The following is a 72,089-nucleotide window of genomic DNA, read 5'->3' on the forward strand; positions in this document are numbered from 1 at the left end:
ACACTCCAAAAAACAAAGAAACGTGACGAAAACCGAAACAGCCTATACTTGTGTACACTAACACATAGACAGGAACAAGGACACTAAGGACAATCACCCACGACAAACTCAAAGAATATGGCTGCCTAAATATGGTTCCCAATCAGAGACAACGATAAACACCTGCCTCTGATTGAGAACCACTCCAGACAGCCATAGACTTTGCTAGATCACCCCACTAGCTACAATCCAATATATACACACACCACATACAAAAACCCATGCCACACCCTGGCCTGACCCAATACATGAAGATAAACACAAAATACTTCGACCAGGGCGTGACACATTTTCTATTAAGGTATCTTTACTCAAGAATGTGGGTACCTGTATTTCACATGATAAACTACTGTCATGCATTTTCACACAAAAAAAACCTTCAAGTAGATAGTTTTGATTTTATTTACCTCATCTTCTCTTGCTTGTGTGGGTAACTACTTCCTGAGAATTGATTGATGGAACAATCCAGCCAATGGTGAGGCGGCCATGGTTTTGGCAGAGAGAACTGAATGAGCTTACGAATTTTGGGGTAAAGTGACAACAATGACAGAACTCAGAGAATGCACAGATTCAAAATCTGCAAGTGTATTTTTAGATTCACTGCAGATTATTCATACTAAATGGATTTGTAATAATTCAGAAAACAAATTGTAACTTGACATTTGAATACATTCAATAAGACTTGCATGCATAAGTTTGCGACCATTGTTAAATCTTTCACACATGATACAAGCTTGTGAAAATAAATTACACATTTGCGAACCACGAATCTCAATGTGTAACCACAAAATTCTAAATACAAAACTCATGTAGTTCTGTCATCCTTATAATCTCACATGAATAGATGCATTAGTTATTTGCATTAATGAACACAAACATCAGTGTTGAAGTAATGCGTAAAAGTTGAGAAACTACTGTGGCAACACAATTCTTCCATCCTTGCACAAAGAGGAAAATAGCAGCAGTTATTCCAATACAAAAAGCATTAATATATGGAGGACCAGACCGGCTATAATTAGAATTTTTTATTTATTTATTTATTTATTTAACTAGGCAAGTCAGTTAAGAACAAATTCTTATTTTACATGACGGCCTATCAAAAGGAAAAAGGCCTCCTGCAGGAAATATATATTAATATAGGACAAAACACACATCACGACAAGAACTTAAAGTAATAAATAAATAAATGCACATGTAAATAGATAAATATATGAATAAAGAAATGGACATATAAATAGATAAATAAAAGCACAACTAAATAAATAAATGGGTGAATGAATGCACATAAACATATAAATCATTATTTAAATAATGAATCCCACTTTATTTTATTTTATTAATTGAAATTGTTTCTTCATGTATTTATGTATTTCTGCCTCCAATATCATAATGAGGGGGTGTCAAGAAAACATATGTCGGTAGTATCTAAAACACCATTGATTGATCAATGCCACGGCGCGATGCTCGATTGCATTTGTCTGGGCTGCGTTCACAGTATGTTGGTGGTATCTAACATGTTCAAAGTTAAGGCCATGTTTCACATTAGCATCCCCTAAACAATAATGTGTTGCGCATATAGCTATGTATCAATATGATATGTCACCTTTGGGGTGGAAATTGGTGATAAAAATCTGTTATATGCTGATGTGCCGCACACACACCATAAAAACACACAAAAATAACATTGTCCTTGCTTGAGGTAAAAACAGGTGAACAGTTTTAGAACCCACCCATTGACTGTCTGCCTGCACCAGGTGGCTGCGTTAGGAGTGGGTGGCTTTTGAAATAAGGCAGCCATCATTTTTAACCTAGAAAAGACCAAGAGATGGGTGTAGGCAAGGAGTCCACACAATTTCCTGTCCTACATCCCATACTCCCCACCTCCCCTTACTAAAAGCATCCCAACTCCCTTTACCAAAGATCGAGCCCTTTTGCCCGGATCAAGGACTTGATATCCCTTGCTGCCCAGTGGGACCTGATCTCCAATCTCTCCTCACAGCACTCTTAGCCACGACATCAGCCTTCTCATTACCCTCCAGACCCACATGGGCAGGAACCCAGCAAAAGCTTACCACCACTCCCATCCTCTCCACTCCCATTAACAGCACCATCATCTCCACAAACAAGTCTCTCCTATCTGACCAGCCCGTCTTCACACTACTCAACACTGAAGCCGAATCAGAGCAAATCACCACTCTGAGTGGTTTCACCTCCTCCACCCATCTCAAACCTATAATCACGGCCATCAACTCACCGCATACACGGACACAATCAGTTAACCGCTTACATACTCTTACATTTAAATCTGGGATATACACCCCTGCCCCCACCCTACCACTGACTGGATCATTTGAACCATCTGTATATATCCTTTAAAAAAAATAAAAAGATAATCTATATCTCACCACACACTTTCTCAAGTCCTTACCCCATTCTTTTCTGCCCTCAATCATGTCCACATCTACACTTGATTTCGGAAACAACCACAGAGGAACTTTCCCCAATGCAATTTCCGGCCCTCTCTCTTTCGCCCCAGTCCTGCAATGCCTCGGGTGGATAGTGTCGTCCTGAAGCCATCCGCACACAATCTCAGGGCCCTTGACTGTATCCTATCCAGGTGCTGAAGTATTGTTTTGGCTGCCGATCCATGTACAGTAGAAAACACCCATAATCAAAAGATGACCTGATCAATGCCTGGTACATATACAACAGTGTTAGTCTATTCAACCTCCCATCATATCCTGCTACTGTCCTCATGAGGTTCAGAACCTTCCTACACTCAATTTCATTATACTGAACATCTATTCCACGTAAGCCTCTCATCAAACCACATACCTAAATACTTCAACTCAGACACCCAACCTAGAGAACAAGTATTTGATACACTGCCGATTTTGCAGGTTTTCGTACTTACAAAGCATGTAGAGGTCTGTCATTTTTATCATAGGTACACTTCAACTGTGAGAGACGGAATCCTTCTTCCTCCAAACAGGGCGAGTGGAGTTCAGACCACATGACCTTCTCCCATTCCTCATCTGGATCATCCAGATCGTCATTGGCAAACTGCAGACGGGCCTGGACATGCGCTGACTTGAGCAGGGGGACCTTGCATGCACTGCAGGATTTTAATCCAGAACGGCGTAGTGTGTTACTAATGGTTTTCTTTGAGACTGTGGTCCCAGCGCTCTTCAGGTCATTGACCAGGTCCTGCCGTGTAGTTCTTGGCTGATCCCTCACCTTCCTCGTGATCATTGATGCCCCACGAGGTGAGATCTTGCATGGAGCCCCAGACCGAGTATGATTGACCGTCATCTTGAACTTCTTTCATTTTCTAATAATTGCACCAACAGTTGTTGCCTTTTCACCAAACTGCTTGCCTCTTGTCCTGTAGCCTATCCCAGCCTTGTGCAGGTCTACAATTTTATCCCTGATGTCCTTACACAGCTCTCTGGTCTTGGCCATTGTGGAGAGGTTGGAGTCTGTTTGATTGAGTGTGTGGACAGGTGTCTTTTATACAGGTAACGAGTTCAAACAGGTAGAGTTAATACAGGTAATGAGTGGAGAACAGGAGGGCTTCTTAAAGAAAAACTAACAGGTCTGTGAGAGCCGGAATTCTTACTGGTTGGTAGTTGATCAAATACTTATGTCATGCAATAAAATGTAAATTAATTACTTAAAAATCATACAATGTTATTTTCTGGATTTTTGTTTTAGATTTCGTCTCTCACAGTTGAAGTGCACCTATGATAAAAATGACAGACCTCTACATGCCTTGTAAGTAGGAAACACTGCCGATTTTGCAGGTTATCAAATACTTGTTCTCCCCACTGTATATGCTAACTGCATATTTACAGTCTAACATCTTGAACCTTCCTCCTAGAATACACCATAAAGCAAGAATTGGCCACAGATACCCTACAACCCCATGTTAGAGACCAATCTTCCACAACTTCTTGCGTCTTTCGCATTCCCACCTCTCTTCCAAACAGCCCCATCATGGGCTTACAAGGTCACACCTGCTCCCTTTTCCCACCTCCTTAAATCTGTAATCTATCATTAGGGTTGTCTTGTTTTTCACTCTTTGTACAAAATAATAAAATGCAATACGACAGATATTTACAAACGTAGCTCTTTATTAGCTAGCTATAACTGGCATGTTCACGTGTCTCATACCATGATCAACTGACCATGACCTCACCACCTGGGTGGTCTTAACCAATCATAAAATGCATTCGATTACAATTCAGTACGTTTACACATATGAATATCACATCCCCCTCCTTTATTAAATAAAAAACAAACATGTTTTACATATTCTAAGGGTTTCTTTTGAATACATGCTCTATTGTTTGAACTCATGGTAAGTAACCATTTATACTGCACCAACTGAATCAACATAACAGACTCTGAAACAACGATTCAGCATACTGTTAATTTTAGAACGAAGGATTCTCAGCAACTCAGCATTCACTGTAGCAATGACATCTTAACATTTCAAACAAATACAATACCAAAGCATTTCAAGTCAACTTTTTAATAACACGTTTTACAGTCTGGAACTCTTTTAGGGCAGCGATCCGCCTACACCACATATGTCAGAGTCAAGGCCCGCGGGCCACATCCGGCCCGCGAGAAGGTTTTTTACGGCCCCTGGGATGATCTTGATTTATTATTAGAACCGGCCCGCAGACCGCAGCAAGCCGGCAGCCCGCAGATCTTTTACACGCACCAATACTACATTTCCCACAATGCAACGGTGACGCACCGAGCAGTAGGCTGCTTCATTTCAATATTTATTGGCACAGCAGTTGTCAGCATCACAGTAAAATTAACTTTCAGATACCCATCAAAAATGGCAAAACGGAAGGTGGACACTGAGAACCGGGGGTTTCAAACAAGGTGGGAGTCGGAGTATTTGTTCACGGAGGTAGCTGGAAAACCTGTGTGTCTTCTGTGTGGAGAAAGTGTGGCGGTACTGAAAGAGTATAATCTGAGACGACATTATGAAACGAAACACGTGGACAAAAACAAGAATATGGACATGGAACAAAGGCTACAAAAGGCAGAGGAATTAAAACGAGGCCTCAAATCTCGACAGGCTCTGTTCAAAAAAGCCAAATCACAAGGCCAGGCTGCTGTCAAGGCCAGTTTTATTTTGGCAGAAGAGATCGCTAAATCAGCCCGGCCATTTACGGAGGGGGATTTCATCAAAAACTGCATGATTAAAGTTTGTGACGAAGTTTGCCCAGAAAAAGGCAACTCTTTTTAAATGTGAGTCTGAGCAGAAACACCATTGCCGAGAGAGTAGACCAGTTGTCCATCAATCTAAAAGAGCAGCTTGTGAAAAAGGGAAAAGATTTCATTGCATATTCCTTGGCTGTGGATGAGAGCACCGACATTTCTGACATTGCCCAGTTGTCAATTTTCATCCGCGGAGTGGACTCCAGCCTAAGCGTGACAGAGGAGTTTTTGGCTTTACGTCCTATGCATGGCACAACTACGGGGCATGATTTGTATGAAGAGGTGTCAAGATGTGTAAATGAGATGGAGCTGCCTTGGGAAAAACTCGTGGGTTTGACAACCGACGGAGCACCTGCGATGTGTGGACACAGGAGCGGACTGGTGGCGAAGATACGGGAAAAGATGCAAGAGGAAAACGCGACAGGTGAGCTGACAGCTTATCATTGTATCATACACCAGGAAGCGTTGTGCGGTAAAGCCTTGAAAATGGAGCATGTAATGAGCATCATCACGCGCACAGTTAACTTTATCAGAGCCAAAGGTTTGAATCACCGCCAGTTCAAGGCATTTCTGACGGAGTTAGAAACGGAGCATGGTGATTTGCCTTATCACACAGAGGTGCGATGGCTAAGCCAGGGAAAGGTGCTTCAAAGATGTTTCGAGCTTCGTGAGGAGATTTGTCTGTTCTTGGACAGCAAAGGGAAAGACACAACACAACTCCGAGACGAAATGTTTCTGTGTGAAATGGCTTTTCTGTGTGACATTACGAGTCATCTGAATGCAATGAACTTGCAGCTGCAGGGTCGGGATCGTGTCATCTCTGATATGTACAGTACAGTGAAGGCATTTAAAACCAAACTGACTCTGTGGGAGACGCAGATGCGGAAAGAAAATTTGAGCCACTTTCCCAGCTGCCAGACCATGAAAGAGAAGCTCTCTACCAGTGCGTTCCCGAGCGCACAGTTGGCTGATAAAATAGGTATGCTTGCCGCTGACTTTCGACGCCGATTTGCTGACTTTGAAGCACAAAAAAGCAGGTTGGAACTGCTCGGTAACCCATTTGCTGTTGACGTGGAAAGCTCACCACCAAACCTCCAAATGGAGTTGATTGACCTCCAAAGCAATGATGCACTGAGGGCAAAATATGCGGCAGTGGGTGCTGCGGAGTTCGCCCGTTTCCTCCCCGACACAATGCCCCAGCTGCGCATCCAGGCTGCTCAAACGTTGTCTATGTTTGGCAGCACATACCTGTGTGAACAACTGTTTTCTTTGATGAACTTGAACAAAACATCACACAGAAGTCGACTTACTGCTGAACACCTCCACTCAATTCTGAGGATTTCCTCAGCTCAGAGCCTTACCCCGAACATTGATGAACTTGTGGAAAAGATGGGACACCACCAAGTATCACCCTCAACCTCAAACAAGTGAACATTACTGTGCAATCACATATTTAGAGTTTTTACTCAGTTCAAGTTTAAAAGTTAAAGTTTAATATTTGTTTTCACTGCATGTTACTTCTCCTTAAACAAAGTGTTGTTTTTGATTAATAGATTTTTGCACTTTATTTTATTGTATTTCAATCCAATTATATTTTAAAAATATTTCAGTTGAGTGGATGATAGAAAATTGCTATTATTGTTTTTTTCTTTGAAGTAAATTTAGCCCACTTTTGCTAAAATAGAAAATATAGGCTACTGATGGTGCCTTGAATACCGGTTTCTTTCATTTAATGTTCATGTTATGGGGATTTTTATATAAAGGAAATTTGTCTTTTGTGTCTGTTGAAAATTAAAGATTACTGACAGAGCCATAAGAAAATATTGCTTTATTTATCTGATCATATTGGAATATATTTGTTAGGTTTTCAGTAGGTTCAATTAGGTTCACTAGACTATATGCGTCATTTAAAAATGTTTCAATGAACATTCGAACAGTCCGGCCCTCGGCTTGTAGCTAAATTTTTTATTTGGCCCTCCGTCCATTTGACTTTGACACCCCTGGCCTACACCCTTTGACATTTCACAGGTCTAGGACAGCTCTGGGCTTGAACTCGCTTCCTGACCTTGTGTGATATGATGCTGAGCATGCTTCTGTGTAGGTCAACCGTTATTGTGGTGTTGCAGGTAAGTATGGTGTATGTTGTGCTTTGTGTGTGTTTAGTCCATCAATTTCTCTTTCAGGGGAACAGTTAATCTCGTCAGTGTGTTGTTCTTTTGTGTTCAGTAGGTGACGACGATTGCGGCGGTACACCGCTTCTTCTGTGGTGCGGACATGATATGAACTTTCAGTGTCAGGTGGCTGGATGACGACTGCTGGCTTCTGGATTTTAACTGACTCTCCGTCTTTCAGTGGTGGCAGTGGTCTCGCTGACCTGTCGTTGTATCGCTTTTGTTGCTGTTTTCTCTGTGCATGTTTTTCATGCATTTTCTTGTAGCTGACGACCTCAGCTTGCAACTGTTGGTTGGTGCTGGGAAGGATGGAGCGAAGTCGGCGTCTCAACAACAGCTGGGCTGGTGATTTGAAGTTGTCAACTGGAGTGTTGCGGTATTCAAGGAGACTGAGGGAGGGGTCTCTCCTGTCTGCTTTTGCTTTGTCCATGAGTGATTTAGCAATCTGCACAGATTTTTCAGCAAGGCCATTACTTTGAAGGTAATGTGGGCTTGCAGGGACATGTGAACTCCCATGCTTTTGTGAAGGATTCAAACTCATTTGATTTGTAACAGGGGCCTTTGTCAGATATTACAGTCTCTACAATGCCATGCCTGGAAAAGATTGCTGCAGGTGTGGTGCTGTGAAGCTTGTCGAGTTCAAAGTATCTGCTGTAGAAGTCCACTGTTATGATGTAGTCCTCATTGTTCCAGGTGAACAGATCGGTTGCCACGACCTGCCAGGGTCGGTCTGGGAAACATTAAGGTAACATTGGCTCTTTGGTGTTTAAGGAGTCGTCGCTCAAGACAGGTGCCATATTTACCAACAATGTCCTCTATTTGTTTGCACATTCCGGGCCAAAACACTTTTCCATGCCCATGTGTCCAGCATGGATCTTTGTCAAAATATCTTCTCTGAGACTGGCAGGAATGATGATTTTCTCTCCTTTGAAAACTATTCCGTTGATCTGTGATAGTTTATCACGATGGTTCCAGAACTCTGAAACGCTCTGTAGGCATTTTCTCCTCAGCTGTGTATGATTTTCCTCAGCTGTGTGGGTTGTGAGTCCTTTTCTGTTTTCCTCTGATCTCCTTCAGCCCTAATTGGTAAGTTGCTGTACACAGTGTGCACTTGCATGTCCATGCCTTCACTGAGGTTGCTGTCCTTGTAGGTAAGACACTTCCTGGATAATGTATCTGTGACAGGGACTTCTTTGCCTTTACGGTGAGTGATTGTGAAGTCATATTTTTGTAGTTGAAGGATCATTCTCTGTAGCCTTGGACCTAGTCCATACTTAGTCCATACTTTGATGTGTCCACTTGGAGTCTGAGCTCTTTGTTGTGGTCGTAGTAGGCAAGGATTGGTCCTGGTTCTCTCGTGATCAAGTCTTTCACTCTCTGGAAAGCGGTGTCGTGTTGCTTGTCCCAGAGGAACCCACTGGACTGCTTTAGCAGTTGACGCAGGGGTGCATTAGCATTGGAGAGGCTGGGTGCGAACTTGGCTAAGTAGTTGACCATGCCATGCACTGTTTCCAACTCTGCACGGTTCTTTGGTGGCTCCATTTCTTTTATGGCTGAGATCTTCTGTGGATCTCGCTTGATTCCATTCACTGTGAGAAGATGTCTGAAGTAGCTGACCTCTGTAGCGCCAACTGTGCTCTTCTCTGAATTGAGCCGGACTCTCTCTCGCGGGACCTATGCAGCATCAAGCGAAGGTTTCTGTCGTGTTCCTCTTTGGTACGACCATTGACAAGGATGTCGTCCACAGTTGCCACAACTCCGTCGAGGCCCTCGTACACTTTGTTGATCTTTTGCTAAAACTTGTCTTGGGCCGAGATAATCCCAAAAGGCAGGTGACGAAACCTGTAGCGTCCAAACGGTGTGTTGTGAGCTTAGTTGACTCTTCTGTGAGCTTGATAGCCCATAGCCTGATCTGGTGTCCATGACACTGAAGTAGCGTGCTCCTGCCTTCTTATGTGTGATGCAGTCTCGTGTCAGTAAAGGGTAATGGTAGCCTTGTTCAAGTCTCTTGGGTCGAGATATACTCTGAGCTTGCCTGTGCCTGGTTTCTCCACCACCACTAACGCATCTACCCAATCTGTCGGTTCTGTAACCTTGGTGACTACGTCAGATTGCTCCATGCTCTCCAACTCTTTCTTCAGACAGGTGCCTTTTACTGTGAGCTGTTCACGACCATAACCAGTCAGTCTGCACGTGGTGGGCTGTAGCTCGCACTCAGATGTCAAGGGTACTTATTCAGAGGAATAATGTTTACTTGTGCACCAGTGTCTAGTTTGAACTTGAACTCTGTGCCTTATGTTCCTATCTCAATGTCAGCAAAGGTTTGCTCTGTCTCTGATATTAGATTTCTGTGTCACTGAATCAGTAAACAGTTCATCAGCATTTGACTCTTTGATTGACATTTCATCTTCACTCCACTGCATATACTGTATTTTCACAGTACACTCTGCACACTTTTGCAAAGTGATTCCATTTCCCATATTTAGTACACTGTTTGTCTTTAGCTGGGCAATTTCCATGTTCGCCATGCACTTTGTATCCACAACATCTACACGTTTTGGGGCGTTTTGAGTCTGTGTTGCTCTGTTTTGGAGCGTGCTCTCTGGGCGCCAGAGGTGTGATTTGATTTCTGCCTGACTGCATGCAATGCTTGTTCATGTGATGCCCTCGTGCTGCTGCCCGACATGGTTTTCATCTAAACCAGTGCTAGCTTGTGAGATCTGGGTATGTCGATAGCTTTGTCCAGCGTTAGCTCAGACCCAACATTCAAAAGTTATGTATTCCAAATACAATACGGTCCCTGATGAGTCCTTGTTTGCAAAGTCACAGTATTTCACAAGCAGATGCAGCTCAGGTCACAAACTGTTCAAACAATTTGCTAGCTTCCTGTACTTTCTCATGGAATTTGTACCTAGCGAAAATCGTATTGGTCTTTGGAACAACATATACTTCAAAACGGTCGTAGTATGTTTTCAGTACCTTTTGATTCAGCCTCGGTACGTGTCCATGTGTTGTAAACACAGGAGCAGGTAGCTGCATCTTTCCTCTTCTCTATAATTCAGTGGACCCGTGAACATTAGCTCCACATTCTGTTTGAACTTATGCCATGCTTCGTGTAAGTTTGTAGACTCACAGTCCATTCGAGTTGAAGGAACTCCAGCGAAATACATCTTTTAGTCCCTTTACTCTAACACCATGTCTTGTTGTGCATGCTTCGTACAAAATAATAAAACACGATAGGATATTTCTAAACTTAGCTCTTTATTAGCTAGCTCTTTATTAGCTAGCTGAACAGGCATGTTCACGTGTCTCATACCATGATCAACTGACCATGACCTCACCGCCTGGGTGGTCTTAACCAATCATCAGTCGAATGGACTGAGTCTACAAACTTACCTGGCATGGCATAAGTTCAAACAGAATGTGGAGCTAATGTTCACGGGTCCACTGAATTATAGAGGAGAAGAGGAAAGATGCAGCTACCTGCTCCTGTGTTTACAACACATGGACACGTACCGAGGCTGAATCAAAAGGTACTGAAAACATACTACGACCGTTTTGAAGTATATGTTGTTCCAAAGACCAATACGATTATGATATGGCAGTAAAACGCATCCAATTACAATTCAGTATGTTTACACATATGAATATTACAAGGGCGAACAACACCGGACTAACCACACTTCCCTGAGGAGTATCATTGTCCACTTCAAACCCATTGACAATTCTGACCCCACCCACACCCGTATTACTCGATCAAACAGGAAGTCCATGATCCAGTTATACAGACGTCCGACAATGCCCAATGCACTCAACTTGATCAACAACCCTTCCCTCCACATGGTATCGTAAGCCTTTCAGTGTCAAAATACACAACACTCATCACCCCTTTAATTGTCAGGGCTTTCGCTATCTCTGTACTAACTGTCACCAGGGCATCCATGGCAGACCTCCCTCGCCTGAACCCACACAGTACTACGCTCATCAAACTCCTAACTTCCAAGAGACACAGTGTATTCGGAAAGTATTCAGACCCCTTCCCAACTTCCACATTTTGTAACATTACAGCCTTATTCTAAAATGTATTAAATATATTTTTTCTCAATCTACACACAATAACTCATAATGACAAAGTGAAAACCGGTTTTTACTTTTTTTTAAACAAATGTATTAAAAATAAAAAACAGATATCTTATTTACATAACTATTCAGACCCTTTGCTTTGAGACTCAAAATTGAGCTTGGGTGCATCCTGTCTCCATGGATCATCCTTGAGATGTCTTTACAACTTGAATTGAAACCACCTGTGGTAAATTCAATTGATTGACAGTCCATGTCAGAGCAAAAACCAAGCCATGAGGTCGAAGGAATTGTCCGTAGAGGTCCTCGACAGGATTGTGTCCAGGCACAGATCTGGGGAAGGTTACCAAAAAAAAAATGCAGCATTGAAGGTCCCCAAGAACACAGTGGCCTCCATCATTGTTAAATGGAAGAAGTTTGGAACCACCAAGACTCTTCCTAGAGCTGGGCACCCAGCCAAACTGAGAAGTTGGGGAGAAGGGCCTTTGTCAGGGAGGAGACTAAGAACCCGATGGTCACTCTGACAAAGCTCCAGAGTTTCTCTGTGGAGATGGGAGAACCTTCCAGAAGGACAACCATCTCTGCAGCACTCCACCAATCAGACCTTTATGGTAGAGTGGCCAGATGGAAGCCACTCCTCAGTAAAGGGCACAAAAGAGCCCACTTGCAGTTTGCCAAAAGGCACCTAAAGGACTCTCAGACCATGAGAAACAAGAGTATCTGGTCTGATGAAACCAACATTGAACTCTTTGGCCTGAATGCCAAGCATCATGTCTGGAGGAAACCTAGCACCATCCCTACTGTGAAGCATGGGGGTTGCAGCATCATGCTGTGTGGATGTTTTTCAGCGGAAGGGATTAGGAGACTAGACAGGATTGAGGGAAAGATGGTGCTTCAACAAAGTACTGAGTGAAGGGTCTGAATACTTATTAAGTAAAAGTTATATTTCAGTTTTTTATTTGTAATATATTCGCTTAAATAAATAAAAAAGTGTTTTTGCTTTGTCATTATGACGTATTGTGTGTAGATTGATGAGGGGAAAAAAACTATTGAATCCATTTTAGAATAAGGCTGTAACGCAGGGGTGGGCAATTCCAGTCCTCGGGGCACCTAATTGGTGTCACAGTTTTGCCCAAGCTAACACACCTGACTCCAATAATCACCTAATCATGTTCTTCAGCTCAGAATGCAGTCAGGCTCCCGAGGACTCGAGTTGCACACTCATGCTGTAAAGTAAAACAAATTGGAAAAAGTCAAGTGGTCTGAATACTTTCGGAATGCACTGTACATCATCCTACTCGCTATCATATTTTCCATCAATTTACACATGTTGGATGTCAGTGCGATAGGTATATAACTGCCCACCCTAGTGGGATCTTTACCTGGTTTTACGAACGGCAACACCACTGCAAGTTTCCACTTAGCAGGTTATCACCCCAGTCCTCCACACCTTATTATACAACCCTAACACTGCTTCCAACACACTGTCCGGTGCATGCTTAAACATCACATAACATCTTCTCCAGGAGCAGACTGCTCGTAGCTCTCCAACGCCCTTGTCATCTCAAACATAGAGAACTCTGCAACCATAAGTTCTCCTGACTCCCCCCCTTTCTCTGTAAAAACATCTCCATGCTATTTTAACTTTTCCCTATGTATCCTCTTACTCTCATCACACAGGTGCTCACATCAATGAACTGGTGCAAACACACCACCTAAGACATTTGCCTTTTCTTTACGTGATACGGCTGTGACGTTTCCTTCTACCAACACTAGAATTCCAGCAGTTTTACACTTCCCTATCATTTTTTGTAACATTTTCCAAAACACACCAATTTTGGTCCCTCTACCAGTAGTGTAGCAAAATACCTGCCATGCCTCCCTTTTCGCTGTCTTAATAGTTCTTCTCGCTATCACTCTCTTCCTTTTATACTTCATGAGATTATTTTCTGTCAAGCCATTCTTAAGTATATATCTCTTTCCCACACCACTTTCGAGCACTCATCTGTCCACCACAGCACCACCTGCCATCATCCTCCCCCATACCCACTGGAACAGTCACATCTGCATCTGATGTTATTACAGACATTACTGCCTCAGCGCACTCGTCCACAGACCCTTCCCTTGATAACTTTTGTCCTGCTCTCTCGCACAGGTACTTGAACATCTTCCAGTTAGCTTTCCCAAAGCACCACCCCTATGTCTCTACTCTGCATACACACACATATTGACCTTTCATCTAACCGTAAAATTATTCCAGAACCACCTATGTGAAGCTCGCCACAATAAAGATTAGCCACAATAGTGGAATTTGCAGTTTGCCTTAAATGTAAAAGTCCAGCATTGAAATGGATACAAATAGTGGAATAATGCCATATTTGGAATAGATATGTATCTATTTATAAACCCTTCACAGTTTTGTTATGTGGGTGTCACTGAGTAGTCTGATACCTCATTTCATGGACCCAAGATCCATAGGTAAGGCTGTACATTGCAATTATGAATGTTCAATAGACAGTAGGTTGAATGGTGAGCTAATTAGGCTCATTTCACAGTTGTGTCAAAGTACTGGCAATAAGAGCTAATATTTTGTGTAAACTCTTCACAGTTTTGTTCTGGACTGATCGGATTTCATGGACCCACAGTTAAGGTTCTGCAATAAGAGCTACAATGCTCTTATTATGCCAAAGTCGATGCCTCTCCTTGTTTGGGCGGTGCACGGCGGTCGACGTCACCGGTCTTCTAGCCATCATTGATCTAGGTTTCATTTTCCATTGGTTTTGTCTGGTCGTCTAACACACCTGGTTCCAATCCCATTCATTAAGTGTTGTGTATTTAACCCTCTGTTTCCCCTCATGTCCTTGTCAGAGATAGTTTATTGTTATGTTCATGTTTTATGGATTGGTGTGCCGACGGGTTCTTGTACCCACATTTAAGTTATTATGGACTTTGGTTTTGGAGTTTGTTTTAAGTTATACTCCAATTATACAAAGTTTAATTATCCTGCGCTTGACTTCCCTGCCACCTACATACACGATGTGACAAATATTTGCGCAAACTCTTCACAGTTGTGAACATTTCATGGACCGAAGATCGATAGTTAAGGCTGTACATGCCCCAATGCAATTCTGAAGTCTAATACACCCACAGTGCGATTTCAACTGATAAAAAAAGTCTAATTAACAAATGATTGTCTTTTGATGAATTTAACATTTTACACTTGTTAAGCATCAACTAGTCCAAATATGGCATAATTCCACTATTTGCATGTGTTTGCCTCAGTTTCAATGCACACTTTTATTTTGAAGGTAAACTGCAAATTATACCATTGGCTGGCTTGACATAAGTGGTGCCAAAGCAGGCAAAAGCAGTCCAGCAATGCATCGTGACACTGATCAACCAATGGTGTGTTTGATACGACACACAGACATACCACCCGATGATTTACACCCCCCCCCCACCCCCCATTATCATATTGGAGGAAGAAATACAGAAATAAATATATACATTAATTAAAGTATGAATAATTAGATAATACATAGATAAAAAATTAAATACATACAGATATGTAGAGAAAATTAATTTTATTCTGTATTTTTGTATTTCCTTGCTCATTTATTTAATGATATGTTGAGTGTTGACCTAGAAAGAAGAGAGGGGGAGAAGATGGCAGAAACTGAGGTTTTGGTTGAAACCGCTAGTGAGTTGGGTGAAGCTAATAGTACATAAAGTGAGAATGGGTGGGGGTTACATTGGTGAAGAAAAGGGGAAACGATAAGTAAAACTGTGGTGGAAAATAGGAATCCACTAGACTCGTTTTTTGTCAGAGTGAGGGTTTTGGATCAATTCTACTTGGGAAATCCATTTAACATCTCGAGAAAAATCTAGAATGTGTTGGAGAAAAGAAAGTGTGGAGTCGGAGTCACAAGAAGTGGTCTTATTTTTATATTTTTTTGTGTCTGTGGAGCAGAAGAAACGTGCAAAGACTCAAAAAGATATTGGAGTGGAATGTTTCCTGTATGGATTTGCATATCAGGGCTCCTATCAAGGGGGTTATTTATGGGATGGCGCAAGAAATAAAGGCAGAGGATATAACTGAAGACATTGATTAAGAGGTTGGTGCACGTTTCTCATACAAAGTTAGGATTCATGAGATACTCCGTAAGAGCTTTGTACACAAGCCCCTCAGTGTCATAAATGTAAAAGATTTGGTCAGATTAAGTGAAATGCTACAACTGTGGAGGTGAACATGCGCCTGAATTCCTGGAGTGCCCTGTTAGAGTGAAGGAGTATGAGGCCGCAAGCGTAAGGAGTGTCCAACGTGTATCCTATCTGGAGGCTGTGAGAAGATTGGAAGGAAAGTGTGGTGGGGAAGAACTGAGGGATAGTGAAATGCTACATGGCAAAAAGGAGGACTTTGTATTATTTATTGCTGGTCATAAACTGTACAACACAAGCGGAGAAAAAGTGCTAGAGAATTTGAATCATTGTGAATGCAGCTGAACATTTTTTGGCTGTGATTTCACAGCCGAGGCCGTGCAAAAAATCCTGTCTGTGAATGTTCCGCCATTACAGGTGCCTGTGTAGGGATGTCTTTTGGAGTGGACTGTGATTGAAGAAGTGGAATGTTTTTTTTTTTTAGTTGACATGTTTAATTTAGTCATTTGTACGATGTCATTTCTCCCCTTTCCCAAAATGTTTTTTTTCGTTTCTTATTCAATTCCCATCCAGCTGGTGGCGGTAGTGCATCATTAACATAGGATGCCAACCTCCGTTAAACCCCATCGAAGAAGAAGATAACGTGATGATTTATTTATTTATAATTTCATTTAATTGTAATTTATGGCAGGTTTGGTCCCCCATATAAATAGGCAAACAATGTAATCCAGTTGACTATCTAAAATGTGGTTCTTCTTATGTGTTTTTTAAAATCATCAATCAGAATGTATGTACGTAACGTTACACTGTTTCAGACCGGGCAGCATTCGTGGTAAGACTCAAGATTCCTTTATCATTAACTTTACTTGTGGGAGGAGTAGGGTCCGTATCAGGGTTACAAAACGTGAAGATTTAATTGAAAAAACACTCTGATTCCTGCTTCATAGTTGGAATACTTACATATTGTAACTTTTGGAGGAGTGATGTATCGGCGACCATTGCAGTCCATCGTAAGGAACATTATAAATGTGTCATCATCAAGAGCCACCCTCGGAAAGGTAATTGAAGGCTAATGTTAGCTAACGAGTGTAGCTTAACATTAGCTGGCTAATGGCTTTAGCTTAATGTGAAGTCGCAACATTTATTGGTAGCCAAATTAAACAACTCTAGCGAGCAAGTCACGCGCACTGTGATTGGACAGTAAAGAATATATAGTTTCCGTACTCTATTGAGTGTTCCAAAAACATAAGATAAACATGATCTAACGTTAGGCTTTATCAGCTAACATTGATTCCAACCCAGGTGAACTTAAACATGACCAGACTCAATAATTTATACCGCGTTCAGAAAACTGGGAACTCAAAGTACCCGTAGACTTATTCCACATTTTGTGTTGCAGCCTGAATTCAAAATGGATTCAATATTTTAAAAATCTCACCCGTTTACACACAATACCCCATAATTTTTTTGCAATTTTTGAAAATTAAATTACATAAATATTCACATAAGTATACATAAGTATTAAATACTTTGTAGAATCACCTTTGGCAGGTATTACATATGTGAGTCTTTCTGGGTATGTCTCTAAGCGCTTTCCACACCAGGATTGTGTACCACTTTTTAAAATTATTATTCAAGCTCTGTCAAATTTGTTGTTGATCATTGTTAGACAACCATTTTCAAGTAGATTTAAGTCAAAGCTGTAACTCGGCCACTCTGGAACTTTCAATGTCATCTTGGTAAACAACACCAGTGTATATTTGGCCTTGTTTAGGTTCCTGCTGATAGGTGAATTCATCTTCCAGTGTCTGGTAGAAAGCAGACTGAACCAGGTTTTCCTATAGGATTTGGCCTATAGGAGTTTATTTTTTTATCCTGAATGATTACAAGCATACCCATAACATAACGCAACCACAACTGTTGAAAAATATGGAGAGTGGTACTCAGTAATTTGTTGTATTGGATGTGCCCCAAATATAACACTTTGTATTCAGGACAAAAAGTTATTGCTTTGCCTCATTCTTTGCAGTACTACTTTTGTGCCTTGTTGCAAACAGGATGCATGTTTTAAAATATTTCATTCTGTACGAGCGTCCTTCTATTCACTCTGTTAATTAGGTTAGTATTGTGGAGTAACTAAAATGTTGTTGTTCCATCCTCAGTTGTTTTCTCCCATCACAGCCATTAAACTATAACTGTTTTAAAGTCACCATTGGCTTCATTGTGAAATCCCTGAGCGGTTTCCTTCCTCTCCTTCAACTGTAGTGACTGGGTGTGTTGATACACCATCTCAAATCTAATTAATAACTTCACAATGCTCAAAGGGATATTCAAAGTCTGCTTTTTTTAATTTAAATTTCAAATTAATTTTTAAATCTACTAATAAATCTTCTTTGCAAGGTATTGGAAAACCTCCCTGGTCCTTGTGGTTGAATATGTGTTTGAAATTCACTGCTCGGCTGAGGGACCTTACAGATAAATGCACAGTGGTTCTTCCTTTAAAAGTTGTCGTACTGCAGCACACCTTGCAGGCTGCTGCAGAATTCTATGACCCGTTATTTATTAAATGTCAGCCATGGTTGCCATTAATGTTAGTGCTAGTTTGACCACCAGAGGGCATCTTTGAGAAGCATTTGACTTTAAATATTGGCTGTACTAGAGAATTTAACTTTTTTTGTTAGAACATAGTAAATGGGACTGAGTTTAACTTGTTATTGCTGCAATCCCGATATCGGGATAAGTGTCATCAACAACCGCTGAATAGCATAGCGCTACATACAATAAATATTACTATAAATATTTATATTCATGAAATCACAAGTGCAAATATAGGAAAATATAGCCTTTTGTTAATCCACCTGTCGTGTCAGATTTTGAAATTATGCTTTACAGCGAAAGCAATCCAAGCGTTTGTAAGTTTATCGATCGCACGATAAAACATTAAGTACACTTAGCATCAGGTAGCTCGGTCACAAATCAGAAAAGCAAATCAAATTAATAATTTACCTTTCGGATGTTTTCACTCACGAGACTCCCAGTTACACAACAAATGTTATTTTTGTTCCATGAAGATTATTTTTAGATCCAAAATACCTCCGTTTGTTTATTGCGTTATGTTCAGAAATCTACAGGAAAGAGTGGTCACGACAACGCAGACAAATTCCAAATAGTTTCCATAATGTCCACAGAAACATGTCAAAAAAATGTTATAATCAATCCTCAGGTTGTTTTAAAATATATAATCGATAATATATCAACCGCAAATGTCTTTCACAGTAGGAGAGGGAAAAGAAATACCTATCCAAACTCTGTTGCGCGAGCAAAACTCACGTGACCACTTGACTTGACGTGATGTTATCGTTCTGGCTCAAAATAGAAGCCACTTCCTGTTTTGATTTTCCACAGGGTTTCGCCTGCAATATCAGTTGTTTTACTCTCAGACAATATTTTGACCGTTTTGGAAACTTTTGAGTGTTTTCTATCCAATGCTAATAATAATATGCATATATTATCAAATGAGACTGAGGAGCTGGCCGTTTACAATGGGCACCAAGCTACTCAATACTGCCCCTGCAGCCATAAAAAGTTAAGAAATTTAACTTAATTAATTTGATTAATATTATGGTGTTTCTATTCCAAAAAAACATCAGTTTTCTGCTAGGAAAATATGGCTCTGTACAACGGGACCGGTCCGGCATTAGGTTACTGTACTAAGAGCAAAGTAATCCTAACATTTCCACACCCTAATTATAGGTCAATACCCAAACCGAGATTCAGCGAAAATAAAAAATCACATTGTTTTATCAATACCAGTACCCATGCTTGTCCCAGAGCAGTGCGAAACGGTACTGAAATAGTTGACCACATGTCATTTAGTGATATTTATTCCCATAGTAAATCGTTATGTATCCATAACGAAATAAACATCTGCATTAGAATTTTAATGTAGGGTTAATAATAATATATTTGTAGGAGTTGATTCATTTGGGGGGGGGCACAATCTGGTTTTAGACTCGGTAAGATGGACTCACTGATTGTTGAAAATGATGAGCGATTGGCAAAGGCAATCAACATTGCTCTAATCACAGTCAGAAGACAGTTGAAGAAACTTGTGTGGACCGGTTGGGAGTAGGCCTAGGCTACTAAGGGACTGTGAGTGAAGAGCATAATGATCCTAACATTTCCAAATAAATTTCTGATTGTTTATCAAGACCAGTCCCCATGCTCTGTCATTCAGTGATATTGATGGCGCAGATTGTGCTGATAGTTAAATGCATTTTGCTAGAGTATTTTTATAATTATTTTATTAACCTCTCTAGGGTACGTGGGGCGGTAGCTTCCCACCTGACCAACATCCAGTGAAATTGCAGAGCTCCAAATTCAAAAACAGAAATACTGACTATAAAAATTCAGAAAACATACAAGTGTTATACAAAGTTTTAAAGATGAACTTCTTGTGAATCCAACCACTGTGTCAGATTACAAAAATAATTCACGGCGAAAGCATACCATGCGATTATTTGAGAACATCGCCCAGCAGACAAATCATTACAAACAGTAACCAGCCAACTAGAAGAGTTACAAGTCAGAAATAGAGATAAAATTAATCACTTACCTTTTGATCTTCATATGGTTGCTCTCAGAAGACATTAATTTACTCAATAAATGTTAGTTTTGTTCAATAAAGTCTCTCTTTATATCCAAAAACCTCTTTTATGTTCGCGTTTTCTTCAGTAATCCACAGGCTCAAACAGTCACAACAGTCACAACAGGCAGACGAATCCAAATGGTATCCGTAAGGTTCATAGAAACATGTCAAACGATGTTTATATTCAATCCTCAGGTTGTTTTTTTTAGCCTAAATAATCAATAATATTTCAATCGGACAATAACGTCTTCAATATAAAAGGTAAACAAGAAAGGCGTGCTCTGGGGATTGCGTATGAAAATGCTCTGACACTTTAGGGTCCAGTCATTCTGACTGGTCTTACTCCCTCATTTTTCAGAACACAAACCTGAAACAATTTCTAAAGACTGTTGACATCTAGCGGAAGGCATAGGAACTGCAATTTGAGTCTTAAGTCAATGGATACTGTAAATGGCATTGAATAGAAAACTACAACAAACAAAACAAAATCTTACTTCCTGGATGGATTTTTCTCCGATTTTCGGCCTGTTTCGGCCGGTTCTGTTATACTCACAGACATTACTTTAACAGTTTGGAAAATTTAGCGTTTTCTATCCAGATCTACCTATTCTATGCATATCCTAGCCTCTGGGCCTGAGTAGCAGGCAGTTTACTTTGGGCACACTTTTCAACCGGAGGTGAAAATAATGCCCCCTAGTTAAGGAAAGTATAAATAATGTACAGTATCCAAGCTAATAGACTATCCTTTGTAAAGGTTGAGTCTATTCCCCTGCTAATAGCCAATCCTAGAAACATTGTTTGTAAGATTTCACAGCCTGCTACGCTTGTTTTTACTCCCTGTTTTTAGAGGGGGGGAAACCAAAAGCCCACTGCATGGCCGGCCAAACCCTCCCTTAACCTCAAGCGATGAGCAATCCCGTATCCGGGAGGGTAATCATAGCCTCAAGCGCATTACCATAACGCAACGTTTCCTATTCATGAAAATCTCTAATGAAATAAATATATTCAAACACAAGCTTAGCCTTTTGTTAACAACACTGTCATCTCAGATTTTCAAAATATGCGTTACAGCCAACGCTAGACAAGCATTTGTGTAAGTTTAGCATGGCATAATGCTATGCTAGGCTGTGCTAGCAGCAGGCAACATTTTCACAAAAATAAGAAAAGCAACCAAATTAAATAATTTACATTTGAAGAACTTCAGATGCTTTCACTCAGGAGACTCCCAGTTAGATAGCAAATGTTCCTTTTTTCCAAAAATAATATTTTTGTAGGCGAAAAACATCACGTTTGTTCTTCCTGCTTGGCTGAGAAATCGACAAGCAGTTATGCATTAGCATAATGCAACGTTTCCTATTCATGAAAATCGCAAATTAAATTAAATAAATATATTGAAACACAAGCTTAGCCTTTTGTTAACACTGTCATCTCAGATTTTCAAAATATGCTTTTCAACCAAAGCTACACAAGCATTTGTGTAAGTGTATTGATAGCCTAGCATAGCATTAAGCCTAGCATTCAGCAGGCAACATTGTCACAAAATCAAGAAAAGCATTCAAATAAAATAATTTACCTTTGAAGAACTTTTGATGTTTTCAATGACGAGACTCTTCGTTACATAGCAAATGTTAATTTATTCCAAAAATATTATTTGTGTAGACGAAATAGCTCCGTTTTGTTCATCACGTTTGGCTAAGTAAAAGACTGTAAAATACAGTAACTTACAACGCCGAACTTACAGTCACTTACAACGCAAACGGAAAAATACTGCAGCTGGAGATTACGCAATAATTGTGACGGAGGACACCAAGCGACCACCTGGTAGATGTAGTCTACCAATGATATGCCTACAAATACGTCACAATGCACCTTGGGCAAGCGACAGAAAGCCTAAGCTCATTCGTGGCCCATTCACAGCCATATAAGGAGTCATTGGCATGAGGCGGTTTAAAAAAATGCGGCACTTCCTGATTGGATTTTTATCTGGGTTTTTTCTGTAACATCAGTTCTGTGGCACTCACAGACAATATCTTTGCAGTTTTGGAAACGTCAGTGTTTTCTTTCCAAAGCTGTCAATTATATGCATAGTCGAGCATCTTTTTGTGACAAACGTTCCCGTTTTAAACAAGAGATTTTTTTCATCCAAAAATTAAAATGGCGCCCCCTATATCCAAGAAGTTAATCGGTATCGGCGTTGATAAATCATAATCGGTCGACCTCTAGGGTCCTCCCATAAACACCATTCATGTTTAGTGTTTTACGTATCGTAGAGTCATCAACAAATGTTAGCGTGTTCCAGAGATTTCTGTAAGTATTTAGCTGACACTCTGGGATTCTTCATAACCTCATTGTGCATTCTGTGCTGTGCTCTTGCAGTCATCTTTGCAGGATGGCCACTCCTAGGGAAAATAGCAACAGTTCTGAACTTTCTCAATTTATAGACAATTTGTCTTATTAAGCTTTTAGAGATACCTTTGTAACCCTTTCCCGCTTTATGCAAGTCAGCAGTTCTTAATCTTAGGTCTTCTGAGATCTCTTTTGTTCGAGGGATGGTTCACATCAGGCAATGCTTCTTGTGAATAGCAAACTGAAATGTTGTACTTAAATTATTATTATTTGATTTAAGAGCAAGGCAGCTCTAACCAACATCTCCAATCTTGTCTCATTGACTGGACTCCAGGTTAGCTGATTCCGGATTCCCAATTAGCTTTTGGGGAAGTCATTAGCCTAGGGGTTCACATACTTTTCCAAACTAAACTGTGAATGTTTAAATTATGTATTCAATCAATATAGACAAAAAAAATAAATAATTCTGTATTACTAGTTTAAGCACACTGTTGGTCTATTGTTGTGACTTAGATGAAGATCAGATTGAATTTGATGACCAATTTATGCAGAAATCCAGGTAATTCCAAAGGGTTCACATACTGTTTTCTTGCCCCTGTAGTTCATTCCTTCTGAGTTCATCACCAGAGAGAGTTAGCCTATCTTCCAGCCAGGTGCCAATCCATACAATACAGACAGGTGTTTGGTAAACATTGCTCTGTAAGCAATTGATGTAATAAGTAATCAACAGGCTAGTAATCTATGACTGAGTTGTTGTGCTAGTCTTCGAGTACATTTCCATAGCATTGAGAACAATGTTAATGTGGACCTTACCAGTCCCACGGATAGAGGGAAGTGCTTCTAAGGACTAATGTTGTGTCATGCAGCACATTTTATATTTTCTAAACACGACCGAAACTCCCAGAGCCACTTCGCTTCAACACCATTGCCCAAATATTCCTAAAGGGACTCTTTCATTGGCACACTGAAAAATGTGTGTGACACTTTACAGGCCAATTAGGCTGCTTCTTAAGTGTGTGGGGGTGTAGAGAGCAGGTGTAAACTCAATAGTGGTTTTGGATAGAATATGGGCCTGGGAGTCTTGGTTGACACACACCTCTGCTCTCTCCGTCCACAGAATGCTCCCTCCCCGACACTCTCAACTCTTGGTTCCTGGTGGCACAGCTCCATGTCTGGTGAGTACCTCTGTGTTTACACCCCCTCTTACAGGCCCTCCTCAAGCCAACTTTACTTAGCCCCCCCCCACTGTACAGTTTGGAACTTAAAGCACCCAAAAGGGGGTACAATGGCGATGCTGAGACTGCCTTTTATTTTCTTCTTCGACCTCAATGCTGTGTTCCTTCAGTTGGTCTGTTCTTTGGTCTCCCATCTTCTATTCCTTTGACGTCAAATCTAGAATTGAAAGTGGTGTTAAGAATTTTTTTTGTGTCCGATAGGCATAAGCACATCTACACGGAGCATACCAAACATTAGGAACATTTCCAGATATTGAGTTGCATCCCCCCCTTTTGCCCTCAACTGCCTCAGCATGGACTCTACCAGGTGTCAAGCGTTCCACAGGGAAGCTGGCCCACGTTGATGCCAAAGCTTTCCACAGTTGTAAAGTTGGCAGGATGTCCTTTGGGTGGTTGACCATTATTAATACACACAGGAAACTGTTGAGCATCATAAACCCAGCAGAGTTGCAGTTGACACAAACCGGTGTGCCTGGCACTTGCTACCATACCCCGTTCAAAGGCACGTAAATTATTTGTCTTGCCCATTCACCCTCTGAATGGCACACATACACAATCCATGTCTCAAGGCTTACAAATCCTTCTTTAACCTGTCTCCTCCCCTTCATCTACGCTCATTTTAAGTAGATTTAACAATTAACATCAGTAGGGTATCCTCGCTTTCACCTGGTCAGTCTATCATGGAAAGAGCAGGTGTTCTTAATGTTTTGGTTACTTGGTGTATGTGTAGAGTGCAGTGGTAAGGGCTTAATTATTTCTGCTTGTACAGGTACTGTTGTCCCCCACGATGAAGTGGGGAGGGGACTGTCAATCTGTCACCGTCCGTTAGTACGTTAGTCATTAAAAATTTTAATGGGCACATATGCATATTTAGCAGATGTTATTGCGGGTGTAGCGAAATGCTTGTGTTCCTAGCTCCAACAGTGCAGTAGTATCTAATAATACACAAATCTAAAAGAATGGAATTAAGAAATGTTTAAATATTAGGATGAGCAATGTCGGAGTGACATTGACTAAAATACAGTAGAATATAATACAGTATATACATATGAAATGAGTAAAGCAGTATGTAAACATTTATTAAAGTGACCAGTGATTCCTTAGGGCAGCAGCCTCTAAGGTGCAGGGTTGAGTAACCGGTTGGTAGCTGGCTACTAATGGCTATTTAAGAGACTGATCGCCTTGAGATAGAAGCTGTTTTTCAGTCCCAGCTTTGATGCACCTGTAGTGAACTCACCTTCTGGATGATAGCGGGATGAACAGGCCGTGGCTCGGGTGGTTGATGTCCCTGATGATCTTTTTGGCCTCCCTGTGACATAGGGTACCGTAGGTGTCAGTACCCGACGGTAGTTTGCCCCTGGTGATGCGTTGTGCAGACCGCACCACCTTCTGAAGAGCACTGCGGCTGTAGGCGGTGCAGTTGCAGTACCAGGCAGTGATGCAGCCCCACAGGATGCTCTCAATTGTGCATCTGTAAAAGTTTGAGAGGGTTTTAGGTGACAAGCCAAATTTCTTCAGCCTCCTGAGGTTGATGAGAAGCTGTGGCGCCTTCTACACCACATTGTCTTTGTGGTTGGACCATTTCAGTTTGTCAGTGGTTTGTACGCCGAGGAACTTGAAGCTTTCCACCATCTCCACTGCTGTCCCGTCGATGTGGGTAGGGGGGTGCTCCACAATCATCCACATCCACAATCATCTCCTTTGTTTTGTTGAGAGGTTATTTTCCTGACACCACACTCCGAAAGCCCTCACCTTTTACCTGTAGGCTGTCTCATCGTTGTTGGTAATCAAGCCCACTGCTGTTGTTGGCTGCAAACTTGATGATTGAGTTGATGGGTGCTTGGCCATGCAGTCATGGGTGAACAGGGAGTACAGGAGGGGGCTGAGCACGCACCCTTGTAGGGCTCCAGTGTTGAGGATCAGCGAGGTGGTGTTTCCTACCTTCACCACCTGGGAGCGGTCTGTCAGGAAGTCCAGGACGCAATTGCACAGGGCGGTGTTCAGACTAGAGGTCGACCAATTATGATTTTAACGCCGATACCGATTATTGGATGTTCTTATAGGCACTAGTATTGCCAGCCTAATCTCGGGAGTTGACATGCTTGAAGTCATTAACAGCGCTGTGCTTCAAGCATTGCGAGGCGCTGCTGGCAAACACAGGAAAGTGCTGTTTGAATGAATGCTTACGAGCCTGCTGCTGCCTACCACCGCTCAGTCAGTCTGCTCTATCAAATATCAAATCATAGACTTAAATATAATATAATAAATACAGAAATTACGAGCCTTAGGTCATTAACCTCTGGGATCGTCCCACCTCGCCAACAGACAGTGAAATTGCAGGGCGCCAAATTCAAACAGAAATCTCATAATTAAAATTCCTCAAACATACAAGTTTTATACACCATTTTAATGATAAACATCTTGTTAATCCAGCCACAGTGTCCGATTTCAAAAAGGCTTTACGGCGAAAGCACATCATGCGACTATGTTAGGTCAGCACTTAGCCACAGAAAACCATACATCCATCCATCCAAATACATCCATCCATCCAAAACCATACATCCAGAGGTGTCACAAATGTCAGAAATAGCATTAAAATCAATCACTTACCTTTGATCTTCATCTGATGGCACTCCCAGGTCTCCATGTTGGAAAATAAATGTTTGTTTTGTTCGCTAAAGTTCATCTTTATGTCCAAATACCTCCTTTTTGTTCTTGCGTTTAGTCCAGTAATCCAAATGCACAAAACTCGGGCACAAAGTTCCATTTAAAGTTCGTAGAAACATGTCAAACGATGTGTATATTCAATCTTTAGGATGTTTTTATCATAAATCTTCAATAATATTCCAACTGGATAATTCCGTTGTCATTAGAAAGGAAAGAGACCGAGCGAGACTAGCTTGACCACTTGATGATCCCCTTTCACAATACAAGCCTGAAACAACTTCTAAAGAGTGTTGACATCTACTGGAAGCCTTAGGAAGTGCAATCTGACCCCATAGACACATGATATTGGATAGGCAATCACTTTTTTTTTAAATTACAAACCTCAGATTTCACACTTCCTGTTTGGATTTGTCTAAGATTTTTGCCTGCCATATGAGTTATGTTATACTATCAGATATTATTTTAACATATTTTAATTATTTTAAGTTTTGGAGACTTTAGAGTGTTTTCTATCCAAATCTACCAATTATTATATGCATATCCTAGCTTCTGGGCCTGAGTAACAGACAATTTACTCTGGGCATGCTTTTCATACAAACTTTACAATGTGCCCCCTATCCCAATGAAGTTAATATGGTTAAATCTGTAAACTATAATTTCGAAAACAAAACGTTTATTCTTTCAGTGAAATACGTAACCGTTCCGTATTTTATAGAACGGGTGGCAACCCTAAGTCTAAAGATTGCTGTTACGTTGCACACCCTTCAATGTTATGTGATAATTATATAGAATTCTGGCAAATTAATTTGCAACGAGCCAGGCGGCCCAAACTGTTGTATATACCCTGACTCTGCGTGCAATGAATGCCAGAGAAGGGACGCAATTTGATTGAGGTCTGGTCTTTGACTAGGCCATTCCAAGACATTTCAATGTTTCCCCTTAAACCACTCGAGGGTTGCTTCAGCAGTATGCTTAGGGTCGTTGTCCTGCTGAATGTCAACCTCAGTCCCAATCTCAAATCTCTGGAACACTGAAACATGTTTCCCTCGAATTTCCCTGCATTTAGCACCATCCATTCCTTCAATGTTGACCAGTTTCCAAGTCCCTGCAGATGAAAACATCCCCACAGCATGATGCTACCACCACCATGCTTCAATGTAGGGATGGTGTTCTCGGGGTGATGAGGTGTTGGGTTTGCAACAGACAGCATTTTCCTTGATGCCAAAAAAAGCTAAATTTTAGTCTCGTCTGACTGTGAACACCAAACGTGTTTGCTTATTGTTTGCTGGCTTTTTTCTGACCACTCTTCCATAAAGCCCAGGTCTGTGGAGTGTACAGCTTAAAATGGTCCTATGGACATATACTCCAATCACCACTGTGGAGCTTTGCAGCTCCTTCAGGGTTGTCTTTGGTCTCTTTGTTGCCTCTCTGATTATTGCCCTCCTTGCCTGGTCTGTGAATTCTGGCAGGTTTGTTGTGGTGCCATATTCTTTCAATATTTTAATAATGGATTTAATGGTGCTCCGTGGGATGTTTAAAGTTTCAAATATTTTTTTATAACCCTGATCTGTTCTTCTCCACAACTTTGTCCCTGACCTGTTTGTCAAGCTCCTTGGTGGTGCCCCTTACTTAGTGGTATTGCAGACTCTGGGGCCTTTCAGAACAGGTATGTGTTATATATATATATATATATATATATATATTTGTACACAGGTGGACTTTATTTAACTATGTGACTTCTGAAGGTAATTGGTTGCACCAGATTTTAGTTAGGGGCTTCATAGCAAAGGGGGTGAATACATATGCATGCTTAAACGTTTATTAAAAAAAAAAAAAAATGTAAAGTTATTTCTTTCACTTCACAAATTTGGACTATTTTGTGTATGTCCATTACATGAAATCCAAATATAAATCCATTTAAATTACAGGTTGTAACGCAACAAAAATAGGAAAAACATGAATAATTTTGCATGGCACTGTGTTATCCTCAAAGTGGGCAAAGAACATGTTTAGCTTGTCCGGAAGCAAGATGTCGGTGTCCGACCTGGGAGGTTTTCCTTTTGTCGTCCTTGATTGTCTGTAGACCCTGCCACATACGTCTCGTGTCTGAGCCGTTGAATTGCGACTCCACTTTTGTCTCTATACTGATGATTTGCCTGTTTGATTCCCTTGCGGAGGGAATGCCTACTCTGTTTGTATTCTGCCATATTCCTAGTCACCTTGCCATGGTTAAATGCGGTGGTTCGTGCTTTCAGTTTTGCGCGAATGCTGTCATCTATCCACAGTTTCTGGTAAGGGTAGGTTTTATAGTCACACTGGGTACAACATCTATACACTTCTTGATAAACTCAGTAACCGTCTCAGTATACAACACTACCGTTTAAAAGTTCAGGGTCACTTAGAAATGTCACTTAGTCTGTGTTTTTTTAAAGAAAAGCATTTTTTTGTCCATTTTAAAATAACAACTTGATCAGAAATTCAGTGGAGACATTGTTAATGTTGTAAATGACTATTGTAGCTGGAAACAGCATATTTTTTTATGGAATATCTACAAAGGCACATTATCAGCAACCATCCCTCCTGTGTTCCAATGGCACGTTGTGTTAGATAATCCAAGTTTGTCATTGTAAAAGGCTAATTGATCAGTAAACCCTTTTGCAATTGTTAGCACAGCTGAAAACTGTTGTCCTGATTTTTAAAGAAGCAATACAACTTTAGACTAGTTGAGTATCTGGAGCATCAGCATTTGTGGGTTCAATTGCAGACTCAAAATGGCCAGAAACAAAGGACTTTCTTCTGAAGCTCATCAGTCTATTTTTGTTCTGAGAAATGCAAGAAGTTGCCAAGAAACTGAAGATCTCGTGCAACGCTGTGTACTACTCCCTTCACAGAACAGCGCAAACTGTCTCTAACCAGAATAGAAAGAGGAGTGGGAGGCCCTGGTGCACAACTGAGCAAGATGACAAGTACATTAGTGTCTAGTTTGAGAAAAAAGTCATCAACTGGCGACTTTATTAAATAGTACCTGCAAAACACCAGTCTCAACATCAACAGTGAAGAGGCGACTCTGGGATGCTGGCCTTCTAGGAAGAGTTGCAAAGAAAAAGCCATATCTCAGACTGGCCAATAAAAAATATTAAGATGGGTAAAAGAACACAGACACTGGACAGAGGAAGATTGGAATAAAGTCTTATGGGCAGACGAATCTAAGTTTGAGGTGTTTGGAAAAACATTTGTGAAATGCTGAAAAAATGAAGAGATGCTGACGCTTTCTCAAGCTTGGTGGACGCAATGTGGTGATCTAGGGGTGCTTTGGTGGTGGTATAAAGTGGGAGATTTGTACAAGGTGAAAGGGATCTTGAAAAAGGATGGCAATCACTCCATTTTGCAACACCATGCCATACCCTGTGGATGTTGCTTTAATTGGAGCCAATTTCCTCTGCAACAGGACAATGACCCAAAGCACAGCTCCAAACTATGCAATAACTATTTAGGGAAGAAGAAGTCAGCTGGTATCCTGTCTATAATGGAGTAGCCAGCACAGTCACCAGATCCCAAAACCTATTGAGCTGTTGTGGGAGCAGCTTGACCGTATGGTATGTAAGAGGTGCCCATCAAGCCAATCCAACTTGTGAGAGGTGTTTCAGGAAGCATGGGGTGGGATCTCTTCAGATTATCTCAACAAATTGATAACTAGAATGCCAAAGGTCTGCATGGCTGTAATTGCTGCAAATGGAGGATTCTTTGATGAAAAAAGTTTGAAGGACACAATTATTATTACAATTTCAAATCATTATTTATAACCTTGTCAACATCTTGACTATATTTCCTATTCATTTTGCAACTCATTACATGTATACTTTCATGGAAAACAACAAGTCATTTCTAAGTGACCCCAAAAATTTCAAGCGGTAGTGTACATCTATATTAATCACTGAAGCTTTGTGGAACACATCCCAGTCAAAACAATCTTGAAGCGTGGATTCTGATTGGTCAGACCAGTGTTGAAAGCACGGGTACTTTCTGTTTGAGTTTCTGCCTATAGGAAGGGAGGATCAAAATGGAGTCGTGGTCAGATTTGGCGAAAGGAGGGCAGGGGAGGGCCTTGTATGCGTCCCGGAAGTTAGACTGTTTTTCCAGCACGAGGACTACAGTCCATATGCTAATAGAATTTAGTTAGCTCTTCCCTCAAATTTGCTTTAAAGTCCGCAGCTGCAGTAAATGCAGCCTCAGGATGCATGGTTTCCCAGTTTGCATAACTGAACTTAAAAAGCTGTTGCATAAAGCTTAATTTATTTTTCTTAATATTTTCACTGCATTGGGGCTTCTTCAGTGTGTAGGTACACATTTATTTGAATTCAAAACAGCATTTGTAGGGAATAACCGATGAGCAGCAGGTACATCTAATCAGGGTTGCTACTCATCTGCCAATCAGGGATGTGGCTTTTCTGGTCTACCTGTGTACCTGTTAGTCACAAAGAAATACAGAATTATAGGGTATGGGAGCGGGTATGAAGTGCAATTCATGAATCAATTAACTTACGTGTCTGCTCACTTGGATACATTATCAGTTCATGAGATCGCTTACCACAAAGGACATCCGGCTCAGCAGTTCATAAATAAGTGGGGATAACTCATAAATGATATGGACAGTGTTCTTGTATACCAGTCTACATTTATCTTATAGGAAGGAGGTGATGTCAAATTCTTTGTTTTAACAGTGTGGAGATACAATTCTGTATTTATATAGCCTCATGGCTTTAGTTACCACATGCCTTGGTATTTGATCCAGACCAGGGAAAGAAAGGTATGCATGAGCTCATCAGAGTTGGGTGATGAATTGCGCTGCCATGGCCCTCTTCATCAAACATGCCCACCACTCCACTGACTTCCTGTCAAAGCCACTTTCCTGCCACTAATTCTGTTGACATTGGGAAGCAGGGAATGACATAAGCTCCAGGCCTGGACTCAATCAAAGCTAAACATTCAGGAAGCTAAACATTGCATTAAAATGGTGTCATGTTGGGGGGGAAGCACACGACTGCAGATTCCTACTCACACTGGTTTAGGTTATTTGGATCCAAGAAATTGTAAGTGAAAATGTAGAACGGAGTTCCCCAACTGGCGTGTGAATTTTAATTGGCCCCCAAAGATTCAAGCAAAAAAAAAAAGATATATGGAATCGTGTAGTAACTAAAGTTTTAAACAAATATATTTTGTATTTGAGATTCTTCAAAGTAGCCACCCTTTGCTTTGACTGCTTTGCACACTTAGCATTCTCTCAACCAGCTTCACCTGGGTTGAAGGAGTTGGCTGCTGAGCATTTGTTGGCTGCTTTTCCTTCATTCAGTGGTCCAACTCATCCCAAACCATCTCATTTGGGTTTATGTTGGGTGATTGTGTAGGCCAGGTCATCTGATGCATCACTCTCCTTGGTCAAATAACCCTTACACAGCCTGGAGGTGTGTTGGGTCATTATCCTCTTGAAAAGCAAATGATAGCCCAAACCAGATGGGATGGCGTATCGTTGCAGAATGCTGTGGAGACCATGCTGGTTAAGTGTGCCTTGAATTCTAAATAAATCATGAGTGTCACCAGCAAAGCATCATCACACCACCACCTCTATGCTTTACAGTGGGAACGACACATGCGGAGGTCATCCGTTCACCTACTCTGTGGCTCACAAAGACACGGCGGTTGGAACCAAAAATCTCCAGTTTGCACTCATCAGATCAAAGGACAGATTTCCACTGGTCTAATGTCCATTGCTTGGGTCAAGAAACGAGCAACTCTTCTTCTTCTTGGTGTCCTTTAGTAGTGGTTTCTTTGAAGAAATTCGACCATGGAAGCCTGATTGGGAGGCTGTATCACATCCGGCTGTGCTTGGGAGTCCCATAGGGCGGCGCACAATTGGCCCAGCGTCGTCCGGGTTTTCCCGGGGTAGGCCGTCATTGTAAATAAGAATTTGTTCTTAACTGACTTGCCTAGTTAAATAAAGGTGTAAAATGTACATGCATGCATACATACAGTGCAGCGGTTCTCAGTCCTGGTCCTGGGGACTCAAAAGGGTGCACATTTTTGTTTTTGCCTTAGCACTGCACAGCTGAATCAAGTGACCATGTCATTATCAAGCTTCAAGTGGTTTTTATGTATTCATTTGTGATGCTATCCTTAACATCCAATGTTATCATGATTTGTTATAAGGAATATTATACTTTAGTAATTCACAATGATCTGGTAATGTAAAAGTCTAATGAGATTATTTTCTATTTGTCCTCGTGTGCCTGTTTTTCAGCATAAAGTACTCTGTAGCCAAGTAGTGTGGACACCAGGTGAGACTACACACACACACACACACGCAGAGATTCCTGTTGAACACGGTCTCTTTAACTACCTTATTTTCTCCAATAACGATCTCTCCTTCACTTCATCCTTCTCCTCCCTAAATCCTCTAGCTTATATCATCTGTGTTGGTGAACCTTTCCCGCATCTGAACTGGCTGACACAGAGGGCACAGCATGATCATAGGTGAGAAGTCACTTGGTTGGATCAACAGGAAGTATTATTAAAGAGATACTTTACATTGAAATACAGATAGATGTAGTAGTCCCAGAGTTAATGATCCAAGGTCAGTTTTGCTGGTTAGGAGACACTATGTAATTGTGATGAACTGAGAGAATATTAGTGTAGCACTGTAATTCATTAATTATCTGCGGTCTTCCCTGCTCCTCTGTTCTTATCTCTTTTTGCCTTTGTCTTCTACACCTCTCTCCCCACCTCTTTGTTCCTCTTTTTTTATAATGCACATGTGCATTGAAGTACAGATTGAATTTTTATTTATAATATTTATAATGCAAGTATTATGCATTTATAACACCTGGATAATGAACTTTCAATAAAGTGTTTTACATTCTCCACTGGTTGAAATTAAGTATCTCATTCAAGTACTATCCTGTGTCCTCAGATTAATGTAGATTAAGGGAGTTAGATATGCAAAGGAAGTGTACTGTACAGTTTTTTTTCTTTTTTTCCTGTATATATGAATTACAAATCAGCCTTTACTTAAATCATGTTTCTAGTCTATTGCGTAGTTACAATGTGTAAACATTGATGTCCCAGGAGCAGGAATGGTAAACACTGTTCAAGTGTATAATTGTAATACAAATATGCAGACACAGCATCATTCAAAGAATGGAACCGCACCTTTATTTGCCAAGGGTGAGTACATGATCAGTGAATATATTCAATGTACAGGCTACAATGTGTGGTAAAAAACTACATGTATATAGGACTTGCATCCTTGGCATAATACATTTATTACATTCTACTCAATCATAGGCTTCATTAATGCCATTCAGACTTGAAGTTGGTACAACAGCTATGATAGCTGAGGTTCATAGGTTCTGAACTAATATTCTTACCAAACGTTTTAGGGTCCATACATAGATTGGCTACATACTGTAGCTAACTATACATCCATAGGCATACAGTTATTTTTATCCTCCACTACACAATAAGCAAGTAAATAGTTAGCTAGCTACGTTACTTCAGCTGAATTGCAAGGCAAGCTTACACAATCGTACATTCAATTTGCAGTAAATGCTTTACCTAGCTAGATTCTTTACATCCACTGTTTCACAAGACGACAGCCTGGTTTTCTCAGGAGTCCCTAAAACATTAAACACAAATTACAATTCCATACTCATGTCATAACACTAGCTAACACTAGCTAGCTACTAGCTAGCTGGCTAATGTTAGCTAGTCAGCTAACTTGCTAAATAGCGATTTTTCATGAATTAACTTTATGACAAATATGCACAATTTTCTCTACATTCACAGATTCCTCTCAATTGTACATATATTTTTTTTACTTGACTCGTTATAATTACTTACATTTTCTTCCACCGTAATGTTTTGTCAGTCATCTTTGCTGAAGAAAGGCACCAGCAATGCGTGGCTCATATCAAATTTGTCATTGAAACCACTCAATATGATTGGTCATATAAAAACCTTGGGACCCAAATGCATAATGGGTGCTCTAACTCACCCTTGTGGTGGTCTGGAGCAATGAGGCTGTGACGCTGGGTACCTCTAAGTCCCGCGGTGAAAGCGCACAACTTTTAAAGGAGCAGCAGCACTGTAGATAAGATGACAAGTTGTAACTTGATACAAACATGTGACTAGAACTTAAATAAATCATGACATAAGTAGAGGATTTCAACTTCCCAGGTATGGATGTGTATCTCAAGTTGGGATTTGGCCCTTCAGGGCCAGAGTCTGTCCGTCCATGTCAGGTATAGTCTTAACTCTCTTTGTTTTCTCCTCTGTAGGATGTGTCTGGTGCGGATGAGGCCGTGAGGGGAAGTACATGTGCCACATCGTCCACTCAATGTGGGAGGATGTGGAGCAAAGGAGCAAGACATGGGAGTATGTCCCTTAAACTCCCTCATGTCTTTAGCGGTCTAAAATCTGGTTCCGTATCTATCAAGCGACTAAAAGTAGCAGTGCTACTCTAGGATCAGGGCCCCTCTGCCCATTTAATCTTATTCATTATGACCTAAAAGGCTAAACTGATCCTATAATCGGACAGCTAATAATGGCTCCACTTAGCCTTCTGATTGGCAAGATGGAGTTTCCACCATTTTTGCTTGCTCAATACTCATGCAGTAATTTCAAATCAAGGCTACATTACATATTGGATATCTCCATTGAATCAGTGTGCCGAAAAGGTACCAATAAAAGGGACAGAGGGTTGGGCGGTATCCAGATTTTCATATCGTGTTAATCCCGGGATGAAAGAAGGATGTTCTTTCATCCCGGGATTTACAGTATTACCGGCTTAGTACACATGGTGCGCCAAAAAACAAAAAGGCCATTGGGCGTCTATTACCAGAATGCTAACAAAATTAGCACAAGTAATAGTGAAGTTCCATGGAGACTGCTAACGAGTGCAAACGAAAATAAACTTTTTGCAAAGACGGGCAATACAGCTCATAAAGTTATACATACACTGCATGACCAAAAGTATGTGGACACTTGCTCTTCGAACATCTCATTCCATAATCAATCAAATCAAAATCAATCAATCATAGCTGGAACTAATGAAAACAGCCAGAGACCATTATTCCTTCACCTAACTTTACAGTTGGCACTGTGCATTGGGGCAGGTAGCGTTTTCCTGGCATCCGCCAAACCCAGATTCGTCCGTTGGACTGCCAGATAAGCGAGTTTTATCACTCCAGAGAACATGTTTCAACTGCTCCAGATTCCTATGGAGGCGAGCTTTACACCACTCCAGCCGACGCTTGGCATTGCGCACGGTGATCTTAGGCTTGTGTGCGTGTGGCTGCTCGGCCATGGAAACCCATTTCATGAAGCTCCCGACAAACAGTTATTGTGCTGACGTTGCTTCGGTGCCACGTTGGAAGTCACAAGGAATGACTCTTTTTACGCAACACCTGTCAATACACAGCTGGACCGCTTTCTCCCATTGTGCTATTTACAAACAAACGTGACTGGCTCAACTGTTCTGGGGAACTACGGTGAGCTTCATAATGTAAAATATTGTGACTAGTGAAAAGAAGAATGCTTTATATCCTAACTGCAGTTGACTGCAGGTATTTACTTAAAGAGTAGCAACAAATATGTTTATTTTTTAAACTTCAAAGAAATAGATTTGACAGTATTGAAAAACCATCCCATGGCTATTTCCAAAAGGCGGTAAATTAGTTAATAGACCAATAACAAAGTGTTCCGAACTTCTCTGCCAATAACAGCTAGTTAGTATTACTTATTTTTCTCAAAAAGGTAGTGGTCAAAATTGACACCCCTGTTTTCAATACCTCACCTTGCGAGGATAACGGCACTGGAACATAATTTTTTTGTTGTTGTTTGATAACACATTGGGAGGGATCTTCGACCATTCCTAAATACATAATTCTTCCAGATTCTTTATATCCTTTGTCTGGGCTTATGGACTGCCCTCTCCCATTGAAAACCTGTGGTTTGAATGGGTTTCAAGTCGGCCGACTGAGATGGTCAACGGCATCATGAACTTTACCCAGTACCATGACATTTTAGCCAAAACCCTGGTTGCCTCTACTAGGAGGCTGAAACTTTAGTAGGCTATTAGACCCCATCATTATAAATCAGCTGGGCTTGACAATCTGGACCCTCTATTTCTGAAACTATCCGCCGCCATTGTCGCAACCCCTATTTACCAGCCTGTTCAACCTCTCTTTCATATCGTCTGAGATCCCCAAGGATTGGAAAGCTGCCGCAGTCATCCCACTCTTCAAAGGGGGAGACACCCTGGACCCAAACTGTTACAGACCTATATTCATCCTGCCCTGCCTATCTGTCTTTGAAAGCCAAGTCAACAAACAGGTCACTGACCATCTCGAATCCCACCGTACCTTCTCCGCTGTGCAATCTGGTTTCCGAGCCGATAAAGCTCCGCCTTATCTCTGTTCACTGGTCACGATGGCAACACCCATCCGTAGCACGCGCTCCAGCAGGTGTATCTCACTGATCATCCCTAAAGCCAACACCTCATTTGGCCGCCTTTTGTTCCAGTACTCTGCTGCCTGTGACTGGAACGAATTGCAAAAATCGCTGAAGTTAGAGACTTTCATCTCCCTCACCAACTTCAAACATCAGCTATCTGAGCAGCTAACCGACTGCTGCAGCTGTACATAGTCTATTGGTAAATAGCCCACCCATTTTCACCTACCTCATCCACACACTGTTTTTATTTATTAACTCTTCTGCTCTTTTGCACACCAATATCTCTCTACCTGTACATGACCATCTGATCATTTATCACTCCAGTGTTAATCTGCAAAATTGTAATTATTCGCCTACCTCCATGGCTTTTGCACACATTGTATATAGACTCCCCTTTTTTTCTACTGTGTTATTGACTTGTTAATTGTTTACTCCATGTGTAACTCTGTTGTCTGTTCACACTGCTATGCTTTATCTTGGCCAGGTCGCAGTTGCAAATGAGAACTTGTTCTCAACTAGCCTACCTGGTTAAATAAAGGTGAAATAAAAAATAAATAAAATAAAATCAAAGCGCTGAGACTGCATTTGTGAAGGTGGTAAATTACCTTTTAATGGCGTCAGACCAAGGCTCTGCATCTGTCCTCGTGCTCCTAGACCTTAGTTCTGCTTTTGACACTATCAATCACTGCATTCTTTTGAAGAGATTAGAAACTCTAATTGGTCTACATGGACAGGTTCTTGCTTGGTTTATATCTTCTCTGTCGGAAATATGTCAGTTCGTCTCTGTATGGTTTGTCCTCTGACAAATCAATTGTATTTTTCAGCATTCCTCAAGGTTCCATTTTAGCACCACTATTGTTTTCACTATATATTCTACCTCTTGGGGATGTCATTCGGAAACACAATGTCAACTTTCATTGCTATGCGGACAACACACAGCTGTACATTTTGATGAAACATGGTGAATCCCCAAAATTGCCTACCCTGGAAGCATAGCATGCATATCATCACATTTGCATAGAGCAGAATAGTAGGCATTTACAGAAGTTACACACATGGGGATATTTTTTTGTAGCTTAAGGTTCAGGTTTTTTTGTGGCTTTTTATAAATTCTATATACACATGACTGGAGACTTTGGCAGAATCGTTTTTATTACTGCACAAATGATCGAAATGACAGGCTACTTTGACACTGACAAACTGAGAATCTGAGCTCAATAAAAACAACCTTGTCTTGAATCCATCAATTGTCTCGGTTTGTGGAGACTCGTATTGTAGGCTACAATATGAAGTGGAAATCATTGTCCTAAAAATGCTTTCCAATTTCACTGACTCACACAATGATGTGCATTTCACTCGCCGGTGATGGCCAATGATGTGCATTTCACTCGCCGGTGATGGCCAATGATGTGCATTTCACTCGCCGGTGATGGCCAATGCGGTTGTGCCAAAAGCGGATCTTTCTCTTGTTTTACTAGGTAAAACATTTGGAAGTTTATCAATTATTTTGGATCCTAAGGTAGACTGATTAGTATTATCTTTTCAGCAGGGTTTTCCCATGATTGTATTTTAAATATTGTGAAAACTTTTGTCTGCATGCTCTTCACTGACAGATTTGCCATGCATTCCAGATTATAGGCTATGCCTTGTTATTGGGCTACACACCATTGACAGCTTGGCTATTGTACTAAAGAAGCTATTTCACTTCACCTATGTGCTAAATTATAGGCCTTCTCATGACGTCATAGGCTATTCTGAATTATTTCATTTCTGTCCTGAACAGAGAGCAGTTATTCTATAACTTTGGCAAATATATTTACATTTATCAGGGGTGCTGCAACTCCTCCTCCAGAACCCTTCAAGTGGCTATGATTCTATAAGTAAATAAATGGTAAAGTGCAATGCTGGAGAGATGAGAGTTGCTGGCTCATTTATATCAGAGCAGAGAGAGGGTGAGAGGCCATATAAAGTCAATATCATTCTATTTCTGTGAGATACAGGTGTGCTTCTCACATGGCCACGTGTTGGTCTCAAACACAGGTTACAATGTTGCCCTTAAAAAAAATGTATCTGCTTTCTCACATTAAGTTTTTTCGGAGGGACAGTGGAATTATAAAATAGGCCACAATTATAATTATCCAAGGTAACTTTCATTGTTTTATTTAAATTTTTAATTTGCAAAAAGTGGAAATTTAGTTTTCATGCCACGAGGTTCCAGATCCGGCCAAATAGGTTCTGGAACGAAACAGATCAAAATGGAGAGTCCTGGCAGGATCCGGCTCAAATTAAGCACTGGGTAACTAACACCTCTCCTTTATAAGCTCCATCCTGAAACATGAAGCAGCTTTGTGCGACCTGTGTATAGGCCTACACTATTGTACATGGAAGTTCCATACCACGCCAGGAACACCTTACGTCAAAGATCTCCGTGCTCCATGCTTCTGTCACCCAAACAGGCCTGGTTAACCTGTTACTCCTACCCCCCCTACTTTTTCGAACATTCTGTTAAAAATCGCGCAACATTTCAGCGCCCTGCTGCTCATGCCAGGAATATAGTATATGCATATGATTAGTATGTGTGGATAGAAAACACTCAGACGTTTATAAAACTGGTTAATTCACGGCTGTTACTATAACAGAACGTGCGTTTCATCGAAAAGCGCAGGAAAATCTGATCACTGAAAATGGAAATATATATCCATCCGCCACTTCAACCCATTGATAAGGGCGAACCACAATAAATGGGGCTGAGGTTGCAATACCTACAGCTTCCACACGATGTCAACAGTCTTGTCATTTGCCTAAGCTTTGTTTCTTGGTCAAACGAAGAAGAGACAAACCATTTGTTCAGGTCCCCGACCGGATATTTTGGTTGAGATTTACCCGGACATTATTTCCAGACGGACAGCTAAAGAATATACATCGCCTCGTGATCAATTTGGTCGCTTATTAACGTGTACTAATACCTAAAGTTGCATTACAAAAGTATTTCGAAGTGTTTTGTGAAAGTTTATCGTCAACTTTTTTAATTTAAAAAAATGACGTTACGTTATAAGACACTATTTTTTTTCATTTATCACACAGTCTTCATAGATCGATATCTAGGCTATATATGGACCGATTTTAATCGAAAAAAAAAGACCCAATAGTGATTATGGGACATCTAGGAGTGCCAACAAAGAAGATGGTCAAAGGTAATGAATGTTTTATATTTTATTTGTGCGGTTTGTGTAGCGACGACTATGCTAATTATTCTATTTACGTCCCCTGCGGGTCTTTTGGGTGTTACATGCTATCAGATAATAGCTTCTCATGCTTTCGCCGAAAAGCATTTTAAAACTTGTTGCCTGGATTCACAACGAGTGTAGCTTTAATTCAATACCCTGCATGTGTATTTTAATGAACGTTTGAGTTTTAACTAGTACTATTAGCATTTAGCGTAGCGCATTTGCATTTCCAGATGTCTAGATGGGACGCCTGCGTGTCAGGTAGGAGCAAGAGGTTAAAACCTGTTTTCCATGGATGGATGTAAACGCCCGTTGACGTGACCTCATTCTCGACACCGGTGGGGGAATGAGAACTCAAACGGTAAAGATTGATGATGACTGCAGGAGCTGGGCCCTCGCTGGAAGCTCAGTCCTTTGCCTTCTCCTAGAGCTTAACCACTCCTGAGCCCTGGCTGACCGAGTCCCGCGTGGCAGTGCCCCAATCTGGCCTCATTTTCCTGGTCTTCCACCCAACCGTCCTGAGGGCACCACCGGGGCAAGCCTATATAACTCCAGAGGAGAGGGTTCCTAGAATGAAGGGACCCCTTGTTAACACTGTGGGGAACATGGCACTGAGCGAATGGTTTTGCCGATGCATATTCTGTTCTTTACCTGTAGATTGGAGCTACACACTAGTGCAAGGCTGACACACACAGGCTGTTTTGTAGAAGCAGAGCTTCTTTTTGTTTTGGATTCAGACTTGGGGATGAGCCTACTGCAAATGTTTGTAATCATCCACACTGCCAGGTATATTACAGCCTCTCACTGCTAGAGCCCCCAAAACCCATGCAGTTGTTTCAGATCTAATGTTACTAAAATAAAGGAAAAACACTAGCTGGGCTCTCCTCCATATGTGAAGCACCATATGTATAGCACATCAAAACTAGTTTCAGGTAGGCTGGTGCTTGGGAGGCCGGAGTTGGGGGGTTTATATCTGAGCAATAACAAAGTGAGATATGACACTCATTTCAAGCGAAAGGGCACCGGCAGGGCCTTCCCCTGCGCTCTCTGGGGTGATTAGTGAAGCATATTAAATATCTTGCTTGAAGGGGCTGCGTCAGCCAAAACGGTTGTAGAAAAACGCTGCCAGATGTGGGTGATTATGCGCAGGTCCCCAATTATGCACAGGTGCATGACCTCATGCCATGCTGATAGCCAACACAGACATGGGTGGAAGCCTTTAAACTGATTTTGAATTAAAAAAAATATAATTTCAAAAAACTCAAAGACCAGGGCCCGTATCCAGTAAGTGTCTCAGAGTAGGAAATTGGTTATAAGTGCTGAGAATAGAGACATCTATTCTGGGTAAAAATGAAAGCTATGCAGTATGAGTCCTCTAGTTATTTAGTCCCACCTAGTCGACAGATATTTAGTAGACCCCATGAGCTGTCCTAACCAGCTAAGAGTAACCAGCAGGTGACTTCATAATATAAAAATGCAGTGGTTATTAAAATAAAGTTGATATTTCTATATGATCAATCCATGCAACGCTAGCTCTTGTGCTTTTGACAGTGATGAAGCCTGTTTCACATGATATGCCTAAATACTTATACTTACGAGGATAATAAATAATCAAGTTTTTCATTAACCTCTTGAAGCTTAGGGGGGACTATTTTCATGTTTGGAAAAATAACGTTCCCAAAGTAAACGGCCTATATCTTAGGACCAGATGCTAGAATATGCATATAAACAGATTAGGATAGAAAACCCTCTAAAGTTTCCAAAACTGTCAAAATTGTGTCTGTGAGTTAAACAGAACTGATATTGCAGGCTAAAACCTGAGGAAAATCCAATCAGGAAGTGCCCCTGTTTTTGAAACCTCTGTTGTTATGCATCCCTATTGCCCATTTAAAATGATATCAACCATATTCCTTTTTCTATGGCTTCCCTAAAGTGTCAACAGCCTTTAGTCATAGTTTCAGGCTTTTATTTGGAAGAATGAGCGTGAACGACCACATTGCGTAAGTGGATAGGTGGGGGCTCTGAGTGAGTTGTGCGCAAAAAGAGAAAGGCGGCCATTGTTACTCCCGGTCCTAGTGAAAAGCCAACTGTCCTGTTTGATATATTATCAAAATTATATTTGAAAAACACCCTGAGGATTGATTATAAAAAACTTTTGACATTTTTCTGTGGACATTATGGATATCATTTGTAATTTTTGTCTGTGTTGTCGTGACCGCTCTTTCCGGTGGATTCTTGGGCATAACGCACCAAACTAACGGAGGTATTTGGATATAAAAAATATCTTTATGGAACAAGAGGAACATTTGTTGTCTAATTGGGAGTCTCGTGAGTGAAAACATCCGAAGATCATCAAAGTTAAACGATTAATTTGATTGCTTTTCTGATTTTCGTGACCAAGTTACCTGATGCTAACTGTACTTATTGTTTTGTCGAGCGATCGATACATTTACACAATCGCTTGTATTGCTTTCGCTGTGAAGCATAATTTCACAAACCAAGACGACAGGTGGATTAACAAAAGGCTAAACTGTGATTTGCAATATTGCACTTGTGATTTCATGAATATGAATATTTTCTAGTAATATTATTTGACTGTGGCGCTATGCTATTCAGCGTTGCTGATGACAATTACACCGGATCTGGGATGGGTGGTTCAGAGGTTAAATTATTTATAGTTACCTACATCATGTTAAAAACTTCTTGCGGATCAGTGGGACGCTAGCGTCGACAACTTCCGGTGAAATTGCAGAGCGCAAAATTCAAATGACAGAAATAGTCATATTTAACATTCATGAAAATACAAGTGTCATACATTAGTTAAAAGCTTAACTTCTTGTTAATCGAGCCGCTTTGTCAGATCTAAAAAATGCTTTACGGCGAAAGCACACCATGCGATTATCTGAGGACAGCGCCCAGCACACAAAAGCATTAAAAACATTTTCCAACCAGGCAGATGCACCACGAAAGTCAGAAAGACTGTTGACTTCTAGTGGAAGCCCTAGGAACTGCAATCGGGGAGACTTTCCCTTCATATTAAAAATGACAGCCTAACCCTGAATATATTTTTTCTGGATGGTTTGTCCTTGGGTTTTCGCCTGCCATTTCAGTTCTGTTATGCTCACAGACATTATTTGAACAGTTTTATAAACTTTATAGTGTTTTCTATCCAAATCTACCAATTATATGCATATCCTAGCTTCTGGGCCGGAGTAACAGGCAGTTTACTTTGGGCACGCTTTTCATCCAGATGTCAAAATACTTCCCCCTAGCCCAAAGAGGTTAATTCAAGTTATCCCTTTGGAGTGCAACATCACGTTGTTAAACAAGATGCCTATATTGGGCATGCCTATAAATTGGGCAATTTAAGGCATCTATGAGTTTCGATTATAATGATAGATCTTTTAAATGTTGTATGCAACATTATCGGCAAGTGACTTCATGCCTACTGTGCTGCCAAAGTGATTTAGAGTTGTTGACGTGTGTGTAGATATAACGGTAATATTGTCAAATCCACATTTAACAACCATCAGAATTGGTTAAAAAAAAGGTTTATGCATACCGTTTCTGACACCGAGGTGGCAACATCTCAGCTTGGAAGTCGGCCCACCAGCTTAACCTCGACAAAACGGAGCTGCTCTTCCTCCGGGGGAAGGTCTACTCGCTCCAATACCTCTCCATCATGGTTGACTACTTAATGGTGTCACCCTTCCAGAGTGCAAAACACCTTGGCGTGACCCTGGACAACACCCTGTCGTTCTCTGCAAACATCAAAGCAGCTCCTGCAGGTTCACGTTCTACAACATCTGTAGAGTACGACCTTTCCTCACACTAAACCAGCCACAACAATGCATTTCTATCCCCCCCAAAATATTATGGGTGACATTTTAGTCACTCAAAAGGCTATTTTACATGGGAATCAGAATTACTGTTCGGGACCTTTTTAAGATAAATGCACTAATTGTAAATTGCTCTGGATAAGAGTGTTTGCTAAATGACAAAAATATATATATTAACCTTTAAGACGTGCATTTTTCGGCTAAATGAAAATGCTATTCTCTATCACGCAACTCTCATTTATAGTAACTATTGTTTGTAATGAGAGGGATATACAGTGGCAAGAAAAAGTATGTGAAACCTTTGGAAATACCTGGATTTCTGCATAAACAATAGTAATACATTTTATAGTCAGCTTAAACTAATAATACACCAACAATTATACGTTTTCATGTCTTTATTGAAAACACCGTGTAAACATTTGCAGTGTAGGGTGTAAAAAGTATGCGAACCCTTGGGTTTAATAACTGTCCGACCCTCCTTTTGCAGCAATAACCTCAACCAAACGTTTTCTTTAGTTGCGGATCAGACCTGCACAACAGTCAGGAGGAATTCTGGACCATTCCTCTTTACAAAACTGTTTCAGTTCAGCAATATTCTTGGGATGTCTGGTGTGAAAATGTTCTTGAGGTCATGCCACAGTACCTCAATTGATCTTCAATTGGCAGACAGATGCAGTGGTTGCTCAACTAAAAGTTTTGCGATTATGCTGCGTGACTTAGAGGTAATTTGTGGTTTAGTACGTACCCGGAGTTGGGTCAATACTTCATTGCTCCAGACCAGTGCAAGGGGGAGTTGGAGCACTGATTTATGATTTTGGGTCCCAAGGCGCTACTGTGTCTCTAACTGACAATGAATGGGCGACATAAACCAAATTTGAAACTGATAATTGTACACAAATTCAAAATTGAATTTCAATTAACTGAATGATGAAGATGAAGGTGAATTTATAACAATAGTGTAAGAATTGCTATTCTTCTGTCCTGCAGCGCACATTTTTTTTGTTACTACTCGTCAGTAATTACTTACTAAAACTGTTGTTACACTAACATTTTTATTCTAAGAGAAACTTAGACTACAATTAGGGTGTGGAAACATTACGCAGCGCCCTTGTGGCGTTGCGTTCTAAGACACTGCATCGCAGTGCCAGCCGCAGGTTTAGCCCTATCAGCAGGACAATAAGACTCTTTATAGTCCGGATACTGTAGGTTCGATGACATTGTGACCAAAGAGAACAGACGAACTGGACATTGTTTTCATCATTCCAGCTTCTTTCTATGGTGCTACACGTTCCAGGGTTAGGACTTGAAAATGAGCCAAAGCTGAGAGGATCACCAAAAGAAAAGCTATTTTGGTTTCAGTGCATTTTCTTTAACAAACTATATAGCCTATCAATGTGTAGGCATACAGTTTTGAGAATGACACAAATATGAATTTTCACAAAGTTTTCTGCCTCAGTTTGCATAATGGCAATTTGCATATACTCCAGAATGTTATGAAGAGTGATCAGATGAATTGCAATTAATTGCAAAGGCCCTCTGCAAATGAACTGAATCCCCCAAAAACATTTCCACTGCATTTCAGCCCTGCCACAAAAGAACCAGGTGACATCATGTCAGTGATTCTCTCGTTAACACAGGTGTGAGTGTTGATGAGGACAAGGCTGGAGATCACTCTGTCATGCTGATTGAGTAACAGACTGGAAGCTTCAGTCTGAATAACAGACTGGAAGCTTAAAAAGGAGGGTGGTGCTTGAAATCATTGTTCTTCCTCTGTCAACCATGGTTACCTGCAAGGAAATGCGTGCTGTCATCATTGCTTTGCAGAAAAGGGGCTTCACAGGCAAGGATATTGCTGCCAGTATGATTGCACCTCAATCAACCATTTATCGTATCATCAAGAACTTCAAGGAGAGCGGTTCAATTGTTGTGAAGAAGACTTCAGGGTGCCCAAGAAAGTCCAGCAAGCGCCAGGACCGTCTTCTAAAGATGATTCAGCTGCAGGATCAAGGCACCACCAGTACAGAGCTTGCTCAGGAATGGCAGCAGGCAGGTGTGAGTGCATCTGCATGCAAAGACTTTTGGTGTCAAGAAGGGCAGCAAAGAAGCCACTTTTCTCCAGGAAAAACATCAGGGACAGACTGATATTCTGCAAAAGGTACAGGGATTGGACTGTTGAGGACTGGGGTAAAGTCATTTTCTCTGATGAATTCCCTTTTCAATTGTTTGGGGCATCCGGAAAAACACTTGTCCGGAGAAGACAAAGTGTCAGTCCTGTGTCATGCCAACAGTAAAGCATCCTGAGAACATTCATGTGTGGGGATGCTTCTCAGGGTACCTGGGTACCTGCTTCTACAAGGCAGCTCTAACCAACATCTCCAATCTCGTTTCATTGATTGGACTCTGGGTTAGCTGACTACAATTAGCTTTTGGAGAAGTCATTAGCCTAAGGGTTCACATACTTTTTCTTGCCACTATAGCTAGATATATGTATTGTTGATGTGTTGCTGTATTCCTGGATGGATCAGAGGAATAGATATAATGTGCACAAGATAAATGATCAATAAGCCTATTCCTACAATTATCTGGAGAAATCTAACCTGCAATTTGTAAACAAGCTCCTGTACTTATTTGTAAAACCTCATTTATATGTTTTGCGATGTACTAAACCAGAATGTTTTTATTTGGGACTAACTGACTCTGGCTTTAAGGGACTGGTACTTGTATTTTAAGGACCTCTTGTTATTGTTCTAGGAGGGAGTTAATTCTTCTCACTATCGCCCCTGCTCCAAATTGGCATATTTTCTATGCATTTGTGTCTCATCACTCTAGAAATGTGACATGGGGTGTGTTAAACAGGTAAAACATAGGTCCTCATTAGTGGTGTTTACACAGGCAGCCCAATTCTTTGTTTTGTTCACTAATTGGTATTTTGTCCAATCAGACCAGCTCTGAAAAAGATCCAATTAGTGGAAAAACATCAGAATTGGGCTGCCTGTGTAAATGCAGCCATCATGAGTTCTCAAACAGCTTCCAGGTCACATTGTTTTTCAAGCTGCTGAGTTTGTATGGAAGATTTCTCAAGAGGTGTTCTCTGATTCGTTCTTGTCGTAGCCTCTTTTGTTCTGTGCTTCTACACCCCTGAGTCTATTATCGTGCATTCCTTATCATAACCCCATGAGTCTTATTACTGACCTTCATATACGTAATACAGTACTGTATGTAAGTATGAGTGCTGCACCTGTGTATTTAAGTAAGGATAGTCCACTCAGTCTGCTGGACACACTCTTTGAGTGGCCACTACTAAAGCCTTGTTCACACTGGCAGTTTGAAGTGACTCAATTTTTTTTTTTTAAATGTGCCTGTCCGATTAAAATCTGTTCTTTTTCCTGCAGTCTGAACATCCAAACAGCACATGGAATCAGATATTGGATTCCTGGCTATGTGACATGCCTGAACGGTTAAATCTATTTTTTTTGCCCTCGAGTGGTTTTTAGGCTATTATTTTGAATGTATTTTTGCTTGCTAGCTACACAGTTGACTGTTTTCCAATAACTGTTCTTAATAGCTAGCTTGGTAATTGTTTACAAACAAATGAGTAAATGTGCTAGAAAGCTAAACAGCCACCTAGCTAGCTAGTTGACTGCTGTGGCTATCCAAAAAATTATTGTTTTGAAAGTTGGACCATCATATTCTTTTGAGGCTTTAAAAGTGTTCTTAACTTCTCTAGGATAGGGGGCAGCATTTGGAATTTTGGATGAAAAGCATGCCCAATTTCAACAGCCTGCTACTCATCCCCAGAAGATAAGTAAATGCATATTATTAGTATTTGGATTTGGATGGAAAACTCTGAAGTTTCTAAAACTGTTTGAATCATGTCTGTGAGTATAACAGAACTTATGTAGCAGGCGAAATCCCGAGGACAAAACAATTAAGATTTTTTGTTTTTGAGGTCACCCTCTTTTCAAATAAATTTCATTGGGAATCCAGATTTCTAAGGGACTTGCTTGCCCGCTTCCACTGGATGTCACCAGGCTTTAGAAATTGGTTGAGGTTATTCCTTTGTGTAATGAAGAAGTACGGCCATCTTGAACGAGGGTCACTTCATGTGTTCTAATAGAGGCGCATGACCAGAAAGCATGCTTGAGTTTGTTTTCTTCCTGTATTGAACACAGATCATCCCGTCTTAAATTTTATCGATTATTTACTTTAAAAAAATACCTAAAGTTGTATTACAAAAGTAGTTTGAAATTTTTTGGCAAAGTTTACAGGTAACTTTTGAGATATTTTATTGTCACGTTGCGCAAGTTGGAACCAGTGTTTTTCTGGATCAAACGCGCCAAATAAATGGACATTTTGGATATATATCGACGGAATTAATCGAACAAAAGGGCCATTTGTGATGTTTATGGGACATATTGGAGTACCAACAGAAGAAGCTCGTCAAAGGTAAGGCATGATTTATATTTTTATTCTGCGTTTTGTGTCGCGCCTGCAGGGTTGAAATGTTTTCTCTCTTTCTCTCTTATGCTATCCTCAGATAGCATCGTTTGCTTTTGCCGAAAAGCCTTTTTGAAATCTGACATGTTGGCTGGATTCACAACACCGTGTAGCTTTAATTTGGTATCTTACATGTGTGATTTCATGAAAGTTAGATTTTTAGGAATTTATTTGAATTTGGAGCTTTGCATTTTCTCTGGCTTTTGGCCAAGTGGGTCACCACCATCCAACATATCCCAGAGAGGTTTTAAACTATGATTATGAACATACAAATCAGCTGGGAAACATCCCTGGCCGGCATTGTCACCTTAGCTATCTACATAACATCTGAGTGATAGGAAGCAGGAGCACCACCACTAATCAGCCTACACCACTGCGCACACACCTATTGTTACTATGGCAATGAACGTAGCCATGTCAGCAAATGACTGTTGTCTGAACACACACATCTGATTTGGTCACTTGTAACTTTCTGTTTGGACAGTCAGTATTCTAAAACACCGCGGGACTTAGAGGTACCCAGCATCACGGCTTCATTGCTCCAGACCACCGCAGCGAGGAGTTAGAGCACCCATTATGCATTGGGGTTCCAAGGTTATTTTATGACCAATAATATCGAGTGGTTCCAATGATGAATATGACATGAGCCACCCGTCCCTGGTGACTTTCTTCAGCAAAGATGGCTGACAAAACATTACGGGTGAAGCAAATGTAAGTAATTATTATATCATAACAAGTCTAGATAAAAATGTACAATGGAGAGGAATATGGTAATTAATGTAGAGACAAAAAAAGTGTGTATTTTTTTGTCAAAGTTAATTAATGAAAATCGTGATTTAGCAAGTTGACTGACTAGCTAACATTAGCCAGCTAGCTATTTATTTATCTTTTATTTAACTTGGCATGTCAGTTAAGAACAAATTCTTATTGACAATGACGGGCTAGGAACAATGTGTTAACTGCCTTGTTAAGGGGCATAATGATAGATTTTTACCTTGTCAGCTCGGGGATTCGATCTAGCAACCTTTCTGTTACTGGCCCAACACTCTTAACCACTAGGCTACCTGCCGCCCCCTAGCTTGCTGGCATTATGACATGAGTATGACATTGTAATTAATGTTGTTTAATGTTTTAGGGACTCCTGAGAAAACCAGCAAACCAGGCTGTCGTCTTGTGAAACAGTGGATGTAAAGAATCTAGCTAGGTAAAGCATTTACTGCAAATTGAATGTACAATTGTGTAAGCTTGCCATGCAATGCAGCTGAAGTAACACAGCTAGCTAACTATTTACTTGCTTATTGTGTAGTGGAGGATAAAAATAACTGTATGCCTATGGATGTGTAGCTAGCTACAGTATGTAGCCTATCTGTGTATGGACCCTCAAACGTTAGGTTCTGAACTAATATTCATACCAATCTATGAACCTCAGCTATTACAGTTGTTGTATCAACTTCAAGTCTAAATGGCATTAATGAAGCCTATGGATTGAGTAGAACATAATAACTTTATTGCGTCAAGGATGCAAGTCCTATATACATGTACTGTAGTTATTACCACGCATGAGTTCCCCACAGTGTAGCCGGTACATTGAATATATTCATTGATCATGTACTTGATAGAGGAATTCTAAATTCCTTTATGTTTTAATTGCCAAAACCAATTTCGCACTCGTTTCTAATTCATTAATGATGTGTAAGTTCGTTAATTATGCATGAAGTAGATCGAGACCAGTCTTAAAAGCCAGGTAAGAGCGTTTAATTCCAGAGAGTACTGACCCAAAATACAAAGAACATTACATTTTAAAGAAAGGGAACATAAAATGACGTCATCAGTTTCACACCCTCTCCCATCCTTACAATAGCGTAGTATTCAGTCCTAGAGATAGTTTTACTCCCCTCATAAAACTACATTCCAACCTGTCTAAAAGATATACTTCTCTCCACTAATGGAATCCAACCAAAACATTCTTATCTGTATGAAAAGCCATAGCATCGCTCCCCCTTTAACGGCCCAAGAGACACAGACAATTAATTCGTTCTGCTTATATTTTCAGTAACAGCTTAACCAATAACTTTTACTTTTCATACCATAACATAATAGTATTAGAATAAATGGTTCTAATCAATAATGTATACATAATTAATAATCTCAACTATAATTTCCTCTAACAGTACTCTTCCTAGCAAATAAAGGTGCGGTTCAGGTATGAATCTCTGAGAGACAATTTTTCTGTCATACCAGGTGTATCAAACCCCGTTCTTTGAATTAGGCTGTGTCTGCGTGTATGTATTACAATTATACACTTCAACAGTGTTTACCGCTCCTGGTACTTCAATGATTACACATTTTAACAATGCAATAGACTAGAAGCATGATTTTAGTAAAGGCTGATATTTAATTCATATATGCAGAAAAAAACTATGCATATCGAACTCTATCTGCATTAATCTGAGGACACAGGATAGTATTTCAATGAGATATTTAATTTCAACCAGTGGAGAATCTGAAACTCTTTATTGAAAGAAGTTCATTATCCAGGTGTTATAAATACATAATACATGCATTATAATTAGGATAATTGTAATATTATAAATACAAGTTCAATCTGTACTTCAATGCACATATGGTGTGCATTATAAAACGAGGAAGAAACGAGGTGGGAGAGTGCAGGAGGAAGGGCGTGCAGGGCTCGTGGGATTCTCACAATGAACGCGCACTTGAAAGCTTGACATCGTGCTGAAGAGATAGAGACTGTTCCTGGATCTGTAGCTCCCTGGGAAGGGTGGGGGCCATGACGTCAAAGTTGACCCAACTTTTCTCTTCACAAGAGAGAGTTTGGGAGAAAGGCTGCCCTGACAGTTCTGCTTTACATAGAGACATAATTTAAACGGTTTTAGAAACTTTAGAGTGTGTTCTATTCAATAATAATTTTTATATGCATATATTAGCAATTTTGGGAAAAAATATTTTCAGTTTACTATGGGTACGCACTTTCTCCAACAGGGGCAGTATAGAGGGGTATCTCTAAGAGGTTAAGCCATTTTTACACAACTTTGGAAGTATGCTTAGGGTCGTTGTCCATTTGGAAGACCCATTTGCGACCAAGCTTTAACTTCCGGACTGATGTCTTGATGTGCACTTCACAAAATATATTGAAGCAACAAGTCCCTCCTGCAGTAAAGCACCCCCACAACATGATGCTGCCACCCCCATGCTTCATGGTTGGGATGGTGTTCTTCGGCTTGCAAGCCTCCCCCTTTTTCCTCCAAACATAATGATGGTCATTATGGCCAAACAGTTATATTTTTGTTTCATCAGACCAGAGGACATTTCTCCAAAAAGTATGATCTTTGTCCCCATGTGCAGTTGCAAACCGTAGTCTGGCTTTTTTATGGCGATTTTGGTGCAGTTGCTTTTTCCTTGCTGAGCAGCCTTTCAGGTTATGTCGATATAGGACTCATTTTACTGTGGGTATACGTTTGTACCTGTTTCCTCCAGCATCTTCACAAGGTCCTTTGCTGTTGTTCTGGGACTGATTTGTACTTTTTGCACCAAAGTACGTTCATCTCTAGGAGACAGAACGCGTCTCCTTCCTGAGCGGTATGACGGCTGCGTGGTTCCATGCTGTTAATACTTTTGTACTATTGTTTGTACTGATGAATGTGGTACTTGGCTGATTTCTTTTGATTTTCCCATGAAGTCAAGCGAAGCCGCACTGAGTTTGAAGGTACACAGTATCTTGCATCAGTAACTAGTCACCCAGTAATACATCCACAGGTATACCTCCAATTGACTCAAATTATGTCATTTAGTCTATCAGAAGCTTCTACAGCTATGACATAATTTTCTGGAATTTTCCAAGCTGTTTAAAGGCCCAGTCAACTTAGTGTATGTAATCTTCTGACCCACTGGAATTGTGATACAGTGAATTATAAGTGAAATAATCTTTATGTAAACAATTGTTGGAAAACTTACTTGTGTCATTCACACAGATGTCCTAACCAACTTGCCAAAACTATAGTTTGTTAACAAGAAATGTGTGGGGTGGTTGAAAAACGAGTTTTAATGACTCCAACCTAAGTGTATATAAACTTCCGACTTCAACTGTAACGTTAGTAGTTATACATCAAGCTTGCCCGTATATTAACTAGAGGTTATCTAACTACCCAACGTTTATTGATATTTATTATTCCCGTCATATTTTCTGTTCCTTCCTAACGGAAACCCAGAGGGTTTTTCATTTTTCGTTTTCTCATAGAAACACCATAATATTAATCAAATTTATTAAGCCAAGTGCCTGTCAAAAGTTTGGACACACCTACTCATTTCAGGATTTTTCTACTTAAAAAAACAACAACTATTTTCTACATTGTAGAATAATCGTGAAGACATCAACTATGAAGTAACACATGGAATCAGTTAAGAACTCATTCTTATTTACAGGGACAGCCTACTCCTTCCTCCCCGTTGGGGGATTGAACCCCCGTCTCCCGCATGCCTGCAATATGGAAGACTGTCAAATGCTTCTCAAAACTTGAACTGCATTAACAGAAAAATTGGCTGACAAATCAATAACGTGCCACTTCTGTGGCACGTTATTGATTTGTCAGCCAGTAGGCTGCAGTAGCCGGCAAGGTGTGCCGCAGTATGACGCAACTTTTAAAGGAGTAGTTCTGGAATAGTTCATATACATGGATTGACTGTGGGTCCCTGAGGATGTGCCTAGTGAAATAAAGGTTCAATAAAATAAATACAAAATAAAGGAGTGCAAAGCTGCTCTAAGGTGTCCTCTCAAACAGGTCAGTCCAGGGTCAATTTTCTTCAAATTCTACCCTCGAGCACCTAGTTCTTTTAGTTACATACTTAAGATTTTTAGAACCAGAATAGCTGAGCGGTGTAACGCAAGCTTTGAACCAAATTATGTTAATGTCAGCAGCCCAAAAGTTTGAAATGACTATACTTAAACATTGTGATTTTGTGTGTCCTTACAGCCTTAGTCTCATGGTTAGGTGCTGGAGAATGGTGTTTTGGACTGGTTTAGTTGGTTTGTCTCTGCAACACTGCGCACCTGCCTCACGATCAGCCGTTGGGCTCCGTATTAGATTGGCTCATTGTGACTCTCACTGCCATTTTTTCAGGCCATACTCTATGCAACATCCCTGTTATTAGAGCGATATTAGGAGAGTAACTAGTCACCCAGTCCCACACTCCTCTCCCTTCCCGCCCCCCTGGGCTCTGCCACAGCTACCAGTGAAGCCCTCTCTATATATTTTCCTGCCCTCTGTGGTTGAAAACACACCTGCTTGGAGAAACACCTGCAGGCTGCGTCCGCAAGGGCCATATGTTCTCTAAGAATGCACTCCTCACTGCTTGCTCTCATCTATAGCCCCCTACAAACCAAAAGGCAGCACACATTGGGGAAACGAGCTACAATGCATCAGTCTGCTAGTCAGGTCCTTGATCCTTCCCTGTTCCCCGACACACAGTGTCTTGCATCAAGCTTGGGCAATAGCTTTTAATAGCTTTTAACCTCTCTTGGGTAGGGGGCAGTATTTTCACGTCCGGATTAAAAGCCTGCCCAAATTAAACTGCCTGTTATTCAGGCCCAGAAGCTAGGATATGCATATAATTGGTATATTTGGATAGAAAACACTCTAAAGTTTCTAAAACGGTTACAATTATGTCTGTGAGTATAACAGAACTGATATGGCAGGCGAAACCCTGAGGATAAACCATTCCAAAAAATAGAACATTTCAGCCTTCCGCTGTTTTCAATGGCTGTCACTTTTATTATAAGGCGAAATCCTCCGAGATTGCAGTTCCTAGGGCTTCCACTAGATGTCAACAGTCTTTAGAAAGAGTTTTAGGCTGTTTTTTGTAAAAATGACCCAGAAATTGTCGTTTTTCTATGGTGCTCCCATTTTGGCAGTAAGTGTTTCCAAGTGCGTGGAAGAGAACGCGTTATTTGGTATTTTTCTCTGGTAAAGACAATAACGATTCTCTCTTAAATTGTATCGTTTATTTACGTATTAGGGTACCTAAGGTTTGATTATAAACGTTTTTTGACTTGTTTGGAAAAGTTTATTAGTACATTTTGGGATTAATTTTGTATGCATTTTCATGGAGTGAAACTGGGTGGATTATTGACTGAAGAGCGCCAGCTAAACTGAGTTATGGATATAAAGAAACTCATTATCGAACAAAAGGACCATTTGTGATGTAACTGGGACCTTTTGGAGTGCCAACAGAAGACGATCATCAAAGATAAGGCATTTTTTATATCGCTATTTCTGACTTTCGTGTCGCAGCTGCCTGGTTGAAATATGTTTTTCATGTGTTTGTATGCGGGACGCTGTCCTCAGATAATCACATGGTTTGCTTTAGCCATAAATCCTTTTCGAAATCTGACACAGCGGCTGGATTAAAAAGAAGTTAAGCTTTATTTTGATGTATTAAACTTTTTTTTTTAATGAAAGTTAAATATTTAGAATTCTGTAGTTTGAATTCTGTAGTTTCAATTTCACCGGATATTGGCCAGGTGGGACGCTACTGCCCACAAGAAGTTAAAGGTGGTGAATTTACTGTCAAACTCAAACAAGTGTTTTACCGTTTTCTCGACCCAAGCCAGTGCTGCAACAGTGGAACTGTGACGTTAGTACAAAAACTAATGAAAGTGGCTTTGGGGACGTGTGACTGGGCCACTCCACTGGCACCCCCTGTTGTGTGTTACTGGTGTGTATGTAGTCCAAGGCCTGCCCCACTCTCCTGCCTGCTTCCATTAAAGGTGTCCTCCATCACTGCACGCTGAGACATGGCCCTGCCACAGGTTCCAGCCAGCTGCAAGCGCACATTACAAGCATCGCCAAGAATTTATGAGTCAAGGGGGGACTTTTCATGAGAAAAACAAACAAGTGGGATACTGTTTCTCTGAGCTCGCAGGGATTGCAAGAGCATAGTCGAGCTCTTGGAAGAAGGCGGGGTCAAGGGAGCCAGAACTGTTTCATCACAGGTGCAGCACATAAAACCTGGCCGTGCCTGATGACACACTACGGGAGAGGAAATTGCAAGCCCCTGCGATGAAGTCACGTACAGTGGTCACGCGCTGCTCTGGCACCGTCACGCCATTATTACTCACACTAATTACTTTCATCATGCTCCTTCCATGAGCTCAGGCCACTGGTTTAATTAAGACACCGGGTCGAGGTGTACTCGCCTTGCCATACTAAGAAATAAATCCATCTCTATGCAGCCTCCCAAACTGTAGCGTGACCATGATCACTCCACTGTCCCCAGTGTAAGCTATAATAACTGCACTCTGGTGGCTAAGTCTGGAATAGAGCTCTTGTTGGGCTTTTGAACAGCTTTTGAACAACACAAAATACCACGTTTAGTAGGTTGCTTTTGTCAATGTTCTACTTATCATTGGCTATTCAGTACATAGTGGTAGCCTAGTGGTTTGAGCATTGCGCCAGTAACCTAAAGGTTGCTGGATCGAATCCCTGAGCTGACAAGGTAAAAATATGTTGTTCTGACCCTGAGCAAGGCAGTTAACACACTGTTCCCCAGGTGCTGAAGACTTGCATGTTGATTATGGCAGCCCCCCGCACCTCTCTGATTCAGAGGGGTTGGGTTGAATGTGGAAGACACATTTCAGTTGAAGGCATTCAGTTGTACAACTGACTAGGTATGCCCCTTCACATAAGAAATATATTTGCAGTTTGCTTCCTCTTTAATAGATGTCCTTGAACCAGTCTTAATGGTACTTTCTTTATGTGTCTGCTTGTTCCACACAGATGCAGTTCATCGATACTCTGGACAGGGAGGACCTGTTACTGACGGGGGAGGTAAAGTGGCGTCCCCTCCTGGAGGAGAATGCACAGAGCATCCTGAAGGTTCCCAGCTCCACCTACAATGACGCTGGGCTCTGAGATGCCCATCCCTACCACCCTGCTACGCCTTGTTATCTACTTATATTCCTCTGTGTCTGAACACACTGTACTATAGGCAGGATAGCCAATCAGGGACTCTCACACTTGATCTACACACACACACCCTCTTTCTCTCTTCACTCCCAACAATATATGTAAAATGTAAATAACATGAGTAAGTCTACCTCTGATAAGCTTCCCAGTAAAGGATTAAAAACAATCAAGCAACCCAGAAAAGTGCTAAAAAAATAGCCTATATTAACATATGTAGCCTAATAAACAAGTTCCATGAAGTCAATAACTTGCTTGTAACAGATGACATTCATATTCTGACTATCTCTGAAACTCACTTAGATAATACCTTTGATACAGTGTTAGCAATACATGGTTATAGCATCTACCGAAAAGACAGAAATGCCAACGGAGGCAGTGTTACGGTCTACAGTCGTGGCCAAAAGTTTTGAGAATGACACAAATAGTTTGGTGCTTCAGTGTCTTTAGTGTCACGCCCTGACCTTAGATATCTCTGTTTTCTATACATGTTGGTTAGGTCAGGGTGTGACTAGGGTGGGTACTCTAGTGTTGTATGTCTAGGGTTTTGTATGTCTAGGATTTTGTATGTCCACAGTCCGGAACCTCCACCGACGGGCCACAGTCCGGAACCTCCGGCAAAGGTCCCCAGTCTGGGTTCTCCATCGACGATCCGCAGTCCGGGGCCTCCGGCGACGATCTGCAGTCCAGAGCCTCCGGCGACGATCCATGGTCCGGTTCCACAAAAGCGGAGGGATCAGCATAAGGAGGGGGGGCTGCGTCCAGAACCGAGGGTAGATGCCCACCCGGACCCTCCCCTATAGGTTCAGGTTTACGGCCGGGAGTCCGCACCTTGGGGGGGTACTGTCACGCCCTGACCTTAGATATCTGTTTTCTATATATGTTGGTTAGGTCAAAGTATGACTAGGGTGGGTACTCTAGTGTTGTATGTCTAGGGTTTTGTATGTCTCGGGTTGTTGTAGGTCTAGGGGTTTTGTATTTCTATGTTGGCCTGATATGGTTCCCAATCAGAGACAGCTGTTGATTGTTGTCTCTTCATTCGGGGATCATATTTAGGCAGACCTGTTTCCCACTTTCTGTTGTGGGATCTTGCCTATGTGTAGTTGCCTGTCAGCACTTGTTTGTATAGGTTCACGTTTCGTTTTTTAATTTTGTTTGCTTGTTCAGTGTTCATTCAGTTAAATAAAAGAAAGTACGCATACCACGCTGCACCTTGGTTCGATTCGTATAACGAACGTGACGTTTAGATATTTTTGTCAGATGTTACTATGGAATACTGAGGTATAATTACAAACACTTCATAAGTGTAAAAAGCTTTTATTAACAATTACATTAAGTTGCTGCAAAGAGTCAATATTTGCAGTGTTGACCCTTCTTTTTCAAGACCTCTGCAATCCGCCCTGGCATGCGTCAATTAACTTCTGGGCCACATCCTGACTGCCCATTCTTGCATAATTAAGGTCTGGGGAGTTTCCTGGCCATGGACCCAAAATATCGATGTTTTGTTCCCCGAGCCACTTAGTTATCACTTTTGCCTTATGGCAAGGTGCTCCATCATGCTGGAAAAGGCATTGTTTGTCACCAAACTGTTCCTGGATGGTTGGGAGAAGTTTCTCTCTGGAGGATGTGTTGGTACCATTCTTAGGCAAAATTGTGAGTGAGCCCACTCCCTTAGCTGAGAAGCAACCCCACACCTGAATGGTCTCAGGATACTTTACTAATGCCATGACACAGGACTGATAGTAGCACTCACCTTGTCTTCTCCGGACAAGCTTTTTTCCGGCTGTCCCGAACAATCAGAAAGGGGATTCATCAGAGAAAATGACTTTACCCCAGTCCTCAGCAGTCCGATCCCTGTACCTTTTGCAGAATATCAGTCTGTCTCTGATGTTTTTCTTGGAGAGAAGTGGCTTCTTTGCTGCCCTTCTTGACACCGGGCCATCCTCCAAAAGTCTTCGCCTCACTCTGCGTGCAGATGCACTCACACCTGCCTGTTGCCATTCCTGAGCAAGGTCTATACTGGTGATGCCCCGATCCCGCAGCTGAATCAACGAACAGTCAGTGTCTGGATAATCATTTTTATTTGATTTAACCTTAATTTAACTAGGCAAGTCAGTTAAGAACAAATTCTTATTTACAATGACGGCCTACCAAATGGCAAAAGGGCTCCTGTGGGGACGGGGGCCTGGGATTAAAAAAAATAAATACAATATAAATACTGTTGAAGTCGGAGGTTTGCATACACCTTAGCCAAATGCATTTAAACTCAGTTTTTCACAATTCCTGCCATTTAATCTTAGTAAAAATGTCCTGTCTTAGGTCAGTTAGGATCACCACTTTATTTTAAGAATGTGAAATGTCAGAATAATAGTGTAGAGTGATTTATTTCAGCTTTTATGTCTTCCATCACATTCTCAGTGGGTCAGAAGTTTCCGGACACTCAATTAGTATTTGGTAGCATTGCCTTTAAATTGTTTAACTTGGGTCAAACGTTTCGGGTAGCCTTCCACAAGCTTCCCACAATAAGTTGGGTGAATTTTGGCCCATTCCTCCTGACAGAGCTGGTGTAACTGAGTCAGGTTTGTAAGGCCTCCTTGCTTGCACACACTTTTTCAGTTCTGCCCACACATTTTCTACAGGATTGAGGTCAGGGCTTTGTGATGGCCACTCCAATACCTTGAATTTGTTGTCCTTAAGCCATTTTGACACAACTTTGGAAACATGCTTTGGGTCATTGTCCATTTGGAAGACCCATTTGCGACCAAGCTTTAACTTCCTGACTGATGTCTTGAGATGTTGCTTCAATATATCCACATAATTTTCCATCCTCATGTTGCCATCTATTTTGTGAAGTGCACCAGTCCCTCCTGCAGCAAAGCACCCCACAACATGACGCTGCCACACCCGTGCTTCACGGTTGGGACGGTTTCTTCGGCTTGCAAGCCTCCCCCTCTTTCAATCATAACGATGGTCATTATGGCCAAATAGTTTTATTTTTGTTTCATCAGACCAGAGGACATTTTTCCAAAAAGTACGATCTTTGTCCCCATGTGCAGTTGCAAACCGTAGTCTGGCTTTTTTATGGCGATTTTGGAGCAGTGGCTTTTTCCTTGTTGAGCGGCCTTTCAGGTTATGTCGATATAGGACTCGATTTACTGTGGATATACGTTTGTACCTGTTTCCTCCAGCATCTTCACAAGGTCCTTTGCTGTTGTTCTGGGACTGATTTGTACTTTTTGCACCAAAGTACGTTCATCTCTAGGAGACAGAACGCGTCTCCTTCCTGAGCTGTATGACAGCTGCGTGGTTCCATGCTGTTTATACTTATGTACTATTGTTTTTACAGATGAACGTGGTACCTTCAGGCATTTGGAAATTGCTCCCAAGGATGAATCAGACTTTTTTTTTTTTTATCTGAGGTCTTGGCTGACTTCTTTTGATTTTCCCATGATGTCAAGCAAAGAGGCACTGAGTTTGAAGGTCAGCCTTGAAATACATCCACAGGTACACCTCCAATTTACTCAAATTATGTAAATTAGCCTATCAGAAGCTTCTAAAGCCATGACATACTATTCTGGAATTTTCCAAGCTGTTTAAAGGCATTGTCAACTTAGTGTATGTAATCTTCTGACCCACTGGAATTGTGATACAGTGAATTATGAACAGTTGTTGGAAGATTTACTTGTGTCTTGCACAAAGTAGATGTCCTAACCGACTTGCCAAAACTATAGTTTGTTAACAATACATTTGTGGAGTGGTTGAAAAACTAGTTTTAATGACTCCATCCTAAGTGTATGTAAACTTGCGACTTCAACTGTATCTTGGTCAACAGGTGGGGCAATGGCATTCTTAATTAAGTGTCTTCTGAATACAGATTATCTTGTTGGAAGACTTTATGTTATGTTGGCATCCTTGATTTATATCACTTTAGCTGAGCGTTTGCTGGGACTAGCTCAAATCGGGTCACATGCTCTTCATAATAACTGAGAGGTTCCAAAACCTGAGAAGGTTCCAAAGGTGTCAGATTTCTCTGGGTAGATCAACAACACTATGGCAGTGCTCCAACTTCCATAGATTTTTTTACTAGAATAATGGGTGGGGGCATATTAGTCTTGGTGAGATATTTATGTATACCTTAATAAATAAGGCTGGCAAGAAGAACATGGAGACCATTTATTATTATGTTTTCCATATGACCGATTTAGTAAGGTCAGATTTTGTAGTTCTGAGAATATATTATGCCCACTCAAACTCAGCAAGGTTATCCCTGCTGTGTATAATTGATTGTGATTTTTAAGTGATCACCCGGAGAAAAAGTTGAGGTCAAATCAAATGTTATTGGTTGCTTAAACATATTTTACAGATGTTATCGCAGGTGCAGCGAAATGCTTATGTTTTTAGCTCCAAAAATGCAGTAATACCTAACAATACAAAAACATTACACACAAATCCAAAACAGAACTAAAGAAGAACTAAAATAATTAAGAAATATCAGAACGAGCAATGTCAGAGTCCGGAATATAAATATATACACTGAGTGTACAGAACTTTATCAACACCTGCTCTTTCCAAGACATAGACTGACCAGGTGAAAGCTATGATCCCTTATTGATGTCACCTGTTCAATCCACTTCAATGAATTCAGGTGAAGGGTAGGAGTAAGGTTAAAGAAGGATTTTTAACCCTTGAAACAATTGAAACATGGATTGTGTATATGTGCCATTCAGAGGGTGAATGGGCAAGGCAAAATATTTAAGTGCCTTTGAATTGGGTATAGTAGTAGGTGCCAGGAGTGTCAACTGCAACACTGCTGGGGTTTTCACACTCCACAGTTTCCAGTGTGTACTGTATCATGAATGGTCCACCACCCAAAGGACATCCAGCCAACTGTGGGAAGCATTGGAGTCAACATGGGCCAGAATCCCTGTAGAATACTTTCTACACCTTGTAAAATCCCTGCCCCGATAAATTGAGACTGTTCTGAGGGCAAAGGGGGTGCAACTCAATTTTAGGAAGGTGTCCTAGTGTTTTATATAGTCAGTGTATGTACAGTATACTGTTTGATGGTGGGTATAGACATTATTGACAGTATATGAATAGAAAATATGTGTACAGCAGAAGTTATATAGGATGAGCCTTGGCTAGAATACAGTATATACAGTGTGGCAAAAAAGTATTTGGTCAGCCACCAATTGTGCAAGTTCTCCCACTTAAAAAGATGAGGCCTGTATATAGGTACACTTCAACTATGACAGACAAAATGAGGGGAGAAAATCCAGAAAATCACATTGTAGGATTTTTAATGAATTTATTTGCAAATTATGGTGGAAAATAAGTATTTGGTCACCTACAAACAAGCAAGATTTCTGGCTCTCACAGACCTGTAACTTCTTCTTTAAGATGCTCCTCTGTCCTCCACTCGTTACCTGTATTAATGGCACCTGTTTGAACTTGTTATCAGTATAAAATACACCTGTCCACAACCTCAAACAGTCACACTCCAAACTCCACTACGGCCAACACCAAAGAGCTGTCAAAGGACACCAGAAACAAAATTGTAGACCTGCACCAGGCTGGGAAGACAGAATCTGCAATAGGTAAGCAGCTTGGTTTGAAGAAATCAACTGTGGGAGTAATTATTAGGAAATGGAAGACATACAAGACCACTGATAATCTCCCTTGATCTGGGGCTCCACGCAAGATCTCATCCTGTGGGGTCAAAAGGATCACAAGAACGGTGAGCAAAAATCCCAGAACCACACGGGGGGACCTAGTGAATGACCTTCAGAGAGCTGGGACCAAAGTAACAAAGCCTACCATCAGTAACACACTATGCCGCCAGGGACTCAAATCCTGCAGTGCCAGATGTGTCCCCCTGCTTAAGCCAGTACATGTCCAGGCCCGTCTGAAGTTTGCTAGAGAGCATTTGGATGATCCAGAAGAAGATTGGGAGAATGTCATATGGTCAGATGAAACCAAAATATAACTTTTTGGTAAAAACTCAACTCGTCGTGTTTGGAGGACAAAGAATTCTGAGTTGTATCCAAAGAACGCCATACCTACTGTGAAGCATGGGGGTGGAAACATCCTGCTTTGGGGCTGTTTTTCTGCAAAGGGACCAGGACCACTGATCCGTGTAAAGGAAAGAATGAATGGGGCCATGTATCGTGAGATTTTGAGTGAAAACCTCCTTCCATCAGCAAGGGCATTGAAGATGAAACCTGGCTGGGTCTTTCAGCATGACAATGATCCCAAACACACTGCCCAAGCAATGAAGGAGTGGCTTCGTAAGAAGCATTTCAATGTCCTGGAGCCAATGTCCTAGCCAGTCTCCAGATCTCAACCTCATAAAAAATATTTGGAGGGAGTTGAAAGTCCGTGTTGCCCAGCAACAGCCCCAAAACATCACTGCTCTAGAGGAGATCTGCATGGAGGAATGGGCCAAAATACCAGCAACAGTGTGTGAAAACCTTGTGAAGACTTGCAGAAAACATTTGACCTCGGTCATTGCCATTGCCAAAGTATTGAGATAAACTTTTGTTATTGATCAAATACTTATTTTCCACCATAATTTGCAAATAAATTCATTCAAAATACTACAATTTGATTTTCTGGAGAAAAAAAATCTAATTTTGTCTGTCATAGTTGAAGTGTACATATGATGAAAATTACAGGCCTCTCTCATCTTTTTAAGTGGGAGAACTTGCACAATTGGTGGCTGACTAAATACTTTTTGGCCCCACTGTACGTACAGTATGACGTGGGTAAAGCAGTATGTAAACATTATTAAAGTGACCAGTGTTCAATGACTAAGGTGCAGGGTAGAGTACCGGGTGGTAGCCGGCTAGTAACAGTAACTAAGTTCAGGGTAGGATACTGGGCGGAGGCCAGCCAGTGGTGACTAACAGGCTGATGGCCTAGAAATAAGGCTGTTTTTCAGTCCCTCGGTCCCAGGTTTGATGCACCTGAACTGCCTCCACCTTCTAGATCAGACCTGGGAAATTATTTTCCATGGAGGGGCCACTTTAGAATATATTTTTGAGCATTATATTACAGGATTATATATGTGTATTACTGTGCTGACAGATATATACTGTAAATCACGTCCAGATATGCTTCTCATTTTACTTTTGAACATACACAGAAATAAACCACATCCATTTTCTCCTTTTATTAAACATGCAATGAACTACACGCAGGGAAAAGTACACTGTGCATTCAGCACCACGGACAGAACTCAAGGTAATGGGTATGCACAAAAACACACGAAAGAGAGAGCTCAGCATTACATTTAAACTACTCAATCAGTGTCAGGAGTGAAGTCTCTGATTGGCATTGACTAGAGCAGTGAAGTCGGGTATAGTTTCTGACGTCGCTATGCGCTTGATTGTTGAGAGTCACTAAGAGATAATCTGTGCCTTGACTTGTTATATTTCATCACTGAAAATGTCTGTTCACATACGTAGGTTGAACCAAACAGTACAAACAACATACTCCTAGTCTTTGAAAAGTTTTTTTGGAACCTCATCAGTGACATTGTTTTGAATAGTTCTCCAATCACTGCATCAGACTGAAGATCGATAAGCTCAAGATGCAGGTCAGTGGGAGCGTTATCCACATTGAAGGTTAAAGGAGAGGAAACCAAAAGCATGTTATTTTCCAACACTTAGAAATGCTCAAAACAAAGATTTTCAATTCACGCAGCAGCGATAGGGAACAGACTAGTAGTGTCGGAAGGTGGGTGAGATTGTTGGCTTCTACTTGGTGGGTCAGGAGAACTAATTTTCCCTTGAAGGTTTGACAAGGCTGTACATCTGATGTGCAAAAAGGCCCTTCCCTTGTAGTTTGGAATTCAGTTCATTCATGAGGGCCATGATGTCCACGGTGAAGGCAAAATCAGCCAACCATTCTTTATCTTGCAGCAGAGGGAAATCCACATATTTTCCTTTCATTTGCAAAAACTATTTTCTCGCACCTTCCCCAAACTCAGCCACCTCACGTTTGTGTGTTAGGGGAGATCTGCAAGACGCATCTATCTATTCCAACAGTGAGGTTTAAAGATGTTGCTCTTATGAAGTTTACCACTTTAGTGACTGTATCCACAACAGGGCTCATTTTCAGAACACATTTACAGAGCACCTCCTGGTGAATAATGCAATGGAGGAAAATCATTTTCTGATCTGGGTTCAGCTCAGCTTCTTGATCTTGTATCCTTTTCAAAAGACCACTGTTTTTCTTGCTAATCAAAAATGGGCATTCATTTGGCTCTGTTCAAGTAAAAGAGCCGGCTCATTTGGCTCCCAAACAGCTCTGTTGAAAATGGAAGAAAAAAAATAGACCAAGAACCTTGAAAAATATTGCAAAAATTAAATGTAAAGCCCAAAAGGTAGGATACCATTATGTCAGATCGTGAAATGGTTGTTATAAAAGTTTAGCTATGACAATGGTCTGATAACATGTAACATAATAAAGTTTAGCTATGACAATGGCCTGATGACATGTAACATAAGAAAGTTTAGCTATGACAATGGTCTGATGACATGTAACATAATACAGTTTAGCTATGACAATGGTCTGATGACATGTAACATAATACATTTTATGCTTTGACATAATAAAGTTTAGCTTTGACAACGGTCTGATGACATGTAACATAAGAAAGTTTAGCTATGACAATGAATGGTCTGATGACATGTAACATAAGAAAGTTTGGCTATGACAATGGTCTGATGACATAAGAAAGAAAGCTGTAATGTTACTCACTTGAACAAACAAGCTGAGTCGCAGTAAAACATTCTGTAGTAGAGGTTTGGTTTTTAAATGGACTGACCTTGCACAGAAATTCATCACTCGTTCATCCCTCGATAATTGTATTTTCAGCCACCGGTAGCTTGTGGGTTCTTTATATGCGGTACAGTCAATTATGAATGCATGTCTACTTATATTAACTATATAATTATGAATATACGCCTACTGTATGATAGCTAGCAAATTAATTTGTTTACTAGTGTTAGCCAGCCCAGCTACTTCGGAAGAAGGAAAATGTTTTATTTCTACAATTTCCAAAAGCTAACCAAACAAAAACATCATTACTTTTATGAGACGGTGTGTGCATTAGTAGCACAATTTCTGACTTGTTTTAGTTTTTGCTTACACTTGTATGTTGACTCTATATTGATGTTGATGTTTTGGCTGACTTTTCTTAGCTGATTGAATTATTGGGCATTTCAGGCCCAAAGTGAACATTGTTCACTTGCTCAAGGACCAATGGAATTGCCCAAATTTACTTTAGTTGCAAAATGAATATAACTAGGTGAAAAAATAAGGGAAGATAACAAATGCAACAGAGGTTGCATTCACATCTGGTGTATGAACAGATGAGTAAACTAAAAAGTAGAAAAATATATATCATTTGATGGTAAAAGAAAAGGGGAAAAAAGGTCATCATCTCCGGCAAGTTTTTAGTTCAACAACATGAATCGCTCTCCATGATTCCAAATTGGTGCTCCATCTATCTTCTTTTGTGCCACTAATGTATATTCAGGATTTCAAAATATTAGGTGGTGATAAATACAAACAATAAAACTGTTCCTTAGTTCCAGAAGCCTACCGTAGCCATTTTTCTAACTTCCTGTTGATGGCGTTGGGCTTCTCGGCTTTCCACCTGCTGTAAGTAGTGTGCATTTCTCTTTTGGCAAGGTTGTAGGAGAGTACAAATCATAGACTGTAGCAGGGTAGGAGGGTAAAAGGGGGGTAGTTCGAGTTTACCCTCCACTACCTACAGTTCAAAAGGCTTGACATCCCCCTAATTAAATGGCTATGGGTGCCCAAAGTTTAGCAATACTGGTTATTCATTGAAATGTAAATTGCAAGTTGCAACATTGACTGTGGCTTTGATTTGAACATAGTTTGAAGAAATAAAAAGGCCATTGAATTAAATGTACATTGGAATGTTGGCTTTGTATTAATGGGCTCAATAAAATAGACTAGAGTTGGCTTCATGAGCACAGACAATTTCACCGTTAATGACAGTGATCAACACTGTGTGAAGCAGTTTAAGGGAGTGGCATCTCAAAGCAACTGGAACAGTTGGTATTGCCTCAAATATAGCCAAGTAGATACAACTAATGAAAGAAATGTAGGCTATTAATGGCTATTTAACCTTCATTTAACTGGGCAATTCAGCTAAGAACAAATTCGTATTTACAATGACGGCTTACACCGGGCCAAACGCGGACGATGCTGGACTTTTGTGCGCCGCCCTCTTGGACTCCCAATCAAGACCGGTTGTGATACAGCCTGGATTCAAACCTGACGCCTCTAGCACTGAGATGCAGTGCAGTGGTCTAAGGTGTACTTTTATATCATCCTCAATTATTTTAAATGCATTTTGTCCTCGTGTGTGGTTGTTTTTGTTTTGAAATGGGAAAATGAATCAAATCAAATTGAAATCACAGAAAATGTTACCTAAGGTTTATAGATCACAAATTAACAGTTTACAGCCTTCAGCTGGCTGTGGTTAGCTGGAAGGTGGTAGGCTGAATTTGAGATGAGAGAAATTCTTTCAAATGAACTCATGGCTAGATGGCTTGCCTAGGGCATATAGCTGTCCTCTGAGTGGAGGCTAAACACATGAGATGCAAAAGCAGGCTGTCGAGGGCTTATAGCTGTCCTCTGATTCGGGTCTCCCCGCCAGAGATGCAAATCACGTCTTGAGCAGCAAACTTCCCCTTGCTAGAATTTATAGCCTTGGGCATAGTGACAGCGGGAAATAGTACGCAGTGGGTCATTTTTGCAATCTGGGTAAGTGACCCAATGCCTGCAACCCTGCAGCTGGGTCATCCAAATAACACAGCATTTTTTAGAGTGCCATTAAAAATGAGGAGGACACATTCAAAACAATGCTGGGTTGCAGGCGTTGGGTCACTTATTTTTTATTTTTTTAATTTTTTTAACTGTGGGGTTACTGATGCTGGGTTATTGAGATGTGACCCAGTAGGTCACCTCAGAAGACTAGAGGTGTGGCTTGGTGGAGGAGTGGCTTTTTGGCCACCCTCTAATGTAATTCCGTTTTGTTTGTTCTGTTGTATTGTTATCACATTTTAAGATTGAACACTGACACTTTTGAAGCTTTAATGAGGCTTACACAAGTGTATGAGTTCCTCAAGAGCCAATGCATATCCTGCTGGGTCAACCCAACTGATTAAATGAACCCATTGTTTGAGTAATCCAAACAACCCAACATGTTGGGTTATTCACTCAACTCAACTGGTTGGGTCTTAACAACACAGTGTGTGTTCTGTCCAACATTTACTGAGAAGTGCGTAGGAAAGGCATTAATTTCCTTATATTTGAATCAGGCCCTTGAGGAACTCATACTCTTGTGTAAGCCTCATCAAATATACAAAAGTGTCAGTGCTTAACCTTAACATGTGATGACAATACAACATAACATGGACAAAAATAACAATTTGAAAGCTGTGCCCCTACTAAGCCACACCTCCAGTCCATAGCTCAATAACCTAGCATCAATAACCCAATTTTAGCCTTTTTCATACTGCAGGCCTTAATGCTCAAATCAGTTTTACATTTACATTACATTTAAGTCATTTAGCAGACGCTCTTATCCAGAGCGACTTACAAATTGGTGCATTCACCTTATGACATCCAGTGGAACAGCCACTTTACAATAGTGCATCTAAATCTTTTAAGGGGGGGGGGTGAGAAGGATTACTTTATCCTATCCTAGGTATTCCTTAAAGAGGTGGGGTTTCAGGTGTCTCCGGAAGGTGGTGATTGACTCCGCTGTCCTGGCGTCGTGGGGAGTTTGTTCCACCATTGGGGGCCAGAGCAGCGAACAGTTTTGACTGGGCTGAGCGGGAACTGTACTTCCTCAGTGGTAGGGAGGCGAGCAGGCCAGAGGTGGATGAACGCAGTGCCCTTGTTTGGGTGTAGGGCCTGATCAGAGCCTGGAGGTACTGAGGTGCCGTTCCCCTCACAGCTCCGTAGGCAAGCACCATGGTCTTGTAGCGGATGCGAGCTTCAACTGGAAGCCAGTGGAGAGAGCGGAGGAGCGGGGTGACGTGAGAGAACTTGGGAAGGTTGAACACCAGACGGGCTGTGGCGTTCTGGATGAGTTGTAGGGGTTTAATGGCACAGGCAGGGAGCCCAGCCAACAGCGAGTTGCAGTAATCCAGACGGGAGATGACAAGTGCCTGTATTAGGACCTGCGCCGCTTCCTGTGTGAGGCAGGGTCGTACTCTGCGGATGTTGTAGAGCATGAACCTACAGGAACGGGCCACCGCCTTGATGTTAGTTGAGAACGACAGGGTGTTGTCCAGGATCACGCCAAGGTTCTTTGAGCTTTGATTTAAAAAAAAACTCAAACCTTGATGCTACCTGAGCCTGATGAGCACGACATTAAAGATATTTTATGAGCCCAAAAAATACTAAATGATTGTGCTGTTATCCAATACATCCAATACATGATAGAAAAACATAAAAGCACATAGATGTACCTAGCTCCTGCTATATGCTCTCTTGGGTAAATAAATGAACATGCTCCAGTTGTTCAAATCAGGATAAAGTGGGAGACAACCTGCGATTCTGGTGCAGCACATGCGGCCTACAAAGTTGCAAGAATAAGCTAGTGAATTAGATTTTAATTTTGAAATATAATCGGGCCTATTTGTATAGTTAGTAGGCTGACGCATATACGCATAAATTATTCAGACCCCGTAACTTTTTCCACATTTTGAAATGTTACAGCCTTATTCTAAAATGGATTCACTGTCAACTGTGGGACCATAGGTGAACTATAGTCAAGTTGAAGAGACATCTCAAGGATGATCAATGGAAATGGGATGAATCAATTTCGAGTCTCAGAGCAAAGGTTCTGAATACTTATGTAAATAAGGTATTTCTGTTTCAGTTTTTTTTATACATTTGCAAACATTTTAAAAAATGTACAATATGTACAATATGTACTTAATCGATTTTAGAATAAGGCTGTAACGTAAAACAAAATGTGGAAAAAGTCAAGGGGTCTGAATACTTTCCGAATGCATAATATTTTCCCTAATGTTATTAGCCTTCCTCCTCTTTTGCTCTCTATTGTTGCTTCATTCCTCACTTGCTTTCAACAGTTACATTAAATACGTTTTGTTGTCGTTATCTTCACCATTCTAATGATATGTTTGAATAATATAGGACTATAATTAGATGCAGACGGCTTTCACTTCTCTTCACGAAGATTGATTGGTCATGGGTCTGAATAAGGGAAAGGGAGATACCTCGTCAGTTGTACAACAACGCATTCAACTGAAATGTGTCTTCTCCGTTTAACTCAGCCCCTCTGAATCAGAATAAATCACTGAACCATAGCGTTCGCTCTTCTTTCAATCTACCCGTGAGTTCAATAGTCTGATGTATTTAACATTCAGAAAACAAGGGCTTGTAATCCCTCTTCGAATAGAGTATCGGTAAAATAAATGCAATGACAACAAAAAATATTCCAGCAAGCTATTCTAGCCTCTATGGGATTGGTGTCCCTAAACCAGGACAGGTGTTGCTCAATATGCGAAAATGAGACTAGAATGATGCTGTAAACAGCAGCCAACTTTCCTAGACGTAGACATGTCTTATATGGGCAGAACACTTAAATTCTTGTTAATGTAACTGTAGTTTCCAATTTACAGGAGCTATTACAACAAAAATATACTATGCTATTGTTTGAGGATAGTGCACAATAACAAAACACTTATCACAGCAGCTGGTTTAATACATTCACCTCTGAAGGTAAATAATGTACTTCCATTCAGTAATCTTGCTCTGATATGTCATCCTGAGGGTCCCAGAGATAAAATGTAGCATAGTTTTGTTTGATAAAATCCATTTTATATTCAAATGTAGGAACTGGGTTCTACAGTTTGATCCAACTGCTGTCTCTGGCTCCACACCCAATTCGCCCGGCCATCCAGATGTGTGAAGGTTCGTGTATTTTCTGTGGGGAACCTAATGATCCATCATTTATGCCATTCCTGGGATTGTGTAAACAAACCAAAATATTACCATAGCATGTTTGTATGTTCTCTATAGGTATGTACTTGAAAATGTATAAATTGACCAATTTGGTGCATTTGGGGAAACTCCTGGCTTAGTTAATACAAAATATTGTGTAGTGATATAATTCTTTACTGGATCAGTCTGAAACTTTGCACACAGACTGCTGCCATCTTGTGGACAACATCTAAATTACACATAGAATCCTATCTCAATGTATGGCCTTTCAGTTGCATTTCAAAGATGATGGGAAAAAATGGTGTTATATTCTCCTAGATTAATTTAACATTTACATAAACTTCCAAGTTTTTCCTTTCAAATGGTATCAATAATATGCATATCCTTGCTTCAGGTCCTGAGCTACAGGCAGTTAGATTTGGGTATGTCATTTTAGGTCGGAAATTGAAAAAAGGTCCGATCCTTAAGAGGCTCTAGTCTAGCTTTTCCTGCATGGGACGCCAATAGCTAAGGATCGTTTTTTTAAGGAGATATTCCAGCGGAGCACAGGTGCATACGTATTTCACAAGAGACAAAGTCTATAAGTTATGCATAACCCATAATCCATTAGCTAAATATAAGGCTAGTACTGCACTGAACATATTACCTGAAAAACATGTGTATATAGGACATATATACAGTTTAAGTCATAAGTTTACATACACCTCAGCTTGAGGTGTATTTAAATTCAGTTTTAACAATTCCTGACATTTAATCTTAGTAAAAATTCCGTCTTAGGTCGGTTAGGATCACCACTTAATTTTAAGAATGTGAAATGTCAGAATAATGGAAGAGAGAATTATTTATTTCAGCTTTCATTTCTTTCATCACATTCCCAGTGGGTCAGAATTTTACATACACTCAATTAGTATTTGGTAGCAATGTCTTAAAATTGTTTAACTTGGGTCAAACGTTTTGGGTAGCCTTCCACAAGCTTCCCACAATAAGTTGGGTGCATTTTGGCCCATTCCCCCTGACAGAGCTGGTGTAACTGAGTCAGGTTTGTAGGCCTCCTTGCTCGCACCCGCTTCTGGCCATACATTTTCTATAGGATTGAGATCAGGGCTTTGTGATGGCCACTCCAATACTTTGACTTTGTTTTCCTTAAGCCATTTTGACACAACTTTGGAAGTATGCTTGGGGTCATTGTCTATTTGGAAGACCCATTTGCGACCAAGCTTTAACATCCTGACTGATGTCTTGAGATGTTGACTCAATGTACTTTTCCATCCTCATGTTGCCATATTTTTTGTGAAGTGCACCAGACCCTCCTGCAGCAAAGCACCCCACCCCCACAACATGGTGATGCCACCCCATGCTCTGCGGTTGGGATGGTGTTCTTGACTTGCAAGCCTCCCCCTTGTTCCTCCAAACATAACAATGGTCATTATGGCCAAA

General features: G+C 40.8%; 1 protein-coding gene across 8 annotated transcripts; it reads left to right on the plus strand.

Annotated features, from left to right (window-relative positions):
* The first annotated feature begins 16,325 nt into the window (after positions 1 to 16,325).
* On the plus strand, positions 16,326 to 57,842 carry LOC118388879 (ubiquinol-cytochrome-c reductase complex assembly factor 1-like). 8 transcript variants are annotated; one of them, XM_052527235.1, is made up of 6 exons: positions 16,326 to 16,521; positions 16,637 to 16,747; positions 23,801 to 23,858; positions 32,881 to 32,917; positions 33,041 to 33,113; positions 56,448 to 57,842. In XM_052527235.1, exons 2-6 carry the CDS (start codon positions 16,716 to 16,718, stop codon positions 56,488 to 56,490), a joined length of 243 nt encoding a protein of 80 aa, XP_052383195.1. In that variant the 5' UTR covers positions 16,326 to 16,521; positions 16,637 to 16,715; the 3' UTR covers positions 56,491 to 57,842. The 8 variants fall into 8 exon arrangements, 5 of the variants coding, with proteins under 5 accessions (XP_052383195.1, XP_052383196.1, XP_035634331.1 ...); XR_008144644.1 differs by lacking the exon at positions 16,326 to 16,521 and adding an exon at positions 49,790 to 49,858 and having other exon boundaries at positions 16,535 to 16,747; XR_008144643.1 differs by lacking the exons at positions 16,326 to 16,521; positions 56,448 to 57,842 and adding an exon at positions 33,410 to 33,500 and having other exon boundaries at positions 16,535 to 16,747.
* The last annotated feature ends 14,247 nt before the right edge of the window (positions 57,843 to 72,089 follow it).

This window comes from Oncorhynchus keta, chromosome 10, assembly GCF_023373465.1.
Source record: "Oncorhynchus keta strain PuntledgeMale-10-30-2019 chromosome 10, Oket_V2, whole genome shotgun sequence".
Lineage (NCBI taxonomy): Eukaryota > Metazoa > Chordata > Actinopteri > Salmoniformes > Salmonidae > Oncorhynchus > Oncorhynchus keta.

Coding starts and splice junctions, on each gene's coding strand:
- LOC118388879 (XM_052527235.1), top strand. CDS start 16,716: ATGTGTCATCATCAAGAGCCACCCTCGGAAAG. Junction 23,859..32,880: donor GTGGCACAGCTCCATGTCTG/GTGAGTACCTCT, acceptor CCTGTTTTTCAG/CATAAAGTACTCTGTAGCCA. Junction 32,918..33,040: donor CCAAGTAGTGTGGACACCAG/GTGAGACTACAC, acceptor TAAATCCTCTAG/CTTATATCATCTGTGTTGGT.